Consider the following 70,456-nt stretch of genomic DNA (forward strand, 5'->3'; position numbering starts at 1 on the left):
AAATAGAGAGAGATTATGGGAAATCATGTCTGCCATGAAGGCAGGAGGAGGGTGGGAAAGGGGGGGAGTATACCGGGGATATTGGTGGTGGGGAATGTGCACTGGTGGAGGGATGGGCGTTTGATCATTGTGTGATTGTAACCCAAACATGAAAGCTTGTAACTTTCTCATGGTGATCCAATAAAATAAAAAAAATTAAAAAAATTAAAAAAAAAAGAGTAGCTCCCCTGAGTACTGCAGTATGCCCCCAAATCCGAAAATCAACCAACAAAACCCTGATGCAAATAAAGAACAAGAAGACTAGGAGGAGGGGGAAAGATTTTCGAGGGCATGAGATGTGAGCAGGGCATGAAAAGGGAAAAAATGGTGGGAGAAAGGGGAAGTGAGTCATGGTGGTTCGGGAAGGAGGAGGGGATAGGAAGGTGGTGGTAGATTCTGGGGGATCCTGCAGAAATGCCCTTTTGTCTTCCAGTCCAGACCTGGCAGCTTCTCTGACTTTGTAATTGGTTCTGTTTCTATTAGTCTCTTAGATAGGACCAACTTTGTAATACTTGTGGAGGGGGTCCGACACATCCTTAGCTTCTGTGGGGGAAATCCGAGTGAATCAGCCTTTCAGCGGTTCCCTGGTTCCTTTATTAAAGAAAAGTATTTTTTTATCACTATTACTGGTTTCGTCCCTCTCGGGCATCTCGGCAAGCAACCGAGAGTATCCCGCCTGCACAGCAGAGCCTGGCAAGCTAGCCGTGATGTATTCGATATGCCAAAAACAGTAACTATAACAGACTTCATTTCCCTGACCCTGAACGAGCCCCCAATATGGCAGCGTTGGGAAGGACGAGTAAGGAGAGGCTGCTAAAATCTCAGGACTGGGACGGATGGAGACATTACTGGTGACCACTCGAGCAAACTGATGATCAACCGAATGACAGTGATACTGTGATTCTCTTATGAGCAAGTATGAGTTGCCAGGAGCCCATTCTGAGGTCTGATTTGTATTTATTCTTAGGTTCAAAAAATTCAGTTCCCTTTTTCAAATATCCAACCTACTAGAATTTTTGACTTAATTTTTTCCCCCGTGGGGGATTCCCTATCTATGGTATGAAGTCCAGGGGTCCCTCTTGGCAATCCTCAGCCAGGCAGTGTGGGTCTCATCCTCAGATGCTTGGCTTCTTGGTTCTGGGGATGGCAGGGCTGTATCTGGTAGTGCCAGATGTAAAGGTGGAGAGCATATGGCCCAAAGGATCAAATTTAGGGCATGCGAAACATTCAGTCCACTGCTCTGAGCTTTCTTCCTAGACATTTTTTGTTTTGTTTTGTGGTCACACCTAGCAATGTTCTGGGACTTCTCCTGGCTCTGTGCTTAACCCTTGGCGGTATCTGGGAGAGTCAGGGATTGAATAAACCAGTGTTGGTCACATGCAAGGCAAGCACCTCAACCCCTGTAGTATCTCCCCACCCCCTTCAAACCTCCTCCTCCCCAAACAGTTTTTAATTCCATGAATGTTTAACCAAGTAAATTTGAACTTAACTGAACTGAGGGCAAAAAAATGACTCACTAATCTGTCAAATGACACATTTGTCCCCAAATATTTTGCTACCATTATTTTCTAAGGAAGATTGTTGGAAATACACTGGAAAATTATTATTTACAAAGGGTGTACCACTCTCTTAAAAAAATGTACCAATTCTATAGCTTAAAAGTGTTTTAGTTGACCTTGAGAGGAACAAAAATAAACCAATCACAACAAAAAGATAGCAAGCAAGCTAGTAAGCTCTATGAACAAATAATGGAAGAGTGGATAAAAGAAAAAAGTGATAATTCATTCTAGATTACAATTTGTCTTTCAACCTTTTTATGATTGCCAATGTTATTTTGTGTGTATGTGTGTGTGTGTTTCATACAAGCTGTTTCTTAATTTTGGGTTCTCCCTTTCTTTTCCTTCCTCTTTAAAAATTGTGTTCTTTGGGCCAACAGCTAGAGGTGGTGCTCAGGGACCATTTGAACCCAAGGAGAGAAACTGAGTCTCCTGAACAAAAAGAGTACATGCCTAGTCTCCTGAACTATGTCTCCAGTCCTCTTTTTTTTTTCCTTGAGGGAAAGAGAACGTCTTTTCATATAAAAATGTTTTTTAAAAATTTAAATGTGTAGAATTCATGCGTTAGTGCAATGACGGAGAGAATGCTAAAGTGGTCTTCATTAAAATGAACTAAGAGAAAAAAAAGGAAAAAAAAAAAGAAACTAATGACACAGACTTGACTTTTGCTTTTCTCTGTATCACAGTCAAGAGGTAAGCATTCTAAAAGAGTTTCATCACTGTCAAACCAGTGGAAAGTTATGATGTAAGCCCAGAGCTTGTAGTGCATTTTTGGGGCCAGTAGTAGCTTAGTATGCTTCCTATTTATTACTGTTTTAGGGTTACACCCAGATGTGCTCCGCGCTTTTGACTCCTGGCTCTGTATTTCAGGGATCATTCCCGTGGGTGGGTGGGGGAGCGGGAAAGCCTCAGGGTCAGCCCAGCACAAGGGAAGCGCTTGCCTACTCTTGCTCCGCCCCCCTTTTCTCCAGTTTTTAAAAACCCAAAGGGGGTGGGGAGGCTGGAGGGATAGCACAGCAGGTAGGGCGTTTGCCTTGCACGCCACTGACCGGGGTTCGATTCCTAGCATCCCATAGGGTCCCCTGAGCATCGCCAGGTGTAATTCCTTAGTGCATGAGCCAGGAGTAACCCCTGAGCATTGCTGGGTGTGACCCAAAAAGAAAAAAAAATCCCTAGTTCATGTTGCTTTGGTTCTGATACCTCCAACATCATCATTGCTATTAAGACTGTCATGATTTTGGGGCTGGAGCAATAGCACAGTGGGTAGAGTGTCTTGCACGCGGCCGACCCTGGTTCGATTCCCAGCATCCCATTAGGGTCCCCTGAGCACCGCCAGGAGTAATTCCTGAGTGCATGAGCCAGGAGTAACCCCTGTGCATCGCCGAGTGTGATGCAAAAAAAAAAAAAAAGACTGTCATGATTTTGCCTAATAGCCAGCGATATAATATACCTGGGCCGTCTCCTGTATAGGATGGTCCAAGCAGGGGGCTCTACAATTCCGTTTCAGTTGGAATTCGGCCTGGAAGGAGCTTTCCCCCGCGCCCCCCCCCACTTCCGACGCCGAGAGGGGGAGGGGATGCAGGTGGGCGCGGGAGGGTGCCAGACCCACACGCTGCAATCACTGCTCACCTCGGGAGCGTGTCCTGCACCCAGCCTCAGTGTCCCCCCTCTATCTAGCCCCCACCTCGCACCCTGGGATCTGCCTAAGGCCCGGGCCTGGGAGGGGGTGGGGGAATCTCAGCTCCCCGGCCTTATTCGGGAGACACCACAGAGCCACGCCGAGTTCTGGTTCTGGGTCTTGGTGCTGGTCCCTGGCGGCTCCGACACGGCTCAGAAGCTCTTCCCGGGTGCAGCCGCTTTCCGGGCGTCGTTTCCGGTCAGGGCCCGGCCCGGCCTCCTCATCCCCCAGGCCACGCGGCGCCCGGACGGCGGCCATTCGGGAGGGCGCCGGAAGCGCCGCGCACTTCCGGTTCCGGTCCCGCCCCCTCGCTCTGTCGCGCGCGCATCCGGCCACTTCCGGTCGCCGGGCTTCCGCCGCGGCCGCTACCTGTCCGCGCTGCCGCCGCCGCCGCCGCTCCGGCCGCGCTCCAGGTGAGGGGGGACCCGGGCCCCCCGCCCCGCGGCCGTTGGGACTCGGGGGTCCCCCGCACCCTGATAGTCCTCGCGGGCGGCCCCGCGGCGGCCCGGGGGCCGGCGGGGCTGCGTGAGTGGCCGGCGGCCGCGCAGCCGGGCCTGCGGCGGGCGCGCCAGTGTCCAGGGGGCTCCTCCCTCCCCCCCCGCGGGGGGGCCTGGCCTGGCCACCCCCGTGGACGCTCTCCCGACTTCCCGACCCTCTTGGACTTGTCTCCTGCCGTCCAGTCCACCTTCCGGCCTCCCCTCCCCTCCGAGGCTGCTGCTGACCAGGCGCTGGCCCCACGCTCCGGCCCCCCCGGAGTGGACAGCGCTTGCGAGGGAGCATCGGGGCGGGAGGAGGGGTGGGGGTCTCCCACGTGGGCGGCCGTCTTGCTTTTCCAGCCCCGTGTCCTCCGTTGCGTGCCCCCCAATCCCCCTCGGGCGAGCAGGTTGAACCCTGAATGACTTCCTGAGTGGTTTTGTGTGTTTTGGGGTTTTTTTTTTTGCATTTTTCCGGATTCAAATGGCACCTGGTCGGCATGTTGTCACGCCCCCATAGCGAATCAAAGACTTGATTGCGATGAGCATGTTGGCATCACTCTCAATCGCCACTTGGTGCTTGCTCCTTTTTGGTTTGGTGTTTTTATTATTATTGTCATCATTATTATTATGGGGGGGCGCGTCTGACTCCTGGCTCGAGGCTCAAGGGGTCCCTCCGGGTGGGCCTCCAAAGTCCTTCTGGGGGCTCAAGCCTTGGCTGACCATGTGTAGGGCAAGTGCCAGTTCCCTCTATACTGTCTCTCCAGCCCCAATACTTGCTCCTTTTTTTTTGGGGGGGGGATGTTGGAGCATCACATCAGCGATGCTCAGGGCTGACTCCTGGCTCTGCACTCAGGAATCACTCCTGGTGGTGCTCGGGGGACCTTATGGGATGCCGAGGATGGAGCCCAGGTTGGCTGTGTGCAAGGCAATCGCCCTCCCCGCTGGACTGTCACCCCGGCCCCCCAATATTTGTTCTTCTATACATCGCAAGTTTCTTTGTTCGTTTGTCTCTCTCCTGGTCCAGGACACAGAAACTCCCCTCCCTCCTTCCAGGGATTGATGAAGCTGCGACCCCAGCCCCTATCCCCACCCCACCCAGACAGATGACTGTTTTCTTAGTCCTTGGATTCCCCTTATTGACTACTCCTTGGGCATGAGTTTGAGTTTGGTGGCCGTGTTCTGAAACTCCCAGTTTTCCATCTGGCTGGAACCTGAAAAACACATACATTCATACGCAGGTGCAGTTGGCATGAGAAAGCAGCCGAGATGTGGGTTCTGTGTCACTGTGCCCTTAGGAGCCCCACCCCCGTGTAGGTGACAACTGGTGCTGGTGTTTGCTGGGGCCCATTCATTCGGTCTGGCACGTGCTCTCTAACTGCAGAGGAAACTCGCAGCAGAGGCTCTTGATCTTTCCCAGGCATCCAGGAGAAGGACTAGGAGTGTTGAAACATGAATTGCCCTGGTCCCTTTCTCTCCAGCCCCAGTTGTGTTTTCTAACAACGCTTTGCCGCTACCGGTCATAACCTGTACTGTCAGCACTGTTGGTTGCATCCTTAACCTCTTGTAAACGTCTCGTATTCTGCATGCCTGCAGAATATGAAGAAATTGTTTCAGCTACTTCCTTTGGACTGGGGAAAGTCCTTTTGAGCTTTTTATTGAGCATTGCAATATTGTTGGAGCAAGTTCTCAGAATTGGAATGCATTTTAATGCAGTTTCTTTTTTTTTTTTTTTTTGGAACATGCTATAAACTTAAAATGCTTATTTTTCACAGTCTGGTCCATTGAAAACACTTTTCCAAATTATTTTCTGACTTACTTTTGCAGATGGATTAAAAACTTTTTGTTATTTTTTGGGGGGGCACCCCTGGTGGTGCTGGGGGATGCTCCTTGCGCAGTGCTGAGGGGACCATGCGTGTCAAGCATTAAACCCTGGGCTTTCTGCATGCAAAACGTGTGCACAGCCTGTTGAACTATGTCCAGTCCCTGAATTCAAAATTTACCTTCCTTCTTACAGTTGGTCTTAATACTGTGAAGAGTCCAGTAAAACATTTAATTGAGTGTGGTATTTGGAATTACGAGGACATTGAGATGAGAAGATCCAGCTCTCTGCCGGGTGTGGGCGGTGAGCTTGTGTAGACCGGTGGGAAGCTGTCTAGGCGAGGCCTTCTTGCTGCCCCAGGCCCGCAGCAGTGTGTCATCTTGGCTGTTTGTAGCTGGATTTGTGGGCCTTACTGATCTCCAGCTCCCAAGCGCCTGTAGGTCCTATTCAAGAGAGCCGGGGGCTCGGGCAGTCAGGAGGCCTTTCAGGTTAGCTGATGTGCCCTCGAGTAGGGGAATTCCTGGTTCCTAACTCGTGAGGGCTGTGCTTGTACAGTCTTCATAAGTGGAGCTGCATAAAAACTGTTCAGCTTGTTAAACATGAAACAAAAAATGGCTATTTACTAGCATAGATCAACTTTCAGGGTTTTTTTTTATTTAAAAAAAAACAATATTTATGACTTACACATCTTAGAGAATTTAATCCTTCTGAGAAACCTCAGAAGCAGGTATACTATTTTTTTTCTTTTTTGGTCACACCCAGCAATGCACAGGGGTTACTCCTGGCTCTGTGCTCAGGAATTACCCCTGGCGGTGCTCAGGGGACCACATGGGATGCTGGGAATCGAACCCGGGTCGGCCGCGTGCAAGGCAAATGCCCTACCCGCTGTGCTATTACTCCAGCCCCTATACTATCTCTTTCTTTCTTTCTTTCTTTCTTTCTTTCTTTCTTTCTTTCTTCTTTTTTACAGATGAGCAAGCTTAGCTTGAATGAATCCAAAGATAAAAAACTGCTGGGGCTGGAGCAATAGCACAGCGGGTAGGGCGTTTGCCTTGCACGCAGCCAACCTGGGTTCGATCCCCAGCATCCCATATGGTCCCCCGAGCACCATCAGTGGTAATTCCTGAGTGCAGAGCTAGGCGTAAACCCCTCTGCATCGCCGGGTGTGACCCAAAAAGCAAAAAAAAAAAAAGTTGCTAAGTCAGGAGGCTTGGGGTCAGAAGCCTCGAGCTGGGCCCTTAGAGTTTGTGTTCTTGAGGGCTCGGCATGCACTGCTTGTCCGGTGTCCAGTGACCGTGGGTGATCCCGGATGCCCCAAGGAGTTGTTAGCCTAAGCCTGCAGAGGATATCGGAGAGGGGGCTCATGGTCGTAGCTTCCTGGTTGAGCGGGATCGGACGGAGTCTTGATAAGGACACACTATGCCAAAGCTTGGGCCATTTTTGCCGCGTTCTCTCTCCTTACCAGCCAGATGTCAAAACATACCTTGGGACGCACGCTGTGTAAAAACAACAGACCTGGGTCCATCTTTCATGTATTCTAATTTGTCACTGTGTTTTCATCCTCCTCTCCAGGCGTTCTTTTCCCTCCTGAAGGAAAGCTGCCTCGTCCCATGCTTCAGGGATGGCGCTCCCTATCATCGTGAAGTGGGGCGGGCAGGAATACTCAGTGACGACGCTTTCAGAAGACGACACCGTGCTGGATCTCAAACAGTTTCTCAAAACGCTTACCGGAGTGTTACCGGAACGCCAGAAGCTACTTGGGCTCAAAGTTAAAGGTAAGACTCTTAGCCCCAAGTTGGATTCCTCACATTTGTAGGTTGTTGGTCGGTTGGGGATTTTGGGGTGGAGGGGGGAGTAGCGGGGGTATGATCTGATTTTCTAGCTTCTAAGTCTTATCCCCCCCGGCGTTTTCTTTGACAGATTCCTAAATCTTTTATGGTGAACGTGAGATTTTAAAGTTCACTTGAAAATACCACCACTAGTAAAGGTTACTTTTCAGTATTGTTTACTTTAGAAGTTGGACGCAAGTCCCAGGTTAAACAAGGTGATTTGTTCCCCGACCCCTGCCTTCCAGCACCACCTTTGCATTATAGCTCAGGCCTTGTTTTCTCCCAGATTACCTTTTCTGCTCCGAAAGAAAAGGTGATTTTAAAATTAATTCGCAACGCTCATCTGAACACATTCTCAGAGTGGCTTAGGTGGTGCTTTCTGTATCATTAACGGGTGAGTTTTAAGAAGCCGCAAAGCTTCAGTTTTGGCACTCCGTAGTCAAGGCTTCCCGGGAACAGCAAAATCAAAACAAGGCATGCATTATTTTTGTTTAGTTAGTTGAGAAGGGCTTTCTTCTAAGGTGGAGTTGGGGCAAAAACAGACCCTGTCTTTACTTGCTACTTCTTGGTGGGTTAAACACTAGTCCAGCGGCAACTGTTCGTTTAAGGAAGAAAATCTGAAATTGCTGTGGAGTCATGCTTGTTTTTTATGATAGGGTTTGGTCTACTGGGACAGGGAACTGGCGCCTGAACTTTAGTGAGAAAACAGTCATTTGCTTGTATTGTAGGCAAACCTGCAGAAAATGATGTTAAGCTTGGAGCTCTCAAACTGAAACCAAATACTAAAATCATGATGATGGGAACTCGAGAGGAGAGCTTGGTAAATGTTTACTTTTGTTACCATTTGTCCCTTTGAAGATATGATACAGTTGTTATGTCATCATTGTACTTGTAAAATTGTCACTTGAGCATTCAACAAAAAACTGCACAGGAAGGTGTTACTCAGCTGAAAACAAATATAGGCAACAAATACAGTCAGCTGTAAGCATAGTAAGTAATGCAGACAGTTCAGCTTAGCATGATAAGCCATGAGCAGAATGATTGAACACGTAACCGTTCCTAGCACGTGTGCTTAAGACACTTGAATGCATATGGTATCTCTCTTTTAATATTGCTCATGAATCTGTTAAAGATAATCCCATGCAACAAAGCCATTTTCTTCTTCATAGGAAGATGTCTTAGGCCCACCCCCTGACAATGATGACGTTGTCAACGACTTTGATATTGAAGATGAAGTCGTTGAAGTAGAAAATAGGTAAGAGCTTCTTCACTAGCAAAGGAGATGAGTTGTAATCTGAGAAAAAGTGGCGTCTTTTTTTCTCCTTTTTCTTTTTAAATTAGGGAAGAAAACCTATTGAAAATTTCTCGCAGAGTGAAAGAGTACAAAGTGGAAATATTGAACCCTCCCAGGGAAGGGAAGAAGCTGTTGGTGCTCGATGTGGACTACACGTTGTTCGGTGAGTCAGCGGGATTGATCCCCCGTTTCCCTTACCCACAGCAACTCTTCTGTTTTTCCTTTTTCTTTATTCTTTCCTTGCAACTTGGAGTTTGCATGAAACACCTGAAAGCTTTTCTTAATTAAAAAATTTACTGACTTGATAGCACAGCGGGTAGGGCGTTTGCCTTGCACGCAGCCAACATGGCCGACCCGAGTTCGATTCCTCCGCCCCTCTCGGAGAGCCCGGCAAGCTACCGAGAGTATTCGATATGCCAGACACAGTAACAACAAAGTCTCCAATGGAGACGTTACTGGGCCCGCTCGAGCAAATCGACGATCAACGGGAGGGCCTTTACCTTTACCTTTACATTGAAGAAAATGCAAGTCAGCATAATAAGAAGCCACCCATAGTCCTAGGCCCTGAGGGTGCCTGTAGCAGCAGGTCCTGACCCTGCTTGTAGCCACTCCTGAGCTGCCATGTGGCTTCCAGGCAGTGTTTGTATATGTCCTTTTCACTTGAACACAGTGAAACATTGGCTGGGACTCACAAGTACTGTGGGTTTTATTTTGTTTTGTTTCGTTTTGTTTTGATTTGCTTAAGTCACATAGTATTTTTGAGTACATCGTAATTTGATCATCAAGTGTTTGTGATCATTTACTTTTACAATTATTTGTATAGTTTTTTGTTCTTTTGTTTCCCATTTTGGGGCCATACCCAGTGGTGCTAGAGCGGGCACCTGGGCTGGAGCGATAGCATAGCGGTAGGGCGTTCGCCTTACAAGCGGCCAACATGGCCGACCCAAGTTCGATTCCTCCGCCCCTCTCGGAGAGCCCGGCAAGCTACCGAGAGTATTGGATATGCCAGACACAGTAACAACAAAGTCTCCAATGGAGACGTTACTGGGCCCGCTCGAGCAAATCGACGATCAACGGAAGGGCCTTTACTTTTACCTTTTACCCAGTGGTGCACAGAGCTAACTCCTGGCTCTGCACTCAGGAATCACTCCTGGCAATGATCGGGGGACCATTAGGGGTGCCAGTGATCGAACCCAGGTTGGCCACATGCAAGGCAAATAAATGCCCTCCCCGCTCTATTGCTCTGGCCCTGTTTACAGATAATGTTTAATATCTTGAGTTTTCTTTCCCTTTAACTGCGTTTGGGACTGGGGCGATGACTCCAAGGATTGGACCACATGCTTGGCATCATGTGTGGGAAGCCATGTTGGAGCCCCAGCGCATAGTTGCCTGAGCTCTGGCTGGGAGCAGCCTCTGTGCATTGCTTGGTGCCAGCCAGTAAACCCCCCCCACCCCACCCCCCACACACACACCCAGAGAAAGATCAGAGTAAGATTTTTCAAAATTATTTATTTTGCATTTTTTTCTTTTTACACTTTTAAGCAATATGGTTTATAAAACTTATTTTTTTGTATGTTACTTTTCTGTATATATAAAACTTGTAGCACTACACCACCAGTGGGTCTTGTGTGTATGTGTGTGTGTGTGTGTGTGTGTGTGTGTTTTCACAAGTGTACACATACACATGCACAATGTTTTTTTTTGTGTGTTGATAAAAAGCATCTTCTAATGTTACGAAGTCTGGGGCTAGAGAGATATTCAGCCACAGAGCCCCTGCCTTGTATACAGCCATCCTGAGTTTGATCCCCTGCATCTCACATTGTGCCCTGAAGCACCTCCAGGAGTGATTCCTGAGCACAGTGCCAGGAATCAGCCCTGAGCACCGCTGGGCATGGCCTGAAAGCGAAAAAGAAAGAAAACAATACTTGGTTAACAACTGCTACTAGAATGTACCTAGTTCTCTGTAATCCTAAACTTCAAATGTATATCTTGAGCTAACATACAGTTATTTTGAAATTTAGTTTTGTGCTTGTTCTGGGGACAACCCAGCTTCCAAATATGCCACATCAGTGACCTTCAATTGTGACATGTCCCCACCTAACACGTATTATTATTTATTATTGTTATTGTTGGGGCCTGTTGTGTTGATGAAATGTGATTGTTTCTGAAAGGTGAAAGGCTAAAAGTGAATAAAAGTGCCCTCACTTTTGTGTGTTTGTTTTTAATTTAATCTCCATGACAGCGTGAGATACACAGTTACAAAGCTGTGCATGATTGGGTTTCAGTCATACAATGTTCCAACACCTATCCCTCCAATGTGCATTTCCCACCAATTTCCCCCAGTTTCTTTCCCGATAGCAGCCTCCCCCTGCCCTCCCCCCCCCCCCCCCCCCCCCCCCCCACACACACACCCTCTCCATGGCAGGCACTTTTCTTCTCTATTTTTGGGCATTATAGTTTGCAACAGAGGTAATGAGAAGTTATTCTGTATATCCCTTTACCTGCTTTCAGCACACTGTTCTTATCCAGAGTGATTGTTTGCGACTATCTCGGTGGTCCCTTCTCTTTCCCAACTGTCTTTTCCCCTCAGCACTTGAGGCAGGCTTCCAGTTTTGTTCCCCTGGCCCTTGTTTCTACTGTCATTGGGTGTCAGTCTCATACTATGTTTTTTTGCATCACCCGAATGAGTGCAGTCATTCTGTCTGTTCCTCTCCTGACGCATTTCACTCAACACGATGCTGTCCATGCCCATCCATTTATAAGCGAATATCATGACTTCACTTTTCCTGGTAGCTGCGCAGTATCCCATTGTGAAGATGTACGTGTACCATAGCTTCTTTATCCTATTATCTGTTCTTGAGCACTCGGGTTGTTTCCAGTTTCTGGCTACTGTGAATAGTGCTTCAGTGAACATACAAGTGCAGATGGCTTTTCTGCAGTGTATTTTTGTGACCCCGGGGTATATTCTCAAGTGATATTGGTGCGTCATATTAAACTAAGAAGCGTCTACACCTCAAAAGAAATGGTGACCAAGATACAAAGACAGCCTGTGGAATGGGAAAAATTATTTACCCAATACCCATCTGATAAGGGGGTTAATATTTGAGCTATGTAAGGCACTGGTAGAACTTTACAAGAAAAAAACATCCAACCCCATCAAATAGTTGGGGAGAAGAAATGAGCATAAACTTCCTCAAAGAAGAAATTCAAATAGCCAAAAGGCACATGAAAAATGCTCTACATCACTAATCATCGGGGAGATGCAAATCAAAACCATGAGATACCATCTCACACCACAGAGACTGGCACACATCAAAAAGAACAAAACCAACCAGTTGCTGGCGCAGATGTGGGGAAAAAGAACTCTCATCCATTGCTGGTGGGAATGCCGACTGGTTCAGCCTTTTTGGAAAACAGTATGGGCATTCCTTCCAAAAACCCGCTTTGTTTTTATTACTTGAAAGTAACATCTGTCCTTTAGAGGGGAAATTAATGTATAGTTTGCTATATAAGCATGAATTCTGGGCATCCTCTTTAGAAATAAAGCAAAATTGATCAGTTAATTTGGTTCATGAAGATGTATCCTCTGCCAGTTTGAAAGATGTTTCTCTGCCAGTGTCCCTCAGTCTGAAGGAGTTAATGTATTGGGTATTTGTACTATTTCATGAATTTCACTGGTATTAAGGCTCATCTGTAATTATAGACTGTTGATAATCTGTGACTGATTTTCTCTTAGACCACAGGTCTTGTGCTGAGACTGGGGTAGAATTAATGCGGCCGTATCTTCATGAATTCCTAACATCTGCATATGAGGATTATGACATTGTTATTTGGTGTAAGCTCTATTTCTTATTTAGAATCTCATAGCTGTAAGATTTTCCTTCTGTTATTTGCTTTTTTAAAATGTGATTGAATATGACCTGTGTTTAAGTATGACAGGTTTTTCATTTAGCAAATTTATGATCAAGCATGTTTACTTTCTTTGCATGGCAGTATAAACTCAGAAACCTAATTAGAAAAAAAATTTAAGAGTGACCTCTTTATTATTATTAGAAAGTGATGTCTGAAGACCAATTGCAACCTTTTTAATTAACTGTGAGTCTTTTTGTGTGTCATTGAGGAATTACCCCCATATTGGTACTAAGATTAGATTTTTTATATCCATAACAAACTCTTGGTCCTATTCCATCTTTCTTGTTACTGTAGATTCCTCAGTCTCTAAAATTTTGGTTTTGTATGCAAGGCGGGTTTTTTTTTTTCTTTTTGTGTGCTAACGACAACTTGGGTACTTTTTGTCTTAAGTAAAGACATGCAGTCTATAAATAATTGAACCCCCGCCATTATTTTTTTGCTTCTGGGCCTCACTCCTGGGGGAGCCATTCCCAGCTCTGTGCTCGGAGGTGTCTCCCTGCAGTACTCAGGGGACGTGTGACGCCGGCTGTCAAGCAGGCCTCCTGCATGCAGAGTACGTGCTTAGCCCTCTGGGCTGTTTCTCCAGCCCCCATTTCCCTTTCCAAGGATTTAATTTGGTAATAGCTACATAGTTTATTCTTAGTAACTTGGGACCAGCAGAACCTGTAGTGCCGAGAAGAGAACTGAATTTTAATATTAGTGATTTCAAACCTGATACCGTCAGATATATCACATAGGTAGACTTACTAATGAATCTGGCTATTAAACGCTGCTAGATTGTCTGCAAGCGATCTGAAGCTAAGTTGCAGCCAGGTAGGGGTGGAGCCACCACTAGGCAAGAGTGTGAGCCCCTGCGAGCATCAAGCAGTGATCTATAGTACTTAAGAAAAATATTTTATAAAAAGCAGCTAGATTCAGGGAGCAGCGCTTTTGCCGAACCTGAAAAATTGCTGATTTCCACTTAGTTACCTTTCGCGTTAACTTGGCATATGACCTGAATCTGCCTCTGCTGACTTTCGGCGCATAGATGAGAATGAAGATAAGGCACCCTAAACTTCAGCGTAGAGCCGATGGAGAATAGCATCGGTGCTGCTTGGCAGAGGCATGTGGGTGTTGGTTTGAGGGCTGGAGAGAGCTGGACGTGTGCTTTGCCCTCGGTTCCTGACACCGTGTGTTTTCCCCAGAGCATGGCCGCAAGTGACCCCCAAGCACAGAACTTGGAGTTGACCCTGGGCATTATTGTGTGGGTGTGGCTGTCCCCCCAACCCTCCCCAAAGAAAGTGATTTTGAGCATCGGTTACTTTCATGTTTTGATTAAAGTTTAAATTTTGTTTTGAAGGCACTAAATTAATTTCTCTATGTACCATCAGTATGCTAGACATTAAGATTTGTGATGCCTTTGGACGTGAGGTCTTGCTTAGAAAACGTGACTGTTTTATACAGAAAATGTTTTTTTCCTATGAAATTTGAAATTTCCATATATATTGTATTTTTATCTTTATGTTTTAGCTGCAACAAATATGAAGTGGATTGAAGCTAAAATGAAAGTAAGTGTTAGAAAGCAGTTTAGTTAAGCATGGTTTGCAACTGTAATTTTCTCTCTAGAGGTCCAAATTATTTTCATTTCTCTTGGAAGCAATTAGGAGGTAATCAAATAGCAGTATTAGGGACAGTTTGCATTGAATACCTATATCTTTCTGAGGAAAAGAGTAGGGTAGAGCTCCCCTTCTTTTTCCCCATATTTTACAATGCTTTCTTTCCCTTCTCTTACCTGGGTGTGTAATCCTGAAAGAAGTACAGATCTCCTAGAGTAGGGAACTGGGAAGTCATCCTGCTTCTGGTTTCTTTTCTCTGGACTAACCTTTATTGACCGAGCAGCGGTTGAAACTTCTGAATTGTTGAGCAGGATTTGGAGGACAGTTGGCATTCTGGGGGAATTAATAGCAGAAGTGTTCAGAAAAATTGGAATCTCTCGCACTGTTTTACTTGAACCACAACAACGTTTGCTTTTTATAGGAACTAGGAGTGAGCACAAACGCCAACTATAAGATCACTTTCATGTTGGACAGTGCTGCCATGATAACGGTGCATACTCCACGCAGAGGACTCATAGACGTAAGAGGTCACTTTATTTCTGTTTAAAGACACGGTTATCTGGGGCCGGAGCAATAGTACAGCGGGTAGGGCGTTTGCCTTGTTCTGTCAGGAAAGGGTCTGGCTAATTGTCTCTCATGATGGCCACGCCGTGTTTCTGAGGAGAAGGGCGGTGGGGAATAGGCCAACGTCCTTAAGGAAGATGCAGGAAGATGCAAAGCCTAGCCTGCGTCCTGCGTGAATAGCAGATAAATGAGAACAGTGAGAGGGTGCGAGATGGTGCATGTACTTCTGGGGTAGTCCGCGCCGCGTGCCCCCCAGTCCGCGTGGGGCTTGTACAGGCCATTAGGAGTAAAGACATGAGAACCGCTCCTTGCTGTTTGAATTGGGGACAACTTTGCACACTGGAAACGTTTGGGGAGATTACACTGTAAACATTGAAGAGTGCAGGGATTACCTAAAATCTATATGAGAAATGCTGTGTACATTGGGGTTTAAAATGTATTACCTACTGACGTCGTACATTTACCAAATACAAGCAGTGAAACACTTGGGATATAGGAATATGTATTTATAGTCGTGAAGAGTTAGTGGAATAAAAAAGGTAAATCCTGGTGCTGGAGAGATGTTCTCTGACAGACAAGCATCCCCATGCGTCTGCGTGGGCCTGTCCGGAGTTCCCAGGCTGCGCCCCAGGTCCAGGTGCTGCCACTACAAGGTCCCCTAAAAGTGCTTGGCAGAAGTGACCCACAAGCACAAAGTTGGGAATAGCCCCGAATCACTGCCAGATGTGGCCCCCAAACTGAAATAAAGCCTTAATATGCAACAGAAGGAAATTGACTTTTTTCATGATACATCACGAAAGTAAAAGTATTTTGGGTGTCAGTGTTTGTAAACTGTTAGAAAACAGTTGCTGAATCTTGGTTCAGGGTTCCCTTTAGCAAAGGCCCTCTGGGCTGGAAGGAGACTGCAGCGAGTCGATCAGGAGTCAGTCCTGAGCACTGAGCACAGTCGCGTTGCCCAAACACTCTCTCCAACCCCCAGTATTTTAAAATCCTGTATCAAAAGCCTGGCACTTTGCCCATCACTCAAGTTTTCTAGTTTTAAAAAAGATCACAGGTGGCTTAAGATTATTTTATTGGGGGCCATAGGACCTGTGGCACTTGCCCTGTATGCGGCCAGCCAACCTAGGTTAGATTCTCAGCACCTCATATCACCCCTCAATCACCACCAGGAATGAGCCCTGAGCACAGAGGCAGGAGTCAGTCCTGAGCATCGCCCGGTGTGCCCCCCCCCCCAAAAAAAAAGGGAAAGGAGATTATCAGTGGGGGCTCCCTGGCAGGGCTTAGGGATTTGGGGGGCCAATTCTGGTGCTACTCAAGGCCAGCTGGCTGAAACCTAGGGGCGAGAGCCAAAGTCCAGTGGGGCGGGCGTTTGCCTTGCCAATCCAGATTCGATATCCGGCATTCCATAAGATCCGCCAAGCACCGCCAGGAGCGATTCCTGAGCATTGCCAGGTATGACCCAAAGCCAAAAAAATTAAGAAAAGTAAAGCTGGGGCTGAGTGAGAGTGCTCCTCGGGCCATGCAGTGACAAGGGCCACCAGGGCCACCGCAGCAGGGCAACAAGGCCATGCTGTGCAGTTATTGAACCAGGCTCCTGTGCGTCTGCGCCCTAATTCCTGTGCTATTGCCAGTCCCTAGATTCTTCCAAAATGTTATTCATTCGGCCTGGAACGATGGCACAGCAGGGAGGGTGTTTTCCTTGGACACGGGTGATCCAGGTTCTATCTCTGGCATCCCACATCGTCCCTCGAGCACAGGATCCTGAGTGCAGAGTCAGAAGGAACCCCTGAGCATTGAAGGGTGTGACCCCAAAAAACTAGCAAAAAAATATTTTTTTGATTCTAGGTCAAGATATTCCATATTGATGCCATGAGACATTTTATGAGGGAGATAGGCCGGGCCAGAGCCATAGTACAGCGGGGAGGGTGCTTGCCTTGCACGTGACCAACCCAGATTCCATCCCCGGCACCACAAATGGTTCCCTGATCCCGCCAGGAGTGATCCCTGAGCTCAGAGCCAGGAGTCAGCCCCGAGCACCACTCAGTGTGGCCCCCAAACACGAACGAGACACCGAGAGCCCCCTCAGCTGCTGACTCTGCAGGATGATTCCAGGAGGTCCCCTGGGCCCTGGCGGCTTCACATAGCGTCACCCCTAGCATTAGGGCAGTGCTGCTAGGTATCTTTTTAACAAAGTGGGTGAGCTGTTGATAAGGCTTGAGTTAATTCTAGACTTCTATTCTAAGGTAAAGCCTCTTGGTGTTATATGGGGAAAGTTTTCGGAGTTTTACAGCAAAAAAAACACCATTATGTTTGATGACATAGGAAGAAATTTTCTAATGAACCCGCAGAATGGACTCAAGGTAAGACCCAGTTTACTTGCTACTTACATGATTGCATGGTAGAGCTTTAAGCACTATTGAATTTCACAGAATTTCATAAGGACTGTGTTTGGGAACCGTAAGTACTTGAGTGAACTCCGGTGAACATGGACAGCCAGCAGTGCTCAGGGATGGCTCCCAGTCCACTGCTCGGGCGACTCCTGGCAGTGCCTCGGAGCGGTCCTAGGGATCCAGCCCTGCCCTTCTGCTGGTAGAGCGTTATTACATCCCACTGAGTGCGTTCCAGCCCGAGACAATTTCCGTTCTTGTGTTAAAATCACTGAAGAAAGTCCCTAAAAATCTGTAGGGTGCCACCCCTCAAAAATCTAAACCAGGAATGAAGCATTACAAGGTAGCCTCTCTCAACATGTTCCCCTTTAAAACCTCTTTTAAAGTCTTCTTGGGGCTGGAGCAATAGTACAGTAGGGAAGGTGTTTGCCTTGCACACAGCTGGATCCAGGTTCGAACCTCAGCACCCTCCCCAAGCCCACCAGGAATGATGTCTGAGCACAGAGCCAGGAGTAAGCCCTGAGCATTGCTGGGTGTGGCTCAAAAACCAAAAGAAGAAAAAAATCATTTCGTTAGTCCTTAATTCATAAAAATCTTTCTTTGGTGAGCGTGTGAGTCCCTCGGTTCAAACCAAGGACCTTGTATGTGAAAAGCATGTTTTTAACCACAGAGCAGCATAGCTGATCATGTATTTGATTGTATTTGAGCTGATGTCTTGAAGCCGGAAATACTCCATAGAGAGTGTACCGTAAAGTATACCATATAAAGTATAACATATTCTAAGTGCTCCTTTTAGCATATACCATAAAGAAGGCAGGTTAAAAAGGAGAGAGAGAACAAAAGGGAATGCCCTGCCACAGGGGTGGGATGGGATGGGGGGTAGGGGGGATGGGAAGGATGTTGGGAGCATTGGAGGTGGGGAATGGGCACTGGTAGAGGGATGGGTACTCGATCATTGTATAACTGAAACTCAAGCACGATAGTTTGTACGTCTACAACCTCATGGTGTTTCACTCATAAAAATTAAAAAAAAAAAAGAAGGCAGGTTAAATGAATAATTTGACAGAATGGTTTAAAGTTAACGTGATAACAATTGCCCACGTTATCACGTTAACTGTCCGAGACTCCACGTGTACCAGGCGCATCGCCCACACACCCACCCTCAACTGCTGGGCGTGGCCCCTTCTGAGAGAAACAGATAATTTTCCTTACTAATTACAGCCTTCCATTCTGTATATTTTTGTTCTAAGCTTAGAAAAATAGGGACTGGAGAAAGCACAGCAGGTAGGGCGCTTGCCTTGCACGTGGCTGAACTGGATTCTGTCCCCGACACCCACTATGGTCCCCCGAGCCCCACCAGGAGTGAGCCCTGAGTGCAGAGCCAGGAGTTAGCCAGGAGCACCGCCGGAGTGTGTGCCCAGACACCAAAAAAGAAAGGAAAATGCAGCTAATCTTTTTACAGAAAAAAATGAAAATTAAAGATAATTTTTGGAGACTTTAATAATTAAGATGCTTTTAAATATGGATGAAGAAAGGTTCTATTTATGCATAATGATACCTTAGAGCCCTAAAAAAATTGTATCGAAGAATCCTGAAATGAAAAGGGTCAGAAATTCATTTCACTCCCCTGTTAGATCAAGCATGTGTTTAAGCTGGCTTGCACAGAGGAGTGAAGTTACTTTATTGGTTAGAAGCAGTTTGGAATAAGGGATGGGGGAAGCCTAAGAGTTTTGCAGGGTGGAGTAGCCGGGTGGCGTCAGTTGAGGGGAAGTGGCCAGGGTGCGACTGTTCGGGTACCGGAACCAGGTGTCTGCAGTGACAGGAGAGCATCACTGTTGACGTGGGACCGTGATGCTCTGTCAGACCGAGCTCAGAGCGCCGACACCCCAGCAGGCACTCCGAGCTGCTCTGTTGGAAGAGATTCGTGCCCTGGTCTGGAGCGATAGCACAGCGTTTGTCTTGCGTGCAGCCAACCTGGCCGAGCCGGGTTCGATTCTTCCGCCCCTCTCGGAGAGCCCAGCAAGCTACCGGTGACTATTCCATATGCCAAACATAGTAACAACAAGTTTCAGAGTGGAGAAGTTACTGGGCCTGCTCGAGCAAATCGATGAACAACGGGAGGACAGTGACAGTGTCCCTTATGCGGTGGGAGGTGCTCACGGTGTCTGTTTCCTGCTAGATAAGACCATTCATGAAGGCACACCTGAATCGAGAAAAGGACAAAGAGCTCCTGAAACTAACACAGTACCTCAAGGAAATAGCCAAGTTAGACCACTTTTTGGACCTAAATCACAAGTACTGGGAGAGGTAAGTGCCAGCTGCTGGCTTCATCTTTAGGCGTTAATGAGCCAAAACTCTTGGGTTTTGACTTAACATGGGTGAATTCTGACTATTTTCGAATTCTGATACATCTTTCCTGAGACCATTTCCCTGTTCCATCTTTACCCGGGAGTTACTCTTCCTCCTTTCCATTGTGACCTCGGACTCACTGTGTCCCCTTTCATCTAAGCTCATTGGTGTTGAACCTGCATCTCTTTGGCCTTTCTCAGCGGAGGGGGCCTGAGAGTGTCGCATTAGGACAGCCGGCGACAGGTGTCACTGTTCCATAGACTATCTGGAACCATGGCGTGCACTCGCCTGCCGTGAGGAGTGGGCAGTGTTGATGTTTGTGACCTGTCGGGAGCAAGGAGACCCGAAAATGTGGCTCCGGTAGTAGAACGGGGCAGCTGCTTTGCCTTTGCTGCGTCCCCAACGTGACCCAGGCCGGGGTGGACTCCTGCCACGCCCATGCACGGAGACCAGGCGGGGAGGCAGGGAACGTGCTCCGGCGTCTTCCCGCTCAGACCTTCACAGCTTTGCGGGGGCGGGACGTATAGTGGGGAGGGCACTTGGCTTGCATGCCACTGACCCAGGTTTGATCCCGGCACTCCGTAGGGTCCCTGCAGCCCTGCTGGGAGTGATCTCTGAGCACAGACAGGTGGCTCAGAAAAAAGACAAAAGGATCTGTTTTGTGGGGGAGGCAGTGGTTGGGGCCACACCCACTACCCCAGCTCAGTGCTCAGGGACTGAGCACTCTCGGTAGTGCAGGGCATTGAGGCAGGATTGCCCACGCGCCAGGCCAGCACCTTAAGCCCTGTGCCATCTCTCCAGCCTGCCGAGGATCAGCAGTTCGGGGGGCTGTGTGGCAGGCACTTGTGGTGTGAATTTGGGGGCGGGGGGCAAGGCTCTCCGGCTCTGCAGGATGCAGTGTTCGGCCCCTCCCTCCCCGGAGTCTAGTCCGTCCTCATGAGACCGGCAGAACACACTTCCCTCGGGGCTAGACGCCCGTCCCGGAGCGTGGCCCAGCGGGCTTGCTCGGCCAATTCCCCTCTTGACTTCTTTCCTTTCTCATTCGGAGTCTTGCGTTGTGCCCGCTGTGTTTATCTGAGAAAAACAAGCTAGTAGCAGGGAGTCGAAGTTTATTTCTACTTCATAGACTCCCTGTGGCATTCGGAAGCAAGGCAGCACGCAGGCCCCGAGCCGTGTGTTTCTCCACCTTTTGCCCAGCGCCTGAGGAATCCGACTGCTCTTACAAGACCCCTTCCCAGGGTGCTGTGACGGCTTAATTAGTCACTTCTTGTATCCATGAAACGCTTACGGGCCGTGCCAGGAGCTCTCTCAATGAGCGGGTGCCCTGGTGATCTGCCAGGGCCGCTCGCCCTGGAACCTTTGCCCTTAAACGCCTGTCCTTGGGGAGGGGAGTGTCACCGTGAGGAGCACGACAGAGCCAAGATGTTTTTATTTGATCTCCTGCAGGTACCTCTCGAAGAAGCAAGGCCAGTAGTGACAGGTTACACCAGTTCTCACTGAAGACACTCGCCATCCAGGAACTTCTTGCTTTTCTGCTAGAAATCATTACGGTAGTGCTGGGCACTGAAGCAAAATATCAGACTGCTTATTACTTGGTCTTCCAGTTTTTTGGTAAATTTTATTTTATATTTTTTGAAGATCATAGCAATATGCAAAAAAAAAAATCTTTCTCCCTCTTCCCCATCTCAGCATACCGTTTAACTTTTGAAAACTGTTTTCTCCAGTGTTGAATACGGAGTCATCCTCACCCCCCCACCCCCCACTCCAACACGCAAAGTAGACCAAAAAAAATGACACTCAGCAGTGTCATTTTGTGAGTTTGGAAACAAGTTCCGTCTGTGTTTTTGTCTCACTGTGTTGTTTTCTGACAAGATCTAAGACCCATTTCAAAATTGCTACTTTAACCTTTAAAAAAAAAGTTTGGGGTGCCATAGCAATAGTACAGCGGGTTGGGGACTTGACTTCCAAGTGGCTGACTTGGGTTCGGTCCCTGGCGTGTCGTATGAGCACCCTAAGCCCCGCCAGGAGTGATCCCTGAGTGCAGAGCCAGGAGTCAACCCTGAGCACCACCGGGTGTGGTGCCCTCCCCACCCCCCCACCCCCAAACAAAACAAACAAAAATTTTCGACTCAGAAACCTACATTTCGTAAGCTTACATCATCAAGAACCTTTTCCTTCATCTGAGGGACAGTTTCTCCTCTGTCCCGCGCTGCTGACAGCCCTGACTTAGAAGCTGTCTCCGTGTGGTCTGTGTGTGTCAGTGTTCTCAGAGTGAAACTGGCAGATGTCAGCTGTGATGCCAGCGCGTCCTAGTCTGCGAACTAGAAACCACCACACCGAAGCATAGAGGGAGCAACGAGGCTGCGTTTGTCTTGGCGGCTAAGGAGAAGCGTTTCTGCCGAGATCATTGTCTCCTTCAAAAGCAGTGAATGCCAACACATTTTTAAATGGTCTGTATTGCTGAATTAGCCCTGGGGTGGGGGGAAAAAAGCATGAAGAAGTTTTTGTTCTACTCTAGCTGTATCGTGTCTAAGTGCGAACGTTATTTCGGTGAAATCCCAAGCCGTAAGATGTTTGAAGACATTATTTGCAACGCTTAACGCCTGCAGATTCGTAACGTGACCACTGTTCTGTGTTGCTAGTTTTGCTTTCTACGGTTCTTGTATTTGAAAGGAACCTGATCCTTTCGAATAAACACGGTGTATATTGTTCTTATGGGACTATTTCAGTGGTGTAAATAATAAATACCTTTTCTTACAACACTCGGCCTGTGCTCTGTGTCAGCCTCGGCTGTGGAAGCCCAGCCCAGTGGGTGCAGGGCGACTCCAGTCCACGAGCGCCCAGTCAGGGTTGGCTCATTAGGACGCATTGGCTGGCTTCATTCTCACGCGCTCCATGTTCTCCAGAAGATAAACTGATAAACTGTGACAAGGCTGCACACTGTGGAAGGGTTGGAGAGCCTCTAGATAATTCGAGTGACCCAATTAAAATGTATTTCTTAATCATGAGACTACATTTGCATCTTTGAGATGGACTAGGAGATTGTAGAGGATCCAGTTCACCTCTTTAAAGGAAGTTTCCTGGGGCTGGAGTGATAGCACAGCGGGTAGGGTGTTGGCCGACCCAGGTTCGATTTCCAGCATCCTGTATGGTCCCCTGAGCACCACCAGGAGTGATTCCTGAGTGCAGAGCCAGGAGTAACCCCCCTGTGCATCACCCCGTGTGACCCAAAAAGCAAAATAAATAAACAAATGAAGGAAGCTTCCTGGGGCTGGAGTGATAGCACAGAGGGGAGGGCGTTTGCCTTGCACACGGCCGACCCGGGTTCGATTCCCAGCATCCCATAGGGTCCCCTGAGCACCGCCAGGAGTAATTCCTGAGTGCAGAGCCAGGAGTAACCCCTGTGCATTGCCGGGTATGACCAAAAAAGCCAAAAAAAAAAAAAAAAAGGAAGCTTCCTTGTTGGAGGGTTCCACCCGGCTCTGCTCAGGGCTTATTCCTGATTCTGTGTTCATGGGTCATTCTGGGTGGGGCCCTAGGGACCATCCTCCATCCAGGGGGCCCAGAGTGGAACCTGGGTCAGCAGTATGCAAGACAGGCGCCCTACCTGCTGTGCTCGCCAGGTGGCCCACAGCGACAGACTGGGCGCAGAGGAGAGTGGGGCGGGGGTGAGGGGTGGGCATGTGGCACCGGGGGTCTCACTGGGCCTCACTGCTACTAGGCATGTGCGGTATCCCTTGGGCTGGCTATGTCCTCCACACTGGCTTGACCCTTTTAAGGAAGCGGAAGGCTTAAAACAATTTAAACAGATACAATTTTGTAAAAAGCAGATTTGTCTAAATTGCTGTAATCTGAAACCCCCACATGAGCAAGCATCTGCAAGTGAAGTAGGCTTTGGGGGAACTGTATTTTGCCATTAGGTGGAGCCCAAGCCAACGTTTATTAGTCACAACACTAAATTAAGCAATTTTGGAGAAATGTCCCTGTCAGCTGACTGAGATCACGCGTGGTTGTGTGAATAATACTCCCAGAGTGGGAGTTTATTTTTTTTTTTATTTTATTACTATTTTTTGCTTTGGGGCTATATCCAGTGGTACTCAGAGGCTGTTATTGGACCAGAGGCAAGTGCTATACCTGCCATCCAGCCTCTTGGGATAGGGTGGGAGGTGTGGAAGGGCAACATCTGGTGGTGCTCAGGGGTAACTGAGTCTCAGCACTCAGGAATCACTCCTGGCAGTGCTCAGGGGACTATATGAGGTTCCCAGGATCAAACTGGGGCTGGCTATGTGCACAGCAAACTCCTTACCCACTGTACTATCTGTCCAGCCCCTCTCTATTGCTTTGTTTTTAAATGATAGTTGATTGCCCGGGCTGGAGCTATAGCACAGATGGTAGGGCGTTTGCCTTCTACGCAGCAGACCTGGATTCAATTCCTCTGGTCCTTTCGGAGAGCCCGGCAAGTACCCAGAGTAGCACTGTAGCACTGTCCTCCCGTTGTTCATCGATTTGCTTGAGCGGTCCCAGTAACGTCTCCATTTTGAGACTTGTTGTTACTGTGTTTGGCATATCGAATACATCACGGGGAGCTTGCCGGGCTCTGCTGTGTGGGCGAGATACTCTCAGTAGCTTGCTGGACTCTCCGAGAGGGGCGGAAGAACCGAACCCAGCTTGCTTGGGCTGGCTGCGCGCAAGGCAAACGTACTACCACTGTGCAATTCTCCAGCCCCAGTGCCCAGAGTAATAATAAAAATGTGACTAATGAATAAACTGAGGGTTTGTCTCAAAGAACAAATGGTTAGTTTTTTCTAAACTCAACATCAAAAGCCACTAAATCTTGTTAGCTGGGTTAATAACCTAAGAAGTATCACTTAGGTATTTATGTATGAATATCCTGGTGTGGGGCTGGAGTGATAGCACAGCAGGGAGGGCGTTTGCCTTGCACGCGGCCGACCCGAGTTCATACCAGCATCCTGTATGGTCCCCTGAGCATCGCCAGGAGTACTTCCTGAGTGCCAAGCCAGGAGTAACCCCTGTGCATCACCAGGTGTGACCCAAAAAGCAAAAAAAAAAAGATAAGAAAAGAAAATCCTGATGTTTGGAAGTACTTTGGAGAAGCTGTGTGGATTGTCAAGGGAGGTGTGATACCATATATCATGTAGGTCTAGAAACATGTCAACTTTCATCCAATCAGTGATGTTCTATCTAGAATCTAGAAATGTTAAGGTCAGCCACACTAATCATTGTTTTAAAACTCTTTGGTTGTTTTTTTGTTTTGTTTTTTGTGATTTTTTTTTTCTCTCTGCTTTTTGGGTCACACCCGGTGATGCTCAGGGGTTACTCCTGGTTCTGCACTCAAGAATTACTCCTGGCACTTAATGCAGAACCCAGCAGCTTGGAGCAGAAAAGTGAACAGACTATGCGTTAATCCAGGCCATCATGTCTGCCCGGAGGGGAAAGGGTGTAGCCCCATTCGCCCTCTCCTCTCTGGAAAGAAAGGTGGCGGCCGCATGGGAGCCTTGTGGACAGCAGGTATGAGCCGGGGGTGTGGGGGCAACTAAAACCTCATGGGAAGGGGGGCGTTTCGGTCCGCCCTTCATGCCCTACCGAGGTCACTAGTTGCCCCCCACGAGCGGCTCTCCGGCACGGCCACGACTCCAGAGCACAAACCAATTTCTTAATTATCTGACTTTCAGTAGAAATACTTCCAGGGTCAATAAGTAAAATAGCAGAAATCCAAAACCAACATTTAATTCTTGAACCCAGCTGTAGAAAGCAAATCACTTCACAATGCTTTTTCAGCATGTCTGATTTGGGCGGGGGGTAAACTCTAAATAATAGTGGTGAATCTTTTATTGAAACAATGAATCTAATCAAAGCAGATAGAGTGCTAACTAGAATTCATCTGCCTCACAGGGACTGGGAGGGGTGGGGGGTGGGGTTTTATTGGGGTTCTTCGTGGTAAAAAATAAGTATTGGTAAAGGGAAATGTGTTTGATATTTGCATGACTGAGACCTAAACCTGAAAGCTTTGTAACTTTTCCCACATTGATTCAATAAATAAATAAATTTAAACAAAACAAAAAAAAGAATTACTCCTGGCAGTGCTCGGGGGACCCTATGAGATGCTGGGAATCAAACCCGGGTTGGCCGTGTGCAAAGCAAATGCCCTACCCACTGTGCTATCGCTCCAGCCCCATCTTTAAAACTCTTTGGAAGAAAGAACTCTTCCATGTAGAGCAGTTCCTGATTAAGACATTGATTTCTAACTGAAAAGTTTTACGAGTTGAATCTATGATTTGTAAGGCCATAAAGTCCTTGGAGCCAGAGAGCTGGTACAGCAGGGAGGGTACTTGCCTTTCAGGCGGCCAACCCAGGGTCTACCCCCAGCATCCTCCAGGTTCCCCCAAACCCTTCAGAGAGACCCCTGAGCACAGAGCCAGGAGTCAGCCCTAAGCACGGTGCTGGTTGTGGCCCCAAAACAGAGCAAAACAAAAATGCAGACCTTAAGAAGTCTCAAAATTCATTTATTTATGTAACCACCCAAGTGGTTACAACTACAATAAACACAAATTATACTGTGTAGAATTGGTGTTACTCACTGCCAAACCCATGACTTCAGTAATCCGTCACTGTCACTGTATCACTGTCCTCCCGTTTCATCGATTTGCTCAAGCGGGCTCAGTAACGTTGTGAGACTTGTTACTGTGTTTGGTATATCGAATAGGTCACGGGGAGCTTGCCAGGCTCTGCCGTGTGGGCGAGATACTCTCGGTAGCTTGCCGGGCTCTCCGAGAGGGGCGGAGGAATCGAACTCGGGTCAGCCCTGTTGGCTGCGTGCAAGGCAAATGCCCTACCTGCTGTGCTATTGCTCCAGCCCTCAGTAATCCATAGACGTTATTATTAAAATGAGATAAGCGAGCCAGGTCAAAGGTCGAGGCTGTTGGGCAGTGTTTTCCTCAGGGGAAAGTTTGGTTTTTAAGTGACAATCCCTAAAAAAGCCAAGTTTGCCTTCCAGTCACTTTCCTTGTATGTATCCGAGACATAAAACAAAAATAGCTGCAGTTTCTGATTTTATTTAGGTACATGAATATTCATAGTAGCAGTGCTCACGATAGCCAAACAATATGACGTTGAACCCAAAATGCCCATCAACCAGTGAAGGATAAACAAAATGTCATCAGTTTGTCGCTGCGGTGGAACATTCAACAATGCAGAGAATGAAGTGCACCAACACGTGTAATGACGAGGCCTTGCTCCATCATGCTCAGTGATAGGAAGTTAGCAAGGCCTGCATCTTGTATGAATCCGTTTATGAGACAACCGTGGGATAGGCAATCCACCCGGGCATGGAGTTGAGATGTAGTTGCCTAAGGCTTGAGGTGTGGGGGGTGGAGGGCGTGGAAGATCGGCATGGGGGTAGGGGGTGATAGTTCACAGATGTAGGCATTCCTTCGGGAGTACTGACAGCAGCCTCAATTGTGGTGATGCATGTACAACTGAACTGTGTGCTTTGAACCACCCACTCTAGTCGTATGTCAATCGTACTCATTATTACTATAAAAAAAAAGCAAAAAAACTAAGTAGGGGCTGGAGAGATAGCACAGTGGGTAGGACGTTTGCCTGGTACGCGGCTGACCCGGGTTTGATTCCCAGCAGCCCATATGGTCCCCTGAGCACAGCCAGGAGTAACTCCTGAGTGCAGAGCCAAGGGTAACCCCTGTGCATCGCCGAGTGTGACCCAAAAAGAAAAAAAAAACCAAAAATTAAGAAGTAAACTATGTAGCACTGTCCTGTTGTTCATCGATTTGCTTGAGCGGGCACCAGTAACGTCTCCATTGTGAGACTTGTTGTTACGGTTTTGGGCGTATCAAATACGCCTTGGGGAGCTTGCTAGGCTTTGCCAAGCGGGCTGGATACTCTCAGTAGCTTGCCAGGCTCTCTGAGAGGGATGGAAGGAATCGAATCCAGGTCAGCTGCGTGCAAGGCAAACGCCCTCCCTGCTGTGCCATTGCTCCAGCCTGAGAAGTAAACTATGAAGTATTAAAATTGTTGTACAGCACTGGAGCGATAGTACAGCAGGGAGGGCATTTGCCTTGCACGTGGCCAAGCTGGGTTCCATCTCCGGCACCCCATAGAGCCCCTGAGCACTGCCAGGAGTAATTCCTGAGTGCAGAGCCAGAAGTGACCCCTGAGCAAAAAAAAAAAAAAAAAATCCTTGTAGCTAATGATGACTTAAGTGCTTAGCATTAGAAGAGGAAATCCAAATAGGGGACTGTGAATTTGGAATACATTATTTCATTTTCATTTTTTTGTGTCGTTTTGTGATTTATTTATGTTTTGGTGTCTAGGACCAAACCCAGGGCCTGGCAGAAGCCAAGCATCTCACTCTCGAGTGAGCTAGGACTTCCCCCAACCCCCATTTTTTGGCCTTATTTCAATGTGAAACATTTTGCCTGGTGAGGACCTAGGTACACAAATCGCTTCTTGGTCTCTTCTTGACTTTCAAGATCAAATCGGGAATCAAAACTTAGAACACTGAGCAAAGTTTGGAAATGCAGAGAAAATAGCTTTAGTTTCCAAATTTCATTTGTATAAAAAAGATGCATTTCTAGCGTACCATCGCTTGAAAGCAGATGGTGTATTTTTCTAGAAAGTGAGACATGTGTTGTGCTCAATGGGATGATCCAGTTTGGTCCGTTTGGTTATTTCCCTGCTGCCTCTTCCCTTTCTCGCTTCTCCTGCCTGAACATGAGTAAGGAGTTGTGAGTAAGGAGGAACAAAACTCAGATGTTAGACGCATGCTCAGAATCCAGAATTTTACTAGTACTTAACGCGGTCATTTGAACGTATCATTCCCCCCCCAATTTTTTTTTTTTCTTTTTGGGTCACACCCTGCAATGGACAGGGGTTCCTCCTGGCTCATGCACTCAGGAATGACGCCTGGCGGTGCTCGGGGGACCCTATGGGATGCTGGGAATTGAACCCCAGTCGGCCACGTACAAGGCAAATGCCCTACCCGCTGTGCTATTGCTCCAGCCCCCATCCTCCTAAAAATTGTTGGTGGGACACCGGCCACTTTTTCAAGCACTCTGAACCCCGGTGTGTACTTCCTACTTCTCTCACCCCACTTCCGCCTCTCTGCATCTGACAAGCAGATGTGCGCGGGTGAGACTGTGGGTGGGAGCTGGGATCCTTCCCTCAGGTTCAGCTCTGGCATTGTTGCCAAGGAAAGGCTTATCAGCTCGCCCAGATGTGGGGTGGGGCTTATGGCAGATGGCGGGGTGGGGCTTACAAGCTTACAAGCTGGCAGCTGGACGTCCTCAAAAGGAGGACTTGCTCTCTGTGTATTTATGAATATTTATCATCCATCAGTCTTCTGCAAATAATCCAGCAGTCGGCTCTCTCTAGCCAGCATCTCCCTCTCTGAATGCAGGTTGTGTTCTTCCAGGTGGAATGAATGGCGGTGAAGTGGGGGCACCGGGAGGAATCCTGTCGTGGCAGAGGCTGGTTGTGTATCTGGTAGCTGAAACGAGTCCCTTGGAACAGAGATACTAACCCTTTCTCCTTTATTATTTTTAAAATTTATTTATTTATTTCTTTGCTTTTTGGGTCATGCCCGATGATGCACAGGGGTTCCTCCTGGCTCTGCACTCAGGAGTTACTCCTGGCGGTGCTCAGGGGACCATATGGGATGCTGGGAATAGAACCTGGGTCAGCTGCGTGCAAGGGAAACGCCCTACCCAATGTGCTATCTCTCCAGCCCCACCCTTTCTCCTTTAGATTCTGGAATAACCCACCTCCCCAGCCCCTTAGAGTCTCCCTCACTTCACTGAGGGTCTCTGAGGAAGCTTTTGATTTTTTGGCAGTATAGGGGGAAGTTTGAGCCACACCCAGAGCTTACTCTTACTCCTAGCTCGGTGCTCACAGATTACTCCTGGCAGCCTCTGGGAAGCATGAGGAATGCAGGGGATTGAACCCAGGTCGGCCACGTGCAAGGCAAGCGCCCTTCCTGCTGTACTGTCGTTCTGGCCCGACCTCTGATAGGGCTTTACAGAGGGAGGACCATGGACCCGAGAGATGAGAAGCTGGAAGCAGGACCCTGCGTCAGTGCTGGGAATTCTCCAAAAAAAAGACAAACTCAGGATTTTTTTTTCTTTTTTTATTTTAAGAAAAGCCATTTTGTTTTCAGTGTCTAGAATACCAGACACTGAAGGTACGGATTTCTGGAGTGCTTTAGGATTACTCTAATGAATAGATGGAAGTTACATCTAATTAGCATTTTTATGTGTAAATGGGCAGATCCAAACTGTCTAAGAGCCATTGTCTTGAATAATTTTAAATGTCTTCTTCACCATAGCACAGCGGGTAAGGTGTTTGCCTTGCACGCGGCTGACATGGCTGACCCGGGTTCAATTTCTCCGCCCCTCTCGGAGAGCCCGGCAAGCTACCAAGAGTATCTCGCCTGCACGGCAAAGCCTGGCAAGCTCCCCATGGTGTATTCAATGTGCCAAACACAGTAACAACAAGTCTCACAATTTGTTATGAGATGTTACTGGTGCCCACTCGAGCAAATCGATGAACAACGGGAGGACAGTGCTACAGTGCTACAGTCTTCTTCACCCTATAAAAGCATTCAGCATTTTCGGGGCTGGAGTGATATTACAGTGGGTAGGGCATTTGCCTTGTACACACTGACCTGGCTTGGATTCCCAGCATCCCATATGGTCCCCTGAGGACCGCCAGGAGTAATTCCTGTGTGCAGAGTCAGGAGTAACCCCTGAGCATCGCCGGGTATGACCCAAAAAGAAAAAAAAAAAAAGATTGAGGGGGCAGAGGAGAGGATCAGTATTCCAGTATCGTGGGACCTATGCCCTGCAACCAGGATCACTTAGGTGGTCTTGAGACCGCCCCCCCTACACACACACACAGAGAGAAAGCAGTGTTTGACACCTTCCTGTCCCCAATCAGAGAGATTGTGAAAAACAGAGAATTAGCCTCTGCAGAAGCTTAAACCAGTGGGTGAAAGTCTGAGGGAAAGATGCCTCCAGCTCCTTTTTTTCTTTTTGGGTCATACCCAGCATGGTGCAGGGGTTACTCCTAGTCCTGCACTCAGGAATTACTCCTAGCGGTGCTCAGGGGACCATATGGGATGATGCCGGGGACCGAACCCAGGACGCTGTGTGCAAAGCAAACGGTTTGCTATTACTCCCTCCGTGCTGTGCTATTTCTCCGGCCCTGCCTCCAGGTCTTAAGGTTTTCCTCAGTGTCAGGGAAAGGAAGCTTGCATCAGATTCATTCCCTTTACCTGGAAATTCCTTTAGGTTCTTACATTCCCTGCAGAAAACCAGTCTCCTCTGGGGACCTGCGCCAGTTTCCGTGGCTGCGTTAGTCTGTCTGGCCGCTTACGATGCCCGTTTGCTCATCACTCATGGTTCTGGAGGTTCAGGCCCTCCCACCTGATTTACCTCCCATAGTTTGTGGTGCTTCAGACCCCAGTAATAAGCACTATCCTGGACTATAGATTCCAGCAGAGGTTCCCAAACTTTTTCTTTTGGTTTGTTTTTGGGGTCACACTCAGAAATGCACAGGGGTTCCTCCTGGCTCATGCACTCAGGAATTACTCCTGACAGTGCTCAGGGGACCATATGGGATGCTGGGAATTGCAAGCAGGGCAAACGCCTTACCCACTGTGCTATCACTCCAGCCCCGAACTTTTTATTTTATTTATTTATTTATTTTTTGAAAGCACTACAGTCCTCCCGTTGTTCATCGATTTGCTCGAGCGGGCCCAGTAACGTCTCCATTGGAGACTTTGTTGTTACTGTGTTTGGCATATCGAATACATCACGGGTAGCTTGCCAGGCTCTGCCGTACAGGCGAGATACTCTTGGTGTTTATTTTTTAATTTTTAAAATTTTTATTAGTGATTCATCATGAGGTACAGTTGCAGACTTACAAATTTTTGTGCTTGGGTTTCAATTATACAATGATGAAATACCCATCCCTCCACCAGTGCCCATTTCCCACCACCATGGATCCCAGTAACCCTCCCATCCCCCCCATTATCCAGCCATTGATTAAGCTGATTGAATTGAGGTTCCAAACTTATTCAGACTGGGGGACATCTAAAACCAATACAATAGTTGGTGTCAGTTATACCTACATTAAAAAAAAAAAAACCACAAAAACAGTTGATCAGTGGCTGGAGGGATAGTGTAGGGGTTAAGTTACTTGTACAAGATAATACAAGGCGTCTTGGCTTGCACTCTGCTGAATCAGTACCATATAGGGTCCTCCGAGCCCCGCCAGGAGTGACCCCTGAGCGCAGAACCAGAAGTACACCCCGAGCACTGCAGAGTGAGCTCCCCCGAGCCAAGGAAGTAAAAGCATGAAGGCTGGGAACACCGTGTCAGATGCACAAGCTGCCGGAGAGGAGAGAAAGCCAATGAGGAAGCCTCTCTGCTGTCTGTCCCGAGGAGGAATCAATGTCAGAGGTCACGCCAGGAGAGGACCAGGCTTGGTGGGGGCCACAACCCCGAGCTCTGCCCTGGGCTGCCCGGAAGTTTTGGGAAAGGCCCACAGATCTCTGTGCTTATGAAAAGGGATTAACTTTTCCCCGCTGTGGTCAGAGCTGCTCATTACCTGCCCGTGACGTGTCCCGGCGTTGCCAGATGAAAGGCCCCGTAGGAGGGTTGCTGGTGCTTATTATACGACCGCGTGCTCTCAAGTGCGGGCTCAGAAGACAAATGATAGGTTCCAAGTGTTGGGTGGGGATGACCCAACTCCCCACGCCCCCAGCCGCGGCCCAGGACCAGCTGGGAAGAAGGGCCCAGGGCACGCTCAGGTGCCGACAGTAAACAAGCTCCCCTGCTATAGAGCCGCCACTGGGAAGTCGGATGCGCCCAGGTGGCCTCAAAGGCCAGAGTGGACCCTCTCTGCCGTTCTGGGTGCTTTGCTGACTCTTAGGACTGGCTCAAGGGACTGACTGGTCCCTGCTGCCTTTCTTCCTCTCGCCACCCGAATGCCAGCCTGAGACTTTGTTGATGTGGGATTATCCTGGATCATCATCTTCTTCTCCTTCTCCTTCTCCTTCTCCTTCCCCTCCTCCTCCTCCTCCTCCTCCTCCTCCTCCTCCTCCTCCTCCTCCTCCTCCTCTTTCCCTTCCTTTTTTACCTTCTCTTCCTCCTCCTCCTCTCCTCCTCCTCCTCCTCCTCTCCTCCTCTACTTTCTCCTTCTCCTGCTCTTGCTCCTCCTCCTGCTCCTGCTCCTGCTCCTCCTCCTCCTCCTCCTCCTCCTCTTCCTCCTCGCCCAGTGGCCTGCAATGAAACTAATCAGACCACAGGCTCACCGACACCCACAGCAGTTAAGTTCTGCGACCCGGATGATAGTCCAATGGGGAGGGTGCTTGCCTTGCACACGGCCAACCAAGCTGGATTCCTGGCACCCGCCAAGGTCCCTCAACCTGGCCAGGAGTGGTCCCTGAGCAGAGAGCCAGAGTAAGCCCTAAGCACTGCTGGATGTGGTCCCCCAAACGAAACAAAGCATAAAGGTCTTAGGGCCCATTTCCAGTCACCAAAGTACATTCCCCCAGACTTCTAGACAGAGACCCCAGTGGACTGCACAGGCCCATCTTTGGGGTGTGGGACAGGGACACGGGGAGAATATGAAAGACCCTCAGCAGTGAGTTGTTCTGGGTGTCCCCACCCAGAATCGATCTTTTGTTTTGGGGCCACACCCAGCGGCGCTCAGGGTTTTTATTCCTGGCTCTGTGCTCAGGGATCACTCCTGGCGGGTCCAGGGAATCCTCTGGGGTTCTGGGGATGAAACCTGTGCAGGCCACATGTATGGAAGGCCCCCTCCCCTCTGTTCTATCTCTGCAGCACCCCAGAATCAGTTTTAGTTGTGTGTGGGGGGCGGAGGTGTGGATGATATTCACAGTGGAGCTCAGAGGCTGGGCTTGGCGGGAGGGGACGCACCTGGCAATTCTCAGCCCAGCTGTGCAGGACTGGTCAGTGTTTACCTGGCCAAATGGTGCCACTTAGCTGTAGTGGTTTGGGGGGGGCACATGTGGCAGTGCTGGAGGCCAGCAGTTCTTAGGGAATTGCAGTGTGGGACTAGAGGGCTTATATTCCAACTCTACAAACTTTCTCCCTGGCCCTTAAGTTTTGTTTGTTGTTTTCCCCTTGGGTCAACATTATAAGCAATGTTGAATGAAACGGATTTGCTCAAGGACCTGCGACCCTGAAAGTTTTAGTAGTGAGTGGCCTCAAAGGAAATTTTTCATCCCTGTCTTACATCCATATACACTGTGCCAGAAAGGGGCACTGTTTGGGGGAGACAGCAGATCTTTTTTTTATTTGGGTCACACCCAGTGATGCACAGGGGTTCCTCCTGGCACTGTACTCCTGAATCACTCCTGATGGTTCTCAAGGGGACCACATGGGATGCTGGGGATTGAACCTGGGTCGGCCACATGCAAGGCAAACGCCCTCCCCGCTGTGCTATCGCTCCAGCCCTGAGAGCAGCTATTTTTCTGGAACTTCTGATCACAGGATGAGTTTGTGCCAGACACTTGGCAAACAATTGGTGAGCACTGCAGCTGGGTCAGGGGGTGAAACGGCCCCTGGATCTAGAAGCTGGACGTTTTCTTTCTTTTTTTGCCTTTTTGCTTCTAGGTCACATCTTACAGTGCCAGAGGTCACTCCAGGCAGTGCCCAGAAGACTGTGTGGTGCCAGGGTTCTAACTGTCAAGCCATCTCCGCAGCCCCAGAAGTTTTGCTGGTCGAGTGTCTTCACTAGGAGGGGAGGGGTGCCAGGGTGCCTGGGCTATGCGGAGGCTGCCCTTGCCAGCGTCCCCTGTGGTCAGGTCTCAGGGACATTCCTGAGCTCAGCAAGATTCTAACGTGGGGAATCTTCTCCAGGGAAAAGGGCAATTCTGCAAGACTGGAAATAAAATTCCCAAGAGAGGCAATTTTTTTTTTTTTAGATAGTAAAGGAAACGCATGCCCGGCTAAGTGTGGGAACAGGATATGCGCGTCAGCAGAGAAAGCCCAAAATATTGCAGAGTGACATTTTTTTTATTAGCTCACCGTCGGGGGGATGTACAAATAAATAAGCACGCAGAGAAGCAAACACATCCCCTTCCAGAGGAAACATCTATCGCTTGGATGCAGTACCTGGTCCCACCCGCTTGTTGGGACCATGAGTTCTTTTTTTTTTTTTTTTTTTTTTTTTTGCTTTTTGGGTCATACCTGGTGATGCTCAGGGGTTACTCCTGGCTCATGCACTCAGGAATTACTCCTGGCGGTGCTCGGGGGACCCTATGGAATGCTGGGAATCAAACCCGGGTCAGCTGCATGCAAGGCAAATGCCCTACCCGCTGTGCTATAGCTCCAGCTCCCATGAGTTAATTCTTGAACCTTCTCTTCGCCTCTGTCTGCTTTGGTGCTGGTCACTGAGGAGAAACTGGCAAGTCTTAGTCTAACTGCATGTCCTAACCCTTGGTGGCTGAGTCCCTTTGAGTCTCTAGACACTGATGTTTGTCTGCTGGGTCTTAAAGACGAGTGTGCAGGGCAGGGAGGCAGCACTGGAACTTCCACTATCACCTGATTATTCTTGGTAGTACATTAAATTTAGCCCTTTCTAAATTCAGCCAATCCACAGACAGAATTTGTTTCCGAGCGCAGGTGAACCCTCATGCTCACAGTCTCACCTGCACCCCAAAACCCTGTGAGGAGAGTTGTTTGCATAAATAACACGTTGTGCTTCACGGGGCCTCTGTTCCTGGTGGAGCTGGTTGTGAAGGTGTGAAACAGGCCCCCACATCCGGGCCTGCGAACATCAATAAATTAATATATAGATTATAAATGAATAAATATAGAACTTACTCAAACATTTAAATGAATAAATTTAATTGTATTTAAATTAATAAATATATAAATTAAATAGTTAAATGCATTAAGGTCAGTGGCAAACTGCTACCGCTATAAATAAATAAATGGGTGGTTCCAAGTAGGCACTTAGCCTTTAAATAGAAAAATACATTATTATCCTTAAAAAAAAATTAGCATCTGAAACAAATGCAAATCAGGTAGAAAATATCCTCGGAGGGGCTGAAACTCCATCCAGTCCCGGTAAAAGTTTTGCATCTTCACAGCGGTCTTGGCTCTTCCTCCGTGGTTTGGTTCTGGGACGAGAGGCTGAAAAGGATCAGGAGGAGAAGCATGGGCTGGGAATGTGGCGGCAGAACTTTCTAGTTTCCTGTCCTGGGATCAGGGGACCTGTGGGATCCCCCGGGGGAGGGGTCCCAGGCTTTCCTAATGTGGGCTGGAGCTGAGGGGGGTGCTGTGCTCACTAGACTTGTGCACTCTCCTTCCCCTTTCCTGAAATCCTGTTTATTTGGGGGGGGGCACACTTGGTGGTGCTCAGGGGATCACTCCAGGCTTGGTGCTCAGGGGGACCTTGCAGTAGTGTCTGGGCTGGAACCCGGAGCCCCACAGAGGCAAACTTCGCTGGGCTCAGCCTGTCGTGTGCACTCGGGGTGGGGCTCCCTCCGAAGGGTTTTCTCACAAGAATCTCTGGGGGTCAGAGAGACAGACAGTCCGAGGAGGGGAGTGGGTGTGAGTCTGCCTTGCCCATGGCCAGCTCAGGACCACATGCAATAACCACCCAGCCCTACAGGAGGGATCCCTTAGCATCCCCCATAAATAAATAAATACATACTATCTCAAATCTGTGCTAAAAGCCTCAGCCGGCCCCAGGGGAGGGTCTAAGCACCTGGAAACAGGTGAGCTGGTGCTGGCTTGGGACTGCCTCCCTCCTTCTACTCCCCTTTCTGTTTCCTTCCTAGGCTGACCTGTGCCCAGCAGGGCCCAGCAGGTCCCTGCGGACACATGGGTGCTGAGTAAGCCACTGTGGATGAGCAAATCTTTTTTTTTGCTTTTTGGGTCACACCCAGAGATGCACAGGGGTTACTCCTGGTTCATGCACTCAGGAATTATTCCTGGCCATACTTGGTGGGCCGTAGGGGATGCTGGGAATCGAACCTGGGCCGGGCTGCGTGCAAGGCAAACAAACGCCCTACCCGCTGTGCTACCACTCCAGGCTGGATGAGCAGCTCTTAACCGCTTCTCCCTCTGCGGGCTGTGTCTCGAGGGTCCTGTCTCTCTGCTCTTCCTCCACCTTGCCCAGCCCCCCTGGAGGAGGACTGAGGTGCACCCTTCTCACCTAGCTAACTGAGGTGCACCTTTCTCACCTAGGAACGGCCCTTCTCACCTAGCTGCAGGGCACAGAGGCCCATTCGCTCCAGGACGAGCCGTAGTAGCGGTCCCGGGCTTGCACCTGAATCTTGCCATCCTTGGGGCACTTGACCTTGGCAGACGTTGTGTCCGTGGAGATCCGGTCTTTCTGCAACAGGAAGAGGGACGTCTTGGGCAATGGGGTCACACCGAGAGGGGGATGGGGGGTGGGGGGATGGGAGGTGGGGGGATGGGGGTGGCCTGGGCCTGTTTTTGCAAAGCAACCACCTTCCCTTGGCCCGGCAAGTGTGCCTTGGGTCTCAGCGCACTTGCTTTTGCCATTCAAAGGGGAAGCGTGTGGAGTTGGCGCCACCTACTGGCAGGTCTGAACACAGCCACCGGGGAAACGGGACTGAACTAGCTTCTCTAATACCCCAACTACAGGGGGACCTGACCCATCCTTTCACCAAACGTGAGTTCAGATGTAAGCACTGCTACTTTTTATTTTATTTTATTTTTTTTGCTTTTTGGGTCACACCCGGAAATGCTCATGGATTACTCCTGGCTCTGCACTCAGGAATTACTTCTGGCGGTGCGCAGGGGACCATATGGGATGCTGGGAATTCAACCCAGGTCGGCTGCGTGCAAGGCAAATGCCTTCCTTACCCACTGTGCTATTGCTCCAGCCCCAAGCACTGCTACTTTTTAAAACATTTTTTTTTTTTGCTTTTTGGGTCACACCTGGCGATGCTCAGGGTTTACTCCTTGCTCTTCATTCAGTGACCACTCCTGGTGGTACTTGGGGGACCATATGGGATGCCGGGGATCAAACCCGGGTTAGCTGTGTGCAAGGTGAACGCCCTACCTGCTGTACTATGGTTCCAGCCCAAGCACTGCTACTGAGAAACTGTGTAGCCACAGAAAACTACCTGAAGCTCCGTGTTTAACAGTAAGAGGAGTAACACTAGGCCAGCTATGTGCTACATTAATGTTACCTGTGGTGAAACAGATCACCATGTTACATAGTATTTAGACAGTTGCCCCTCCAGCACTGATGTGGATTTTCCCCCACTTAATGCTATGCTATGGGGTCTTTCTGCAAGGATTTTTTTTAAAGTGGGGGTGCGGGGAAGCTGGGGTTTCCCATAGATGTCGCTGGAATTTTGGGATTAAGGTGTCAAGAAAGCTGGAGCAAAGGCTGATACTCTGGTTGTTTTTTGTTTGCCTGCTTGGAATCTGGGAGCCCAGTGGTGCTGGGAAGGGGATTACAGAGTGTGAGCTCCAGCACAGATGCAGACACTCTGTTTCGAAAAATAATTTCACAGTATCATCAACGGTGGGAGTTATTCATCTGGGTGGAGACGGGGCCCATATGAGCATCCATTGTTTCTGCCCAGGAGATAGGACCAGTGTAGGATTGTAGGCCCCCACAGTTCACATCCCCCAGACCGGAACCAAAGGTGGGTGCACAAATTAACAGTGTGTGTATGTGGAGGGGGGAGAGGACCTGGGACCCTTAGGTGTCCGGCAGACAGGTGTATCTGGGATGTGTCCCTCCTAGCTGGATGACCTTGGAGCGATCACCCAACCGTCCTGTCTGCACAGTGACACGTTGCTGACAAGACCGTTGGTCTGTGTTTCAGCATCAAGTGCAGCGAGGAGGTGGCCAGGTCCGACCCCTGGTGGTCTGGGAACGATAGCACCGGGCAGGCGCCTACATGATGCCAGGTCATTGCCCTGGGAACCTGACCACAGGACCCACCCCCCACCCCCGGCAACGCCCGCTGCCTCTTGTACCTCTTCGTTTCCAGTCTTGTCCAGGACCTGGACATTAAATGTCAGGGAGAAGTAGGAGTGGGGGGTGCTCCAGCTGTCGGGGTACTCCCAGCTGACGCTCACGGATGGAGAATTTGGCACAGACATCAGCTGAAGATTCTTGGGTGGGTCGGGTTTGACTGTGGGGGAAAAGGAGAGAGACTCCCTTATTTAGTTACTTAGTTACGTTTTGGCCATGCCCAGCACTGTTCAGGGGTTACTCCTTGGGAGTTATTCCTGGCTGGGTCCTGGGGACTCTATGGGGTGCCAGAGCTTGAACCCAGGTCTGCGGTGTGCAAGGCAAACGCCCTACCAGTTGCATTATCGCTCCGGCTCCTGAGAGACCCCCTTATTTCCTAACGGGGGGGGGCTTTGGTGTCAGGTCTCTTCAACTTCCTCGTCCCACCAGTTCCCTGCCTTTCGGAGCACCAGCAGTCTGCCCCCTGCTCTGAGACAGGTTCAGCCTCCTCTCCACCGCCCTAGATGGCCCTCGGTCCACACCTTTTGAGAGCCCAGAACCTTCTCAGAGACTGGCAGAACCCTCCCAGACACAGTGTCACCCTCTATGTTGCACCGTGTCTTTTTGGATCCAAGATAACAATGAATTTATTTTGTCTCCTGACCCCGCACCTGGCTGTCCTCACTGGGGCCCCTTGGAGGGGGAAGGGTTGAGTTTCCCTCTCCGCCCTGAGCAGAGCCCCAGCAGCCGAAGACCTCCGGAACTAGCCACAGTCATGCTTAAGACCACTCTCCACATGCTTGGGTGAGCCTCAGGCATGAAGGAACCGGCAGAGGAACCCAGGCATGCAGGACCCGGGGCTGAGATCTCCAAGTCTACTCGGATCGAGACTGGGCCTCTTCCACCCAGATCCCCCATCTTCCAGTAGGTAGGCATAACGCCCACCAACTGCCCCCGGTGCCGTGTTATCCCATCAACAGCCAAGACCCAGAGACTATAAAAACCAGCTCCTGGACCTCTTATTAATGATCTAGTTCTTACTCTTGGAGAACCTGGTAGGCTACCGAGAGTATCCTGCCCGCACGGTAGAGTCTGGCAAACTCCCCGTGGCATATTCAATATGCCAAAAACCAGTAACAATGATGGGTCTTATTCTCCTGACCCTGAAAGAGCCTTGAATGTGGCACTTTCTAAAATCTCAGGGCTAGAACAAAGGAGACGTCACTGGTGCCTGCTTGAGGAAATCGATGAACAACGGAATGACTCTCTGTGTGTGTGTGTGTGTGTGTGTGTGTGTGTGTGTGTGTGTGTGTGGTACTGGGGACTGACCCCCAAGGCCCCATGCATGCATGGCATAAGCTTTATCACTGAGGGTTTTTTTTTGGGGGGTGGTGGTGGGTGACGGCGGTGGCACACCCAAAAGTGCTTAGGGCTTACTCCCAGTTCTGTGCTCATGGATCACTCCTGATGGTATTGGAGGATACTATGGGATGCCAGGGATCGAACTCAAGTTGGCTACAAGGCAAACTCCCTCCCCACTGTACGATTTCTCCTACCCCCATCACTGAGTTTTAAGCCACATCTCATGCCCCCACTGGCTCTGAACTGAATATAGCTACATCTCACTCAAGGACCCAGAGGGTGCTGGGAACGCATCTAAACCGAATGGCACAGTCCACCCTGTGTCGACCGACCAAGAATCTCTGGTGCCATGTGACTGGACCTCGCTGGAGGGGCTGCACCTGGATTCACCAGGACCCCCGGGCAGCGGAAGCCAAGCATTCCCCGGAGCCTGCATTTCCAGTGGAACCGTTCTGGGGCCGAATCACCAGTGCTTAGATTCCAGCCACGTGGTCTGACCTTTCCGAGATTCCACGTCCTCTTCCTTAGCGTGACATGGGTTGCATCTCCCCACTCCCCCCTTTGGGGGGCACAGGATGCAAGCGCTCCCATTAATGACCCCCATCCCAGAGCACTGTGGGATGGGGTGACAAGTCGCCAGCAGGACCCCGGGAGGGAGCGTACTCACTGATGTCCCGGATGAAGAAGCTGCTGGTGTAGTTTTCATACTTGAGCTTGTGCACGGCGTCCAGCACGATCTCCACGGGGTGGGTCTCCTCGGCGGCCGGGCAGGCGCTGCCCTCCCGGCACTCCACCGTGTACTTGGTGTATTCCCGGTGGTCCACGCGCACCTTCTCTGCAGAGGCTGTGGCCGCTCCACACGTCACTTCTCGGGGGTCCGAGGAGCTGAAATCCAAGACAGAGGAGCTGAAATCCTGCCCGGTCACTTGTGCGTGGCCCTGTTTCTGGTTGTCTTAGCCACGCATCTTTTTTTCTGAAGTAAATATATTTTATTTGGAGGATTTTTTTTAGGTATGGAGGGAGAGTGAGTAACGTACTCAAGAGAGAACATGGGCTTCTCCAAGGGCGGAGAGAGCCCCTACACACATCCTAGCATTAGACATGAAAGCATGAAAGTACACGTCTCAAGAGGGGAGATACGGGTGACACATGTGCCCGGGTGACACATGTGCTCGGGCACCACATGTGCTCAGCCACATGGGCGCAAGCAGCACATGGGCTCAGGCAGCATATGCGCCTTTTTTTTTTTTAAATGAATTAATTTTGTTTTGCTTTTTGGGTCACACCGGGTGGGCGATGCACAGGGGTTCCTCCTGGCTCTGCACTCAGGAATTATTCCTGGCGGTGCTCGAGAGGGACTATATGGGATGCTGGGAATTGAACCCGGGTCAGTCGCATGCAAGACAAACGCCCTACCCACTGTGCTATCGCTCCAGCTCCTTCCCCCTTTTTTATTTTAAAATTGAAATTTGTTTGTTTGTTTGTTTGAGGGCCACATCTGGTGATGCTCAAGGGATTATCCTGGCTGTGCACTCAGGAATCACTCTTGGTGGTGCGCAGGGGACCTTATGGCATGCAGGGGTAGAACACAGGTTGGCTCTGCACAGACGAATAGCACAGCGCCTTAGCTGCTATACTGTTGGACCAGGAGGGCAGGGATGGGGTGGGGGAGGGGGGGGGTAGAGGGGAGGGGGGTCTTCAGAGCTAGTAGGAGGAAGGCTTGGAGACGACTTTGCACTTGAATGCCCCAGGTCAAAGTGCATGAGGAAAGTAGATTCAGAGGCCCCAGTTACATCTCTTTCCTTTATTTTTATTTAATTTTTTTTTTTTTGCTTTTTGGGTCACACCTGGTGATGCTCAGGGGTTACTCCTGGCTTTGCACTCAGAAATCACTCCTGGCAGTACTCGGGGGACCATATGGGATGCTGGGAATCGAACCCGGGTCGGCCGTGTGCAAGGCAAACGCCCTACCCGCTGTGCTATCACTCCAGCCCCTATTTTTATTTAATTTTTAAGAAAGTTTTTGTGCTACACCCGGCTGATGCTCAGGGGTTACTCTTGGCTCTAAGCTCAGGAATCGCTCCTGGCTGGACTCAGGGTACCATATGGGATGCCTGAAATGGAACCTGGGGGAGGGGGAGGGGGCCGCATGCAAGACAAGTGCCATACCTACTGTGCTATTGCTCCAACCCCTTTCCTTCAATTCTGCCACGTCAATTACAAAACCAGTACATGCCAATTATTAAGAGCAAATGAAAAGATAAAGATGGAGATAAAAGAAATGTGTGTTTCTTTGAAATCTAATGCCACTCCAGAATGAGTGCTCACAGGGGCCAGAGTGGAGGCTTGGCATGTAGGAGGCTCAGATCTGATACCTAGATCTGCATTTGTGCCCTGCCAGAAGTTATCCTAAGCATAGAACTGGGAACAGCCCCTGAGCGCTGCCAGGTGTGGTCCCCAAAACAAAGTCATATTTTTCCAAGCATTGTATCACTGTCCTTCCATTGTTCATCCATTTGTTCGAGCGGGCCCAGTAACGTCTCCATCGTGAGACTTGTTGTTACTGTTTTTCGCATATCAAATACACCACGGGAGCTTGCCAGGCTCTGCCATGCGAGTGGGATACTCTTGGTAGCTTGCTGGGCTCTCCAAGAGGGGCGGAGGAATCGAACCCAGGTTGGCGCGTGCAAGGCAAACACCCTACCTGCTGTGCTATCGCTCCAGCCCATTTTTTTCAAAAAGAAAAGAAATACTATTATTATTCTTAGTGCATATTCCTTTTCAGAAGTTTTCAAACTTATTTAGTCTTCCACCTGCTTTTCAGGATGTTACTCAGTATCCTCCTGGAAAGTGATCTTCTTTAAAAGAAAACAAACAGAAAGTATCCAAATTGTACCCAAATCTACTACCTGAATATCCCCCCATATCCTGCCATCTTTCCTGGGGCAGGAGTCAATGGGGGCAGCAGTATCACCTACTTTGGAAAAGAAAACTCCAGATCCTTTTCAATGAATACACAAAGAATATTTTCATTCACCACAGTCATCTGTGTAGATATGTGTATGCACACACACTTTTGTCTGTGTACGAATCATTTTTGTTTTTTATAAAGTCGGATCCAACTGTGTCTACCCATCTGGCTGTGTAGCTGTCTCTTTCCTCTCTGAACATACTCTGGAGAGCAGGGGCCGGAGCAATAGTGCAGCGGGTACTGGGCTTGCCCTGTAAGGAGCTGACCCAGTCTGATCCCCAGCATTCCATATGGTCTCCAGAGCCTGCCAAGAATAATCCCTGAGTGCAGAGCCGGAAGTAAACCCTAAGCACTGCCTGGTGTGGCCCCCCAAACAAAAAGCAAACAGACCCACTCACCTTTGAGCTATCTCTGGGGCACCTCCCTCCTGTAACAGAATAGCCAGTAGCAAACTTCTGAGAACGCCTAGCAGGCGTACTTACCCTCTGCTGCTTTTGACGCTGAAATCCAGGTTAGAGCCAATTGCCGTCAGCCACGAGCAGGTGAAATGTCCAGAATAATTTTTTGCCTCGCATCTCAGGTAAGTCTTCTGTTTGGGTTCTGAATTGGGGGAAAAAACATAACATCTAAACATCAGGGTATATATATATTTCCCTCCCAGAGAGATTTTTGATTGTGACTCGTCACAGGCCACCCAATGTCACAAGAGTAAAGTCCTTTCCAGTTGTCTTTGAAAAAACACCGACTTCCTGCTGGTAGTGGTGCAGTGTGTATTGGGGAGTGCATACTGTGTGCATGCGTGCATGTGCGTGTGTGTTTGATTCTGCCACATACCCTCTACACCTAACACCTCATAAGACCCCCTTGTCTCCAAGATGCTCCCGACCACACACACACACACACACACACACACACACACACACACACACAGAGGTGAGTCTCCAATCGCCAGTGAGTGAAGCCACTCACTTAAAGCGATTTTTGGGAGGAGCACAGACTAGACTTCCCGTGATAATTTCAACATGAGATTCTGATGGTGGAAAAGATCTACAAAAGCATAGGAAAATGCATGTTCTGGGCGGGGAGCTGGTTTTAGCGAGGGACTCAATATTAATTCATTAACTGTCTCCACCCCAGATTCTGTGTGTGTGTGTGTGTGTGTGTGTGTGTGTGTGTGTGTGTGTGTTTTGTGTCTCTGTCTCTCTCTGGTCTTTGGGTCACACCAGCGATGCTCAGGGCTGACTCCTGCACTCAGGAATCATTTCCTGGTGGTGCTTCGGAGATTCAACGGGATGCTGGGGACTGAATGGGTGCGCGGCGTGCAAAGCAAACGTCTTCTCCACTGTGCAATCTCTCTGGCCCTTTGGTGTCTCTGCTGGCTGCAGAGGGCACAGAGGTACCTTTCTGGGCCTTGAGGATGTCGGTGGACCACAGCCCGTTCTCCCACTTGTGCAGCAGCAGGGTCCAGCGGCTTTGCGGCTCGCCGCCCACGTGGCAGGTGTACTGGCCGGCATCACCGAACTCTGTCACGTCGACCCTCAGGGTCGGGTCCCGGCCGACCGGCTCGTCACTCCGGCTCCAGGTCCAGGTGACGTCGGCTTCCGCAGGGGCATCGCAGCTCAGCACCACCGTTTCTCCTGGTGCATCGGGATGCCAGTCCAACTCCACCACGTAAACTGGAGGACAACAGAAAGGCGAAGGAGGCGTGATGGGCGGGCACGGAAGCTTTCTGGGCCACCCAGGCACCCGTCGCCCCCCTTCCCTCCCCCACCACCCCCGCCAGGGCCCGGAGGGACTGATGAGAATCGAGAGGGCTCGAGGCTTTTTGGACCCCCCGGGCTCCCGTCCTTTGGCAGCGTGTCACATGCGCTTCGCTTGGACAGCAGAACGCGAAGCTTTCTGGACCACCCAGGCTCCCGTACCCAGGTGGCTCGGCCCATGAGCTTAGCTTGCACAGTAGAGCTCGAGGCCTTTTGGACCCCTGGGCTCCCGTCCCCCAAGAAGCATGACCCATGAGCATCCCTTGCACTGTAGAACTCTAGGCTTTTTGGGCCCCCTGGGCACCCGTGCCCCCCTCTCGGGCCTGGAGGGAATGATGCAATCGAGAGGGCTCGAGGCTTTTTGGACCACCCTGGGCTTCCGTCCTTTGGCAGCGTGTCACTTGCGCTTCTCTTGGACCGCAGAACACGAAGCTTTGTGGACCACCCGGGCTCCCGTACCCAAGTGGCTCGGCCCATGTGCTTCGTTGGCACAGTAGAACTCGAGGCTTTTTGGACCTCCGGGCTCCCGTCCCCGGGCGCTGGGCCCGTGAGCTCAGCTGAGACCGTGTGCAGCTGCGGGTCGCGCTGTGCAGGCCGTGGAAGGTGGAAGCTCTGTGTTCTTGAGGTGCCAACCCCGGAGCTTTTAATATATAACCTCGAAACAACCCCCCCCCCATGCCAACTGCGCAGGCCTTTGCTGAAAGCCCGGTGGAGAGAAGAAACCCAGGCCCGGAGCAGGTGCATTTGCTTGCAGAGGCTCCAAGTTCGGTTCCTGCCAGTGCTCGGACCCGCCGAGCTGGAGGAAGGGCTGGAGCCCCCGTTTTCCTCCCTACGGGTGACCAGCAGCTCTCCCCCCGCCCCGCACCCTGGCGGCTTCTTTTGCACCTCAGTTCCCTACCGGCTGTCCGAAAGTTGGAGGAGAGAACCCAGGGCCCCCAGAGCGAACGAGCAGAGGCCGCTTACCGTCTTTCTTCAGCTGCCACAGCGCTGTGAGGGGCGCCACCAACCCAGCCAAGGACACCCAGAGGACGAACAGGTGCTGCCAAGACATCTGGAGGAGGGGAGAGAAGAATGAGCCACACGCAGTGACCTCGACAGCAGAGGCACGTCCTCCGCGGCTTTGGTTCGGTTTGGGGGTCCCATCCCGCGGTGCTCGGGGAAACTTAGGGTGCTGGCAATCCAATCTGACGCTTCTGCGTGCAGAACGTGCTCCAGCCCTTTGACCTATCTCCTATCTCCTTGGCTATGTGTGGGTTTTTTTTTGGGGGGGGGTCACACCCGGTGATGTTCAGGGGTGACTCCTAGCTCCGCACTCAGGAATTACTCCTGGCGGTGCTTGGGGGATCCTATGGGATAGCAGGGATTGAACCTGGGTTGGCTACGTGCAAGGTAAATGCCCTACCCGCTGTACTATTGCTCTGGCTCCGTGGAGGATCGTGGTGTGTGTGTGTGTGTGTGTGTGTGTGTGTGTGTGTGTTTGAGTGTGGCATATCTGAAGGTGCTTATAGGGTACTCCAGGAAAGTGCTCCAGGAACCATGGGAGGCTTGGGATCAAAGCTGGGGCTCACACGTGTGCAATGAGAACTCACTGTTCGCCCTTTTAAAAATCTTTCTTTCCCCCCCACAGTCCGGGTAATGCTAACAGAAATCCTCAGCCGTTGGGGGAGGAGCATCCCCAAAGAGCCCTCTTGCCATCTTATTGATCCTCTGATTGTTTCGGCCAGGAGAATACAGACGCAGAGAAGAAGCATGGCTGTTCGGGATGAACAGAGGTTCTTACTGTCACCAGCCCTGGGCCAGTGTCCTTGGGAGGGAGGAAAGGTTTTGACTTGCATTCTGACTCGCAGGATGCTTTTGTTCCCTGTTGCGGCTGACCGTCTCTGCGGTGCTTGGGGGTGGGGGACCAAGCAGGGCTGGGGATGGAACTTGTGTGTGAAGCCCGTGTGCCACTGCTCGGGGCCCTGACCCGGGCAGCCCTTAGAGATGTCACCATTCTCTCCTTTAGACGCCTCTGCTCCGAGCTTCCCTCCCACACAGTGGACCCCAGCAGGTCACCACTGCGAGCGTGTTTCAGTCCTTCCCAGAAGCCTACTGCAGTGCCGACAGGCTGCATTCAGCCCGAGAATCTGCATATCTGCGTGCCTAAAAACTATTTCCAATGGATGGCACCTGACTTGGGAACTGCACCTTGAGAACTGCTGCTTAATTGCTTCTGCAGGTTCTAGAGCCAGGAAAGTCAGGATATTCTTTGGGTTTTTGTTTGTTTGTTTGTTAGTTTTTTGCTTTTTGGGCCTAACCCGGCGATGCACAGGGGTTCCTTTTGGCTCATGCACTCAGGAATTACTCCTGGCGGTGCTCAGGGGACCCTATGGAATGCCAGGAATCAAACCCAGGTCGGCAGGATATTCTTTGGGAGAAGACCATAAACAATTAATTGGTCCTTCTGCCCCTTAGCTGTGAAAGGCATGGGTGGGGGCTTTGTCGGCCCCGTCCTGTGTTGAAACTCAGTCCAGAGGCAGACCCAGGGCTTGCGAAAACCTTCAGTCTGTGCATGAATTCTCCCCACCCGGGGATTAGGTGAAGCTAATTTTCATTTTGTTTGGGGGGGCTCTCTCGATAGTGCTCGGAGTGGTGCGGGGGGAGTGGGGGAAAAGCAGTGTCAGGAATTGATTGGGGCGTTGCCTTTGTAGGCATATGTCCCTGCTGGTTGAGCGGCCTCTCTAGCACAGGGACAGATAATGGGTGAGTTCAGTTTGCTGCCCTCCTGCCGCACTCCATCCAGCTCAGGGAGCACCAGTGATTCAGCTTCCTGCTCTAAATCCGAGGAGGAGGACAGGGGAGATGGCTCAAGCATGTCTTTTGGCATGTGGGAGGCCTGGCTTTGGTCCCCCAAGCACCGAACCAGGAGTAACCCCCAAGCAATAAGCCAGGAGTAGCTTCCTTCACGCCACTGAGCATGGCTCCCAAACTAAAAAATTTAAATGGAAGAATAAATAAATTTATTTATTTATTTAATGGAGTGATAGCACAGCGGGTAGGGCGTTCGCCTTACAAGCGGCCAACATGGCCGACCCGAGTTCGATTCCTCCGCCCCTCTCGGAGAGCCCGGCAAGCTACCGAGAGTATTCGATATGCCAGACACAGTAACAACAAAGTCTCCAATGGAGACGTTACTGGGCCCGCTCGAGCATAAATAAATAAACCAGAGAAACAATAGGACTGAGAAAACTCAGCCAGGGCCGGGAATATAGCACTGTAGCACTGTCCTTCTGTTGTTCATCGATTTGCTTGAGCGGGCCCAGTAACGTCTCCATTGTGAGACTTGTTGTGACTGTGTTTGGCATATCGGATACGTCACGGGGAGCTTGCCAGGCTTTGACATGCGGGCGAGATACTCTCGGTAGCTTGCCAGGAGGAATCGAACCCAGGTCAGCCTGGTCGGTGGCGTGCAAGGCAAACGCCCTACCACTGTGCTATCGCTCTCGCCCGGGAATATAGCAACCAGGGATATAGCTCAGGGGTCAAGCTTGCTTTGCCTGGATTCGTGTCCCAGTCCTGAGAAAAACAGCCAGGTATCTCAGGGTGGGGGTGGGGGTGCTAAGGGGCCACTGTGGGCTCCTTTATCCCTTTGCATTATGAAACACAGGTCTGGGATGGGGGTCTTTCCCCAAATTCTTAGGATTCTCAGGGAGGGGAGTGCTGAGCCCTTAGGACTTGCAATGAATTTTGTCCCAAGTTACAACCATAGCAAAAAAAAAAAAAATGGCACTGCACTGTAGCACAGTCCTCCTGTTGTTTATCGATTTGCTCGAGCGGGCCCAGTAATGTCTCCATTTTGAGACTTGTTGTTACTGTGTCTGGCATATCGAATATGTCACGGGGAGCTTGCCAGGCTCTGCTGTGCGAATGAGATACTCTCAGTAGCTTGCCGGGCTCTCCAAGAGGGGTGGAAGAATCGAACCTGGCTCGGCCAAGCCAGGCCACACGCAAGGCAAATGCCCTACCGCTGTGCTATTGCTCAAACAAACAAACAAAAACCCACCCCTCGGCCAGTGGTGGTTTGATACCAATCAACACACCGGAAGCCAGGGAGCATGCTAGACTTGGAGCCCAGTAGACAGAGCAGGGGCCTGTATCAATCTCTGCGGTGCACTCCCTCCCTGGAAGGGATGTGGTGCCCATCCCAAAGCGTTGCTGGGAGAACACAATGGAATATCATAGATGACGCTGGTACTGAGAGCTCTAAGGAAAAATGCTACTTCTTTCTCTTTTGTCTATCTCAGAGTGGCGGAAAAAATAATTTTCCCCTATGCCTCTCCAGGGAAATGCCCCTGAAGGTATTCTAGTTACACCAGTCCAGTGCCTAAAACCCTGATGTGTGCACCTGGGCACGGAAACATTTTCTGGGCTTCTCCTTCACACCCTGAGCTCTGGGGTTTTCCCGTTGGCCGAGTGCCCAGCCCCACCTCTCAGAGTCGCGGGCGCCCTGGAGAATTCCAGGTGAAGCTCAGCCACGGGTCACGGATGGCTCCAAGAAACCTTTCCTGTGAGGGTATTCCCAGGGCCCACCAGGGATGGAGATGGTCACCTTGGTCACTCTTGGTCACCTTGAGGTCACACAGACACAGACATACACACACACACACACACACACACACACACACACACACACACACACGAAGCGGAGAGTAACCCTGTCTTTCTCCAGCAGATCAGCTAACGCCCATGAGTCTGAACCGCAGCCCACGTTTCCTCAGCAAGGTAAGTCTGAGAGTCCGGAGAACTAAAAATGGCTCTTCGTGTGTCATCGCTTAAGCTGGGTGGCTTTGGAAACTGCACCACGAGGGCCGCAGGCATCCCCGCCCTGTGTAATTTAGGGTTCGCCGAGACTGGTGCCCACACGGGCGCATTCGTTAACCAGACTCTCAGCTAGCTGGCGCTGCTTTGTTGGTTGTTTGGTTTGCTTGTTTGTGGGGGTCGCACACCCGGTGGTCTCCTGGGGGCTTCTCCAGTTCTGTGCTTGAGGCCGCTCCAGGGGACCATACAGACCGGGGACCAAATCTGGCCTGCACTCCAGCCTGCGGTGCTAGCTCTCCGTGGTTTTCCTATCGGTTCACTCAAAAAAGGAAGTTCTTATTTAAAATAAAAAGGTGGGGCCGGAGCGATAGCACAGCGGGGAGGGCGTTTGCCTTGCTCATGGCTGACCTGGGTTCGATCCCTGGCATCCCGTAGGATTCCCTGAACACCGCCAGGAGTGATTCCTCAGTGCAGAGCTGGGAGTAACCCTTGAGCGACACCAAAAGCCAAATCAATAAATAAAAAGATACGATCACCGAAGATCTGGTGAGCACATGTGGAGCCCACCACCCCAACAACCCCCACCCCCCAAACACACACAGACACACACCTGGAGCCAGACCGACTGCCTTGGCATCTCTGCTCTGCTCTGTGCTCATGTGTGACCCAGAGCAAGTCTCTGAAGCTCTGTACGCCACACCCTTTTCATCTGTAGAGCAGGTGTCCCGGGCCTGAGGTGTCTAGGGGCTACATGGCTTTCCTTGTGTGTGGCCCACTCTGGTTGAATCTTCAGCACCCCCCCCCCCACCTCCGTCCTTCGAGCATCACAGGGAGTGACCCCTGAGCACAGAGCCAGGAGTAGCCCCTGAATTCCTCCCTCCCATCCCATACAGTCAAACATACCACCCACCACCCCGCCTCCAAAACCCAAGGCATCCTGCGGTAATGAGGAATCAGTGGGAGTACCTGTCACGAGCCCTGGGTATCCCAGGACACCACGACCCCCTGCTCTTTGCCCCCAGAGAACCTCCTGCACTGCCCTAACTTCAGCTGCCATCATTTTGCTGATTCTCATTTCCCGGCCGAAGGGTGCTATCTGGCCGAAGGAACCTGGTTCCTCTTACTCTGCGGTGCCCCCCGGAGTCTAGCAGGGAGATGCTGGCAGCCGGGGCTCGTGAGCAGAAGATGCGGGCACTGCAGATGCTCGGATCCCAGGAAAAGCCCCGGAAGAAGTGATTTTAAAAAAAGGGACTGCAGGCTCAGAAGAGAGCCACTTGTGCCAAGGCTACACCAGCAAACCAGCACTGAATACCTCCGAAACTGCGTTTCTTACAGCGCCCCCCCAAATGTCACATGATCTGGCCAAAATTTCTTAGCTCCTCTCCCCATAGAGAAAGGAGATATTCTCTCTCTCTCTCTCTCTCTCTCTCTCTCTCTCTCTCCCCCCCCTCTCTCTCCCCCTCCACCCTCCCCCCATCCTCACATTTTAAAGTGGCATTGTCTTCCTGTTGTTCATGGATCTACTTGAGCAGTCACCAATAACGGCTCCATTGTGAGACTTGTTACTGTGTTTGGCCTTTTGAATGCACCACGGGGAGCTTGCCAGGCTCTGCCGTGCGTGCAGGCTGCTCTTGGTAGCTTGCCGGGCTAAACTTTAAATAAACCATTAAAAAAAAAAGGAGCTAGGAGATCACTTAATGGGCTAGAACACAGCTTTGCATGCAGGGGACTCAGGTTTGATTCCTGGCACCCCATTCTCCTGAGTACCACCAGGAGTGAACACCCCACCACCACCACCCCCTTAAGCACTGAGTTAGGAATAGCCCCTTGGTATAGCTCTCCAAATGAAAATAGAGGGGAAAAAAGTACAACCTCCTACCCCCAGATTTTTTTTTTTGCTTTTTGGGTCACACCCGGCGATTCTCAGGGGTCACTCCTGGCTCTGCGCTCAGGAATTACCCCTGGCAGTGCTCAGGGGACCATATGGGATGCTGGGAATCGAACCTGGGTCGGCCGTGTGCAAGGCAAACGCCTTACCGGTTGTGCTATCACTCCAGCCCCTATCCCCAGATATTTAAATTACTTTTAATACCTTAAAATTCCTTATTTGAAAAAAAGCAGACCATCAGCCGTTGTTTGCACCTGTCTTCAGTAAAAAACGGTACCTTAAAATCTGATCATTGCTCTCTTCCTGAAACTTGTCGCCCACAGTGTTCCCGAAGGCAAGAATAAGGTCATGTAAGGATTCGCTCTCCTTTTCCTTGTCATAGACTTTAACCCTTCAAAGAGCAGTTCTCATACTTGTTCCGCGCTTGTTCTGCACTTTATAAGTGGAGCCAACGTCGGTGAAATTCAAAAGAACCCGAACCCCTCCTGGTATGTGTCTCGATGCCTCATAGCCCATCCCACCCGGCAGCCTGCCTGCAGGCTCCGTCACCTTCAGCGAGGAGGTGTGTGGATGAATTCAATTATTGAATTCGTTATCACTTAGTGGAGAAAAGGAGCCTAAAGTTTACAGTCCCAAGGCCAACTCCGCCCCTGCGTTTCTGTACGTTGATATGGGGCAGCACGTTTTCCAAGAATGCCATATTAAAGCGAGTCAAAACAAGCTGGGTACAAAATGTGCATTCGTTCCCGGACCTTGGTATGCTTTTAAAAGTCAGCTGACTCTTTAAAACAAATTCTCTGGGCTCGCTCTTCCAGCCCGTCTTCTGCCCGGAACACGGGTCTCCCGGCTTGCTAATTTGCACACTGGAGATGTTTGCATTTTCCCTCAAGTACACACCACTTCCCTCTTTATCTCCCCTCACATCTTTCTAAATAAGTTTCAATAAAAAAAAAACATTCTGAAGGGGCTGGAGCCATAGTACAGCGGGGAGGGCGTTTGCCTTGCACGCGGCCGACCCAGGTTCTATTCCCGGCATCCCATAGGGTCCCCCGAGCACGGCCAGGAGTAATTTCTGAGTGCAGAGCCAGGAGTAACCCCTGTGCATTGCCAGGTGTGACCCAAAAAGCAAAACAAAACAAAAAACCCGACCAAACAAAAAACCCCCACAAAAACAACATTCTTAAAAAAATAAATAAACATTTTTATACATCAGCTTTCAAAAGATGGACTACTTTTCACACAAGAGTCGCAGCGTTCCCAGCCCTCCTCCCTACTCCCCCCTCGCCCCCCCGCCCCAGTGATGCCAGCCAGGCGTGTGGCAGGGACTGGGGCGTGCTCACCTTGGTCCTCCTCAGGCGTCGGTCCTCCTTGGGTCCTCCTCGGTTCTCCTCTCTGGCTCTCTCGTGTCTGAAGCCAGTAGAGGCGCTTCTGCTCGTGGCCAGTGAGGACACTTATATATATATATACATCGGCGCCTGGCCTTTTGTGATGGAATAGAAACTAGCTCCGGACCAAGTTGCAACACTGAAAAAAAAATCTCAATCTTCTGGGGGAATTTCAAGAAGTTCCTTTTTTTTTGGGGGGGGGGGGGTTAAGTGTGCATCTCTAAGGCTTGAGGAACATCTAGGCATCAGGCCCTAGGTCGTGAACTAAGAAGAAAAGGCTGAGGGTGGGGAAGAAGAGGAGGCTGGAGATGGAATATTCCCTCCCATCTCGGGGTTGACACCAGGCAGCCTCCCAGGTCCCAGGGACTGAAGAAGGAAGAGCAGGGAGAGGTCACCTGTGGGTTGCCTCCAGGTCAGGATGGGGCAATTGTCCGCCCAGAGAGACTGGAGCGGCATCTCCCCAGGCCCTGGAAGCAGAGCTGATGATGGGGAGAGAGCCCTAAATGACGCCCTTAGCCCCAGAACCCAGAGACCCTCCTTTGCCCTGGGAAGCTGGAGTCCAGCCTGACCTCTTCCCCCACCCACCCCTCACTTGCACACACATCTAAGATCCCCAGCACTTGTATACACACAAGACCCACACAATCACAAGAAGAGCTGCAGATTTTTATTTGTTACATTTAATTAAAAAAAAAAGCTCATAATAATTTATTGCATCCAATATTCCAAAACCAGTCCCACCATGAGCTGGAGATTTTTAGTGGTGTGTGTGTGTGTGGGGGGGGGAGTTTAAGAGGCTAAGAGGACTGTAAAAGTATAATTGGAGCTTATACTTCCCCCACCTTGACCTAACCCTCACGCCAACGCCAACACACACACACACACACACACAACGCCAACACATAACACACAGACACATGCATGGTGGTTGGCGGCCACACACACAATGCCAACATGTAATACACATGGTGGTGGGTGGTCACACACACACATACAATGCCAACACGTAACACACAGTGGCGGGCAGCCACACACACACAGAGACAACGCCAACACGTCACACACACAGATACATCCCGTGGTGGGGGGTCAAACACACACAGACAACACCAACACGTAACTCTCTCTCTCTCTCTCTCTCTCTCTCTCTCTCTCTCTCTCTCTCTCTCTCTCTGTCTCCTCTCTCCTCTCTCCTCTCTCTCCTCTCTCTCCTCTCTCTCCTCTCGCTCCCTCCCTTGCCCGAGCCGACAGCAGAGGGCGCCGGTAAGGGCTGCTGGCCGCGCGGGCTGCCGCGCTGGGGGGAAGTTCCGGGGACCCCGCGGGCCTTGCAGGTGGGCGCGACCTTTCCTCCAGGGTGGCCCTGCGCCGGAAAACCCAGGCGGGAAGAGCGGAGCTTCCCAGCCGCAGGTCGCCTCCCTCCTCCGGGCCCGTCGGGAGGGGCCACTGAGCGGGCAGCGGAGCTGCGAGGGCTACCCGAGCTCCGCCTCTGCCCTCCGGGGCAGCGCCCCGGACTTGGCCCCGGGGGGAGGGGGGGGCCGGAGGTGTGCATAGCTCAGGTTCCAGTTGCAGCAGAACTGGCCGTGGCGTTACCTGCAGGAGGGATGATGAGTTCTCTCTCAATCCTTGTATCTCGTGTTTGCTGCCCTTTCTGCTTGCGGGATGCTGCCTGGGTCATGCACTTAAATAGGATATGTATGATATGATACATAATATATATTTTTATTGGATCACCGTGAGATACAGTTTCAAAGCTTGCAGGATTGAGTTTCAGTCATGCAAATGATCCAACACCCATCCCTCCACCAGTGTGCATTTTCCACCACCACTTCCCAAGTATCCCTCCCCCCCCTCCCTCCCAGCCCACCCCACTCAAGTGTTTTCTTAATTGTCTTCCTGACCAGCTGGCCCCTTCTCCTCTCTAGAACTAAAGATCTTCCCTTTTCTTGTGTATTCCTGCCCACCCCCCCCTTTCCTCACCCACCTCCTTTTTAGTTGGAAGGAGGGGAGGTTCATTCAGAGAGTTCATTCATTGAATATGGTACTCGGGGGGAATTGAACCTGCTAGCAGGTTTTTTGTTTGTTTTCAGCTTTTGGGATCACACTCAGCGAGATATTCAGGGGGTCACTTCTGGTTTCATGCTCAGGAATTACTCCTGGTGGTGCTCAGGGGACCATATTGGATTCTGAGGATTGAACCTGGGCCAGCCCAGTGCAAGGCAAACACCCTCCTTGCTGTACTATTGCCCACCCCCCCGGCCGCCCCCCCACCCCCTCCCCTAGCATGCTTTAAAGCTCTCTCTCAACCCTTGTATCGCATGTTTGCTGCCCTTTCTGCTTGCGGGATGCTGCCTGGGTCATGCATTGTTTAAGGAGATCCATCAGGTCTTTATCATGGGCTCTTTGAACTTTTGTCAGTGAAAGTTGGCATGTGGGAAGGGGTCTTTCTACAACTGGTTTTATGTTGTCGATTGTTAGCCTGCAGTCTGTGTGCCAGAGCCTGCCTGCTCCTGGGCGTGTGCTCAACACACACACACACACACACACACACACACACACACACACACACACACACACTCTACTAGCACATGCACACATTGATATTTTTATTAGTTGAGGGTGGGGTGGTTCTTTCTCTCAAAGCAGCCCTTTCCTGAATCTACTGGTGGCTAAGGCTTCCAGCAAGATGCCGGAAACCTTGGACCGTAACAAACCCTATGGGTCTGCCGTACTCTCCCTCTGGCCCCAGGGATAGTTCCCGCCTTGCCAGGGCCTGCACCCCAGCCCTTCCACCACCCACAATTATGTACTGACATAAAATGAGGCAGAGAAGCGAAAGCATGGATTAACGTGTTCATAAAAGCACATCATGTTCAGGGCTGGAGCGATAGCACAGCGGGAAGGGCATTTGCCTTGCACACAGCCGGCCCTGATTTGATTCCCAGCATCCCAGATGGTCCCCTGAGCACCGCCAGGAGTAATTCCTGAGTACAGAGCCAGGAGTAACCCCTGTGCATCGCCAGGTGTGACCCCAAAAAAGCAAAAGCAAAACAAAGCAAAAGCCAAACGCCCTTTTCCAAGTTCAAAATGGAAAAGAAGTATATTGGAAACACAAACCCTACAGTGAAAATAGTTCCCTAGTTACTGCAAAATCTGCTTCCAGGCAGGTGCCAGGCCCACCACTTCTACTCTGATTATGGTCCAGGGAACCAGCCTTGGAGGTTCACCTACACCCAGACAAACCGTGCGTGTTGAGGAAGGCGGGTTCTGAAGGTAGCACGGGTGCCTCAGTGCCCACGTCTGTGAAGTCAGGTTTATCACAGTTCCCGGTCTGTGTCCTATTGGGTAGTCAGTGGCGGTGGGTGCAGGCACTCAGCACAGGTGCTCGGTCAGTGGCTGCTTTTGTCCATCCCTCCTCCGGCTTGTCCCACTCGGGAACACGAGGCCAATGGGAGGGGCAGGGCTGACGCGGGATGGAAAGGCTGGATGCCAGGTGGTCTCCCTGCCACAACCCAGCCACATGGCCGTAGCCACATCTCCCATGGCTTTGAGAGTCCAGGTCACCGGGAGACCAGGCCCCTCTCAGCCCCGAGGCCTAACTGACTGTTTTAATGAATCCAGTTCCACCCCAGAGAAAGCAGCTCTCCTACAGTGTCTGCAGAGAAGGGGGGGAAAAAATCAGGTTCCCGAGCCCCCCTTGCAGAGATGGGTACTCCGCAGATCTGGGGGGAGGCTCTAGAATCCGCATCTGACCCAGTTTGCTGGGGATTCCAGTGCCCAGAGCAGAAACGGAGATTGATGCCTGGGAATATGGCAGGTACCTTTCGGGGGCGATGGGGGGGCGGGGGGGCGGGGGGGGGGGCCGGGAATCCCAGGAAGCTGCTCAAACGCGGGTAAGGTTGGCCCGAGGCGTGATTGCACAGATGCGCTGTTAGCCTTTGCTCCCCATCACCCTTCTGACCACGTCCTCTCTGTGAGGAGGAAGGCAGGCCTGGCCCAAGAACTTGGAGTTCTGTTTTTGTTTTTTTTTTTTTTTTTACAGTAAAATTGTGTTTTTCCAGAAGAACGTTCTGAAGGAGTAGTACAAAGTTTCGACTAAAGAGGAAGTCTTGTGTACCTGAGAGGGGCAGGGGAGAACTTACACACGCTTGCTTGCAAGCTTGCTATTGTAGAAACTTCCATATCTGTAGAGTACACAAGCCTTGGGCCAGACATAGTACAGGGGTTGGGGTGCTTGCCTTGGTTTGCTTGTTGGCACTGCAGATGATTGCCCTGGGCACTGCCAGAATGATCCCCGAAGGAATCACTCCTGGTGGTGCTCAGTGGGATGTTGAGGATCAAACCCAGGTCAGCCCTGTGCAAGGCAAATGCCCTCCCCACTGTCCTCCGGGGACTCCGGCCCCATCCCAGAAAGACTCTAAGGCCAAACATTCTGGCGTCTATCCGACATCTTGTGAATGTCTTTGCTTTCTACTTTTTTTTACTTCAAACTTTCCAGAATCCAGGGTCAGAGTAATAGCACAGCAGATAGGGCATTTGCCTTGCATGCGGCCAACCCAGATTCAGTCACCAGCATCCAATAGGGTCTCCCGAGCACCGCCAGGAGTAATTCCTGAGTGCAGAGCCAGGAGTCAGCCAGGAGTCAGTCACATCACTGGGTCACGATCACCATCACGATCACGATCATCCTGTTGTTCATTGTTTGCCTTGCGCAGGTACCAGTAACGTCTCCTTCGTCCTAGCCCTGAGATTTTAAAAAGTGCCATATTCAAGGCTCTTTCAGGGTTAGGAGAACAAGACCCATCATTGTTACTGGTATTTGGCATATTGGGTATGCCACGGGGAGTTTGCCAGACTCTGCTGTGTGGGCAGGTTACATTCGATAGCCTGCCAGTTTGTCCAAAGTAAGAATGAGAAAATAAGATGTCATGCGGCCGCTTTGTGGCCTGCGCACTTCCAGGAGCTTGGTTTTATAGCCTCTGGGTCTTGGCCGTTGATGGGATTACACGGCGCTGGGGGTCAGTTGGTGGGTGTGACCCCTGCCTACTGGAAGATGGAGGATCTGGGTGGAGGATGCTCAGCCCCGATCTGAGCAGACTTGGAGACCTCAGCCCCGGGACCCGCATGTTCCTCTGCCGGTACCTTCATGCGTGTGGAGAGTGGTCTCAGCATGGTGGTGGCTGGTTCTGGAGGTCTTCGGCTGCCGGAGCCCTGCTCCGGGCGGAGAGGGAAACTCAACCCGGGTGAGACCCCAAAAAAGAAAAAAAAAGAAAAGAAAAAGAAAAGGAAAAAAGAAAGAAAACCTTCCCAGGATCTGTATCATCCACCTGTAATATTTTTCTAACTGGGAAAGGAGTGGAAGGAAGCGTATCATATGTTATGAGAAAAGGAGTGGAAGGCAGGGAGTGACGTCATGTTCCCGGTCGTCTCTAGTCAGAGGCCTGGGTTAGCTCATGGTCCTTAGTATTGCTGAGTTTGCTCCTGGATTGTTGCCTTTTCCTGGGCTGGCCGGTATCCAGTTTCCACCCATTGGTGGAGAAACGTGGCTCTTGTGGATGGATACGTATGGGGAAAGATCTGGTTACGTGTGGTGACCTTGGGGAAGCAGAGTTTCGAGTGAGTCCGTTTGGGGCCCCGGCAGATCACACAGCGTGAGTCTTTGGCTAGATCTCAGGTACCACATCTAGTTCCCTGAGCCTGCCAGGAGTAAGCCTTGAGCACAGCTGGGTGTGTCCCCCAATAAAAATAAAGTGAGCCCACTCAGTTTCTCAAAATTCAGAGATCTGCATTGTTCTTTTTTTGTTTGTTTGTTTCAATGCTTTGGAAAGTTTTTAAATAAAAAAAAATTAGGGGCAGGGCACACCAGGTGGTGCTTAGGGGTTATTTCAGGCTCTTGATTCCGGGATCCTTTGGGGGGTGCCAGAGCTGGAACTTGGGTCAGCTGCCTGAAAGGCAGGTGCCCTCCCTGCCACACTATATAGCTCAGGCCAAAGAAGGTTGAAAGCCTGGCAAGCTCCCCGTGACATACTCGATATGCCAAACACAGTAACAAGTCTCACAACGTGACTGGGCCCTCTCAAGCAAATCGATGAACAACGGGAGGAAAGTGACAGTGACAGATGTAAGATTTTCTTTTAATTGAATCACAGTGAGATAGACCCTTACAAAGCTGTTCATGGTTGGGTTTCATTCATACAGTGTTCCCACACCATCCCTCCACCAGTGCACATCTCCCAGCCCCAATTTCCCTCCCATCAACTCCCCACCCCCAAAATTTCACTTTTTATTTATTTTGCTTTTTTTTTTTTGGTGGGGGAGGTCACACTCGACAATGCATAGGGGTTACTTCTGGCTCACACACTCAGGCGTTACTCCTGGCGGTGCTCTGGGGACCATATAGGATACTGGGAATCAAACCCGGGTTGGCCGCGTGCAAGGCAAACGCCCTCCCTCCCCGCTGTGCTATGGCTCCAGCCCCAAAAGTTTGATTTTTTAAAGTAACTAACCAAGATGTCCTCCCTGAGCAGCCCCGCATCAGTAACGCCTGGGGTGTCACCAGCAGTGTGGGTGTCAAGGATGGTTTCAGGGGAAGCTCAGGACCCAGGTGGGCTTCTTGGGATCAGCTCAGCGGTACCCACGGCACCTTCACCGCAGGGCTCAACTTTGACCTGCATCTTTCTATTTGCATAGGGAAATCCTTTTCCCTTCCTCTGTAAGTGCAATGCAAGAGAACCCAGAGAACCCAGGTGTGGAAGGAAGGAAGGAATTGGGTGTGTCTTAGGCTCAGAGCCAATTAAGGCACACAGCCTAAATTAAGACTCTGAATGTCTATTGGGAAATTACAGTCACTAAAAATGACGGCCACTAAAAGTTCAGCTGACACCCACCTTCTCCTGGAGGTTTAAGAAAAGGAAGAAGAAGAAAAGGGGTGGATAAAACTCTCCTTGTGCCGAGAACTCTTAGGATTAACTTTTAACAGCTTTCCTCGGTATTACACACTCCTCACAGTCACCACACATTGTTCCTTGCCTCATGATTACTTATTCATCGAGAACTGGAAGTTTGTGCCTTTTGAACCGAACTGCCAAAGGGCTCAGATGTTTATGCCAAGAAGACATGGGCACAGTAGAGACAGGGAGAACCAGGCGAGGTCCGGGCAAGGTGTTGAGGGCAGGATCTAGGCCAGGACCCGCCAGCAGGGCCCAGGGCCCTTTCCCCCGCGGCTCAGCTAGCAGTGACAGGGCCTGTCTGTGGGCTGACTTCACCCCGGCAGGCGATGGGATGAAACCACGTTGGACCAAGCACCTTCTTGCTCGTGCTCCTCCCAGAACAAAAGTCGCGGTCTTCCTCGGTGAGAGCCGCCAAATGAACAGAGAAAGAGACAACTCAGGGTAGCATGGTGAGTTTATTCGAGCCTCCGAACTGAGGATCCCCAAGTTGAAAGTGAAAGAGACTTGGAACTCTGTTTGCTGAGAGGGTGTTGGGCTTCAGCAGGGAGGGCGCCTGCCTTGCATGCAGCCGACCCCGGTTCAATCCCCGGCAGGCACCGCCAGGAGTAATTCCTGAGTGCAGAGCCAGGAATCACCCCTGAGCATCACCCGGTATGGCCCAAAGTCTAGTGTTGGGCTTCCACCCAGGTACATCCTTATCAGTGAAGCAGGAATGCAGAGGGAATAAGCAAAAGAAAAACAGTCAACGCATCTTTCCCACATGCTCTGGCCTTTGGGTGCCCCAAAGGAAAACAGCCTGTGTCAGTATATCCTACCCATTTGGTGCGGCCTTCAGGTGTTGCCTCCCGGGCACCCCCATCACTCTGGTGGGCCCTAAACCCGGTTGATTGTGGTCATAAAAAGGAAAAACTTTTTCTTTCCCTCCCTTCTCTTGTTAACTTTGGGGTCATTGTCAGTATCTCAGTCCTCGTCACAGTTTCTTAGTCCTTACTACACCTTGAGACTCCTAACGGAGTCTCAGCCCCTGGAGCTGGGACTCACCGCAGGGCAGTGGTCGGGATTGCCTCTGTGCATCAGAAGTGTCCAGAGGTGATGCTTGCCCCGCCCACAGAGGGCAGCTGACAGCTCTAAGCATCCTGCACCCCCCAGAGGTGGCATTTCCCAACCCCCCCCCCCCTCAATTGACAGAGAACTTGGTTTCATCCAGGCTTTTATTCTTTTAAAGTCTCTTGGTCTGCAAATCAGTTTGGGAAAATAACTACTGACCTGGGTTACCTGTCCTATAATTCTCTCTCCAGGGCCCGGAGAGATAGTACAGCAGGGAGAGGATTTGCCTTGCATGGGGGGTGTGTGGGTGGGGGGCCCAGAGTTTGATCCCCAGCATCCCCCAAGCCCACCAGGAGCAGTTCTTGAGTGCAGAGCCAGAACTAAGACCTGAACACCGTTGGGTGCGGTCACACCCCCCCCCCCCCCCTGCCAAAACAAAAAGAAAGGAAACTGCTAATTTTCTCTTTGATTTTTTTGGCTTTGACAACCTGGCAGGCTACCTGTTGGGTAACATTGCTTTGTCCTTCTATAAGAAGCTTAGGTTTATCTGGTTACACCCATTAATCTGGTTACACCCATCAATCTGGTTACACCCATCACAAGTGCTCCTGAAGCACTTCCACTTCCATTGTGTTTATCTGTAAACAGTCTTCCCTATGCTCTCCCACCCAGTTAATCAGTTTTCCCCCTTAATCAGACTTTGTTAATTTGTAAGATCAGTTTCCCAGAAATCTATGATTTTATATGTATGAGTGAAATATTGCCTTTCTCCTCTCCTTATGCCTTATGAACAGTTTACTTTAAAGTAATATCCTTTTTGTATAGATACAGGAGGACCGTTAACATTATGCTTTGTAACTTAGGATTTGATTGGCCTTGAATATTATTTACTCCCGGGCATCTGCTTTCTCGACTTATCCTCAGTTGCCCTTAGTTCCTAACACCCCAAAAGCAGGGGCCCGATGAGGGACTGAATGGACCCAGGGTAAGCGGTGAGCTACCCTGGCAGCGAAATGGGCCAGGCCAAAGTGCCACGATTCTTAACTATAAGTTAAGAGTTTGATCATAGACAAATGCTGTCATGATCCAAAAGTAACGACAAGACTAGGATCCTGCTAGGGGTGGGAAAGACTATCTGGCCTGAGCACCATAGTCTGAGATCGAGATGGCCCTAGGAGAACAATTCTATAAGTTTAAGATATCTCTTACTGTATCCATACAAAATGATTTATATTATATTCTTATATGCTTGTCGGACAAGGAGAGGAGAGGCACGCCCATGGGATTATGCTTTAGGGTGGGTCCTCCTCCTGAGGAAGGATCTGTCCTAGGAGCGGTCTTCCCTGAGGCTAAGATTTCTACCCCTATTGATTTCTACCCCTATTGATTGTGACCGCACCTATGTGTAATTGTTCCCCCAATTCCTCATGGAGAAAGGATTTAACTGTACTGTAGAAGTGGGCTAGGGGCAGAAGGAAGAAGAGAGTTCAGAGAGGATCAGAAGGGAGAGGAGGATGAAGGGGGATGGAGAAGGAGAATGAAGTAGCAGAGAGATAGAGAGAGGAGCAGAGACAGAAGGAGAAGGGAGCAGAGACAGATGAAGAGAGAATCAGAATAAACTACGACTAATACCTACCCATGTCCAACGTTTAGATTCTGCCTTCTGGAACTGTGAGTTACCATGGATGGTCTTGGTCGACATGATGAACTCAGACAGTCTCTCACCCTGTTCGTTCCATTCTAGGCCATGGGTCCCGATGTGAAGTTCTTCAGCTGATCTTCTCGGTCCTATCTTGGCATTAAAATCACCCACGATGATCTTGTAGAAGGTGTGGTCTTCTTTATAAAACTTCTCCAGCTCCATGTAGAACTTCTCTATTTCTCTTTCATGATAATGAGATGTTGGTGCGTAGACAACAAAGATAGAAACTGCAGGCAGTGAGCCACATCTATTCAAATGTAAACGTCCGATTCAGGTTGTTAGGCATTCGAATGAATCAATGCTCTTGGCCAAGTTTGTGTTGACAAGGACACCGATGCCTCCGACACCTCTTTTATCGCATGTTCCGAGGAACAATTCTTCTCCAGTGTCGAAAACGGCATGGTGAGATTCGTGCCTTCTTGTCTTGGTCAGACCAATGATGTCGTACTTGATCATTCGCGCTTATACCATCAGGTCCTCGATGGATGTATCTGATGCTAGCGTACGTGCATTGAAAGTACAGACGATCATTTTTGTCTTCTGTCATTGTGGCAGCCTAGTTCGGCCTTGAGATTTTGTCGGCCTCTCCTTTCTCATCCTTCTCAGTGCTGCCATGTCGGTGAAGCCTTCAGGGTCAGGTGAATGAGACCAGTTGTAGTTACTGGTTTTGGCATATCGAGTACACAACGGATAGCTTGCCAGGCTCTTCCGTGCGGGCGGAATACTCTCGGTAGCTTGCCAGTCTTTCCGAGAGGGATAGAGGCTTTTGGGGCGACCTCTAATCACCCTTGTAGGTGTTACCATATTTGAACCCTATCAAATATGGTATGACAATTCCGGAAGATGGGTATGTAGTGTCTTATGATGTGTCCGGAAAGCGTCCTGGAGTGTGGCGACGGCTGGGTAGTGGAGGTAGTGTCGGAGTCTCCCGGTGGACGATTCCACAACAAAATAGACCACATCATATTCATTCGACGGTTTTGCCTGACCGATGTTGCTGTTGTCCCAAAATTTCGAACAGGATCGGACCACCGTCTCCTTCATGCAAAATTCTACTTCACAGAGCGGGGAGAAAGGGCTGCAAAGTTCAAAAAGAGAACTCCCAGAACGACCACCAACTGGGAACTCTTTGGCACTATCGCGACAACATGGGAAGAATGCCATTGTTGACAACATTGACGAGGAATACGATCAACTGGTTCATCACCTCCATGAATGTGCGAGGAACGCCAAGAGAGAGATAGCCACAAAAAAACGCCTGTCTTCGAAAACTCTTGAGCTAATTCACCAGCGTGGTTTGGCGCATGCCTCAGGCAACCGCAAGCTAACGTCCGAGCTCGCAAAGCAGTGCAGAGATGCGATCAAGGAAGACCTCAAAGAGAGAAGAGCAGAAGTACTGCTAGATGCGGCAGAAGCTGGGAAAAGTATTCGTTACGCCCTCCTGTCCTTTGCCAACTACAAGACCAAGATGACTGCCCTCCGACGTCCTGATGGATCCATCACATCCTCCAGAACGGCAATGGAGAAGATTATCCATGACTTCTACTCAAATCTCTTTGATAGCCATGTCCACTTGCTGACATACCAAATTCCACAGGATGGATATGTCGTTCCCAACGTTCTCCCTTCCGAAATCCGACACGCCATTTCGTCGGTAAAGAAACGAACAGCACCCGGCCCAGACAAAGTCAGACCTGAACACCTGAAGAACCTGCCATCAGTACTCATCAATACACTGGCTCGGCTCTTCACTCGCTACCTGTCTGAATGCAAGGTTCCGTCCCAATGGAAAACCAGCAGGACCATACTACTGTTCAAGAAGGGAGACATCCATGACATTGGCAACTGTCGCCCGATCTGCCTATTGTCTGTCATCTACAAGTTGTTCACTCAAGTCATCCTAAATAGGATTGGCAGAACACTAGATGAAGGACAACCATGCGAGCAAGCCGGGTTCCACAAAGGATTCAGCACCATCGACCATATCCACACAATAACCAAATTCATTGAGGTTTCTCGAGAGTTCAAGATGCCACTCTGTTTAACGTTCATTGATTTAAAGAAGGCCTTTGAGCCTTCTGTTGAGACGGAAGCGGTCATTGAAGCCCTGGCCAATCAGGGCATTCAAGCCCAATACATCAAGATCCTCCGTGAGCTGTATTGCGGATTCACTATCAGGATCTCACCATTCTACAAAGAAGTGATTGTTGATGTCAAGAGAGGGGTGCGGCAGGGTGATACCATTTCACCGAAACTCTTCAGTGCCACCCTCGAGAACGTCATGCGACGACTGGAATGGGAAGGAATGGGAGTGAAGATAGATGGTCGGCAATTACACCACCTACGCTTTGCTGATGACATTGTTTTAATAACACCAAACATCAGCCATGTGGCACAAATGCTGGCCGACTTTGACCGTGAGTGTGGAAAGGTAGGACTACAGCTGAATCTTACGAAGACAATGTTTATGAGAAACAGCCTCGTTCCTGACGCCCCATTTGCTCTCAACAGAACGACCATCTCCGAATGCAACAGCTATGTGTACCTAGGTCGAGAAGTCAACATGACAAATGACCTGGCACCCGAGCTGCGCAGGAGGAAGAGAGTGGCTTGGAACGCCTTCAAGAACGTCAAAGAAATAGCTAAGAGGACGAAGAACGTCCAGCTCCGGGCACATCTCTTTGATTCCACTGTTCTTCCTGCATTAACATATGCCTCAGAGACCTGGGCCCTACGCAAACAAGATGAGAACGCTATTCAGGTCTCCCAAAGAAGAATAGAAAGAGCTATGCTTGGAATATCACGTTTCACTCAAATGAGAGAAAGAATCCAGAGTTCTGACATCCGTTGACGATCAAGAATCAGGGACGCTGTCTCATTTGCCAAGGTGTCAAAAATCAGATGGGCTGGTCACATAATGAGATTTAAAGATGACCGCTGGACCAGAGCTGTTACTGATTGGATTCCATGGGATGTCAAAAGACTGCGTGGCCGCCCACCTACCAGATGGTCAGACTTCTTCGTGAAGATCATGAACGATCGGTTTGAGACTCTTCATGTTCCCAGAGCGAACAGATGCCATTGGGCTACACTAGCACGTGACAGGGGCAAATGGAGATGTTACTGGCGCCCGCTCGAGCAAATCGATGACTAACGGGAAGTTAAGTGATAAGTGATTAAGTGAATACCTACCAGCCTGGCCCTCGTTCCTTCCTCTGCCTGACCATCGCCATCGGCCTCCCCGGGGGGAAGAAGGGTGAGACTGCTGAACGCGGGTGGCGGGAGAGATAGAGCCACCGCCGCTGTGAGTGTGTTGTGCCCCTCTTTGTGTGAGTTTACACAGATTTTTGGTTTTAACAACCTGGCAGGTTACCGAATGTAGCCTGCCCACACAGCAGAGTCTGGCAAACTCCCCGTGGCGTACCCACTATGCTAAATACCAGTAACAATGATGGGTCTCATTCTCCTAACCCTGAAAGAGCCTTGAATATGGCACTTTTTAAAATCTCAGGGCTAGGACGAAGGAGACGTTACTGGTGCCTGCTCGAGGCAATCGATGAACAACAGGATGATTGTGATGGTGATCATGAACAATCTTATATATCTGTTTTCTCTCTCGAGTGCCAAGGATGCTGGCATTCAGTCCCAACCCCTGTGCCATTATCCCACCCCAAAACACCTCCTTTATGTGATTCTTTGTGCCCTAGGGATTTTTTCCCTCAGGGTTCCCCTGGGACCTGCATCTCCCCTGTTGAGATGTGCACTTTAATATTTTCATGTCCAACATGCTGGGGTATGTTCTGCAGCTGAGAAGCCCATGTTCTCTTTTGAATGTGATATTCATTCTCTCTTTCTTTCTCTCTCCCCCCCCCCCCCCTCTCTCTTTCTCCTTCCTCAAAACCTCCAAATAGGGGCCAGAGTGATAGCACAGCAGGGAGGGCGTTTGCCTTGCATGTGGCCGACCCCGGTTCGATTCCCAGCATCTCATATGGTCCTCTGAGCACCACCAGGAGTAATTTCTGAGTGCAGAGCCAGGAGGAACCCCTGTGCATCACCAGGTATGACCCAAAAAGAAAAAAAAATAAAACCTTCAACAACTCTTTACGATGTACTTGGATAAAAGTACATTACAAGTGGAAAGGCCAAACTGTTGCATCTTAGGCCTACCCATCACTACTGGGTGTGTGCCCATGCCTGGCAAACTTTTCAGTCTGATTGGACACCTACACTCTCATTTCCTGTTCCACCCCCACTTCCTGTTCAGCAGATGCCCCACTGCTTTTTTTTTTTTTGCCTTGGGTCGCCGGAAAACTTGCCAGAGAGGTATGGCATCATTGAAAGCAATGAAGCATGACTTCAGTTGGAAACGTGAGCAAGCCAGAGTCGCCCAGTGGAGTGTTCAACAAATGTGGACTATCCCGTGCCCTCTGGGGGAATTTCAGAGACCTTCCGGGACTTCAGTGAATTTCCATGACACCCTGGGGTGACTTGGTATAACGTTTTGGGAAACCCTGACTTTTAGACTATAGAAGCAAGATGATCTTGCGTCCTGAAATCCTTTCTGGAAGTCACATTTGAGTCCATGATCAACCTTTGGTGGAAGGGCTTCTGGAAGGCAAGCTGTTAGATTCTTTTTAATTTTTTTCACACACAGAAGGATGTTCTGTTTGCCCAGGATGGAATAGGGGTGACTCCTGGGTCCTAATCTGTCTGTCCTGCCTTCGCTAAGAGAGGAGAGGAGGGATGAGCAGGTAGGTCTTTGGCCAAAATGCACGCAGGAATCCCAGAGGCCTTGATGAAGAAACCCTTGAGAATCAGCAGGCTGAGATTTGGAAGGGTTGGTTGCTGTCAGAACCTGCCGAGAAGAGCCGAGACCTCGGGGTGTGAACCCTTGTCATTCAGGAACATCCAGCCACGAGCAATTAAAGAAGGGAAGTGCGGAAATGCTGAGGAACTTAGCCTGTGCCACCAACGCATGCCTTCAGTTGCCCTCACCTGTTACCTCAGCTTGCAGTCATTCTTGGGGAATGAGAGAGAAAGTCTGAGGGGGAGTGAGCAGAACCTGTCCCGGGGCCGCCCAGAGCCCTTGTTGTAATGGGAATTCCCGTTGTCTTAAAGGCTTTATTTTTTTCTTTTTTAAAAAATTTCTATTCGTGAAACACCAGGAGGTACAGTTGTAGACTTACAATTATTTTGTGCTTGGGTTTCAGTTATACAATGATCGAGTACCCATCCCTCCACCAGTGCCCATTCTCCACCACCACTACATGGAAAGTATCATGCTAAGCGAAATGAGTCAGAAAGAGAGGGTCAGACATAGAAAGATTGCGTTCATCTGGGGAACATAAAGTAACAAAAGAGGAGACTAACACCCAAGAATGGCCGAGATTAGTACCAGGAATTTTACTCCATGGCTTGGAGGCCAGCCACACATGCTAGGGGAAAAGGGAGCTCAGATAGAGAAGGGAGCACCAAATAAAGGGTGTTGGGAGGATCCTCCCAGGATGGGAGAAGCATGCTGAAAGTAGACTATAGACCAAACATGATTGTCACCCATTGCCTCTTTTGTAAACCACAACACCCAATAAGAGAGAGAGAGAACAAAAGGGAATACCCTGCCACAGAGGTAGGGTGGGATGGGGGGGATGGGGGGTGAGAGGGATACTGGGATCCGTGGTGGTGGGAAATGGGCACTGGTGGAGGGATGGCTATTTGATCACTGTATACTTGAAACCCAAGCACAAAAATTTGTAAGTCTACAACTGTTCCTCATGATGTCTCACTAATAAAAATTTAAAAAATTAAATAAAAAAAATAAAGTAATGTACACCCAAAACAAAAAAAAAATAGGAGGCTAACACCCAAGAATAGCCGAGATATGTCTTAAAGGAAGGCTTTAGATCCAGCTGCCTTTGAGTTGGGTTTGGCTTTCTCTTTCTGCGTGACATCATGCATGCAAATTTCTGTGTTGGCTGATGCCCCTAACAAACCCCTGGTCCTGGGGAGAAATCCTGACATCATTCTCATGAGGATGCAATATCACTCAGAAGTGGGATGTGCCCTTGCTCATCAAGCCCTGGGGACTGTTCCCAGCTCTGCACTCGGGAGTCCTCCTTTCCAATGATGCTGGGGGAAGAGCCGCACAGAGTGCTGGACTCAGCCACATGCCAGGGGAAGGACCCTTACCGCTATACTGCCCTCTCCAGCCCTCACATTCCATCAAAAAATAATATTGTGAGGCCAGAGCGATAGTATAGTGGGGAGGGCATTTGCTGTACACATGGCCAACCCGGGTACAATCCCCGGCATCCCATAGGGTCTCCCACGCACCACCAGGATCTGATACCTGAGTGCAGAGCCAGAAGTAATCCCTGAGCATGGCTGGGTGTGACCCCCCCCCCCCCCCCCCGAGATAATATTGTAATGACAGACATGTTTAATGTTGGATTTGGCAGGTTGGGATTTAAAGAAAAGGTTGTAGAAAATTTGCCAGCCTCTAGGGACTGGAGAGCTTGTACAGGGGTTGTCATTCACCCTGCATGTGGCTGGCCCAAGTTTGATCCCTGTCACTGAATATAGTTCCCTGAGCACCACCAGGAATGTTCACCAAGCCCAGAGTTAGTAGTAAGCTCTGAGCACCCTTAAAACAAGGAAACAGGCAACAGAAAAAATCTTGCCAGCATAATTAATTTATCTTGGTATTTTATAGAGAGAGAAAGAGAGGAGAGACAGAGAGAGGGAGAGAGGAGACAGACGGAGAGGAAGAGAGAGAGGAGAGACAGAGGCAGAGGAAGAGAGAGGGAGAGAGAGAGATAGGGAGATAGAGAGACAGAGAGGGAGCCAGGGAGAGAGACAGAGAAAGAGGAGAGACAGAGGGAGAGAAAGAGAGAGATACAGAGAGAAGGAGAGAGACAGAGGGAGATAGAGACAGACAGGGAGAGAGGGAGTGAGAGAGAGAATGTGAGTTTTCCTGTTGTCGCTTTGGTTCACATGAAAAATGTAATGAATGAACTAGGTCTCCTTCAGAGTACCTAGGACCAAAGGGTGTCAGCACAGTAGCAACACCGGACACATCCAGGAAACCAGGGGTCCTCTGCAAGGAAGCTTGGGAACAAGCTTATCCATCTGTTTATTCATCCATCTATATGCTTGTCTGTCTGTCTGACCATCCATCTGCCATCGTCCATTTGTCTGCCATCCACCGATTGATCCATGGTCCATTCATCTGTTCATCCATTAACCATCCCGCTATCTCTATCCATCCAGCCATCATCCATCTGTCCTTCCATCCGTATATCAGTTATCCATCCATCCATTAATTCATCCATCCATCCATCCATCCATCCATCCATCCAGCCAGCCAGCCATCCATCCAGCCATCCATCCATCCATCCAGCCAGCCAGCCATTAATTCATCCATCTATCCATCCAGCCATCCATCTCTGTATCCTACTTTTGAATGCCTACCGTATGGTTTGGTTGAGAGGAAACGCCTTTTCTCTGAGCTGGCCCTTTGGTGGGGTAACTACCCAAGGGCCCGGATGACTGTTAAACACAAGCATGGGGAGAAATCAGAGCCCAGAGGAAGGACCAGAGAGAGATGAGGGCAAAGAGGGTGCCCCACAGGGAGGCAGGGACATGGCCCTAGGCCACCACACACACACACACACACACACACACACACACACACACACACACACACACAGTGCATTTTACTGCCTCTATTCCAGGCCAGTATGGCGATGGCTTTCTCTGTGCTTTTCTGTCTGCCTCGGTGAGTCATTTTGGCACCTGACAACGTTCAAAAATGTCTTCCCTAGCAAAGAATGCCAGGCTTCTTTCCATTCCACTACCTCTCCTGCCTCTGGCGTGTTTCAGGGCCGCCCCGCCCTCATCCTCCATCCTATCACCTTGCTAATTCGGCTGAGGGAATCCTCTCGGAGACCTCAGGAGGCTTTTTACCATCGGCCTGAGGGATCACTCTGGACAGGGTGAGATGGGGCATTTGGTGGCAGAGGCAGAACATTCTAGACTCCAGGCCCAGCAGGAGCCTGTGCGGCTTTGGGATGGGGGGAGTAGAGAGGGGAG

General features: G+C 50.1%; 2 protein-coding genes across 2 annotated transcripts; one reads left to right on the top strand and one right to left on the bottom strand.

The window, feature by feature from the left end:
• The first annotated feature begins 3,604 nt into the window (after window positions 1-3,604).
• Window positions 3,605-22,260, top strand: UBLCP1 (ubiquitin like domain containing CTD phosphatase 1). Its single transcript, XM_056107975.1, has 11 exons — window positions 3,605-3,686; window positions 7,141-7,343; window positions 8,126-8,217; window positions 8,567-8,652; window positions 8,739-8,854; window positions 12,428-12,526; window positions 14,113-14,150; window positions 14,620-14,718; window positions 17,006-17,122; window positions 19,329-19,456; window positions 20,945-22,260. Exons 2-11 carry the CDS (start codon window positions 7,190-7,192, stop codon window positions 20,970-20,972), a joined length of 957 nt encoding a protein of 318 aa, XP_055963950.1. The 5' UTR covers window positions 3,605-3,686; window positions 7,141-7,189; the 3' UTR covers window positions 20,973-22,260.
• A 14,512-nt stretch (window positions 22,261-36,772) lies between these two features.
• On the bottom strand, window positions 36,773-45,653 carry IL12B (interleukin 12B). Its single transcript, XM_056107982.1, has 6 exons — window positions 45,566-45,653; window positions 44,243-44,518; window positions 43,325-43,442; window positions 40,539-40,756; window positions 38,533-38,690; window positions 36,773-36,904 (listed from the first exon to the last, which is right to left on the bottom strand). Exons 1-6 carry the CDS (start codon window positions 45,651-45,653, stop codon window positions 36,773-36,775), a joined length of 990 nt encoding a protein of 329 aa, XP_055963957.1.
• Window positions 45,654-70,456: the final 24,803 nt, after the last annotated feature.

This window comes from Sorex fumeus, unplaced genomic scaffold (genome assembly GCF_029834395.1).
Source record: "Sorex fumeus unplaced genomic scaffold, SorFum_2.1 ptg000187l, whole genome shotgun sequence".
NCBI lineage: Eukaryota > Metazoa > Chordata > Mammalia > Eulipotyphla > Soricidae > Sorex > Sorex fumeus.

Bases quoted from the DNA above. Each gene is read 5' to 3' on its own strand.
- UBLCP1 (XM_056107975.1), top strand. From the start codon at position 7,190: ATGGCGCTCCCTATCATCGTGAAGTGGGGCGGGCAGGAATACTCAGTG. The intron at 12,527-14,112 runs GTAAGCTCTATT...TTTATGTTTTAG, and splicing joins TTATGACATTGTTATTTGGT to CTGCAACAAATATGAAGTGG. The intron at 14,151-14,619 runs GTAAGTGTTAGA...TGCTTTTTATAG, and splicing joins GGATTGAAGCTAAAATGAAA to GAACTAGGAGTGAGCACAAA.
- IL12B (XM_056107982.1), bottom strand. From the start codon at position 45,653: ATGTCTTGGCAGCACCTGTTCGTCCTCTGGGTGTCCTTGGCTGGGTTG. The intron at 43,443-44,242 runs GTACCTCTGTGC...CCCCCAATTCAG, and splicing joins CATCCTCAAGGCCCAGAAAG to AACCCAAACAGAAGACTTAC. The intron at 38,691-40,538 runs GTGAGTACGCTC...TTTCCCCCACAG, and splicing joins CTTCTTCATCCGGGACATCA to TCAAACCCGACCCACCCAAG.